Source organism: Corythoichthys intestinalis, chromosome 20 (assembly GCF_030265065.1).
Source record: "Corythoichthys intestinalis isolate RoL2023-P3 chromosome 20, ASM3026506v1, whole genome shotgun sequence".
Classification (NCBI taxonomy): Eukaryota; Metazoa; Chordata; class Actinopteri; order Syngnathiformes; family Syngnathidae; genus Corythoichthys; species Corythoichthys intestinalis.
Window position 1 is genome coordinate 9,330,164 of NC_080414.1, and position 63,628 is coordinate 9,393,791.

Here is a 63,628-nt window from a genome sequence, read left to right on the forward strand (position 1 = left end):
ACTTTAGAAGAACCATATGCAATAGAATTCTTTTTTAAACTGCCACAGAAACATATGGTATGCTTCAGACTGCTTATGGACCATCTTGCGTGAATCGAGGATCGGTTTCTGAGTGGCACAAGAGGTTCAAGGAAGGCAGGGAGTCAGTGAGCGATGATGAGTGCTGTGGAAGGAGTAGGGAAGTCAACACCAGAGTTGATTGGCCAAATAAATCATTTGTGTCTATAGAGACTAAGTGCACAGAACTGTACGCACAATTATTCGCGAGGAACTGAAGATGCGGAAGAAGATCAGAGACTCCGGCGGCGTGAAGTCGAAATTATGTAAGTGGAGTACGTCGTAACCTGGGGCATTGACTTCACTATCAGTTGACGGGGCTCGGGGCCGATCCGTAGGGGGCCTATTTTCAGAATCTTAAAATTCAAATATTTTCAAAACCAAAGCCGCTAGCAACCTAAAACCAAAACAGGCAACTCCCTTAGGCATATACACTGCTGTCCAAAAGTATTGGCACCCCTGCAATTCTGTCAGACAATGCTCAATTTCTCCCAGAAAATTATTGCAACTTCAAATGCTTTGGTAGTAATATCTTCATTGATTTTGCTTGCCAAAATTCTCGTAAATAAATGCGTATATCCCGGATTTTCTATAGATTTGAACATAGAGCAGTCTAGATTCTTGGTTGAAAGCAAAAAACCGGGATGTTGTCATTCATTTTACGTATATATTTCAAGCTAAAATTACGCTATTGTGTAATCCAATATGGCGGCCATTACAAAACAAAGAGCTTTTTAAGTTGAAAATTTCTTGTACATAAATGCGTATATCCTGGAATTTCTATAGACCCTACCCACCGACGTCACAAAACCACGTGCTCGCTGTATGGTTCCGCCCATTTGTCCGTCATTTTGTCTCTGTATTAGCATTGGTTTCAATTGATCGAGGAATTTAAAATGCATTTCATGGAAGACCCGGTGCTTTCTGATGCCGTAAACTCACTGGATGTGTTGCATAAAAGGCGTTATGTGAAAAAGCTTCGTTCTATACAGTCGCCAGATCCATATTTGATGCCCAAATCGATGTTTTTCGACCCACTGTCTACGCCCTGTCTGCCTGACATCTGCTACGCTGATATTATCTTGTCCACACAAAATCAGCCTATTCTCACGAAAATTTGAAAAACTTCAAGAGCTTGGAGGCTTATAAATACTTCGTTGCTGGTTGGGTGAAACAGGTCCTCGTCCACGAAAATTCGGCAGGAATCTATCTTGTGCTTGGAAAGGTGAGTTACGAAATTTTCAATTCAAAATCTTTTGTTATTGCTAACATCCACTGTCAAGTCTAATGTATTTGATGTCGTTTGTCAATGGAGTTAAGGCTTTTAATGTTTATATGGTTTAGCGATAGCACTCTCACTACATACATACGTGTATGTTGTCGGCGATTAGCCTAGCAATGATCTTAATTGTGGTTATTTGTCAGCCCAAAACCCTCTAAGTATATCTTAAATGCATCTTACCGGATATAAAATGACTACTACATAGTCTGTGGTGATTTTTTGGTGGCCAGTTTTCACGTCGAATTGCAGCCGTCCATATCGCTCTCCTCTTTGGATCCCTCGGAATACGGTAAAACTTCAAGTCTCTCCTTCCATCTTCTCTGTTAGTGCAACCAACAGCCACACACGCCTTCACCATTTTGATTATTAATGTTAAGGAGCAGAAAAACACGCCGTAAATAGGAGGAATGTACGTAGCCGTAACAGGTTAACACTATGTTTTGACGGACAATTGGGCGGTACCATTCAGGAGAGCAGAGTTGTGACGTCACGTGGGTAGGGTCTATAGGTATGGACATAGAACAGTCTAGATCAGGGGTAGCCAACTCTGGTCCTCGAGGGCCCCTATCCAGCTTATTTTCCAGGTCTCCCTCCTCCAACACATCTGACTCTAATAATCAGAGTTGGCTACCCCTGGTCTAGATTCTTGGTTAAAGTTGAAAATTATTGTAAATCAATGCGTATTCCCCGGAATTCTTAGATATGAACATAGAACAGTCTAGATTCTTGGTAAAAAGCAAAAAAACGGGCAGTTATCATTCATTTTACGAAAATATTTCAAGCTAAAATTACTCTAAACTAAAATTAGTATTTATTAGTATTATTAAACTAAAATTGTGTAATCCAACGTGGCGGCCATCACAAAACAAAGAGCTTTTTAATTTGAAAATTCTTGTAAATAAATGCGTATACCCCGGAATTCCTACAGATATGAACATTGAACAGTCTAGATTCTTGGTTAACAGAGAAAAAAAAACGGGCAGTTATCATTCATTTTACGTAAATATATAGAGCTAAAATTACACTATTGTGTCATCCAATGTGGCGGCCATCACAAAACAAAGAGCGTTTTAAGTTGAAAATTCTTCTAAATAAATGCATACATTCCGGAATTTCTATAGATTTGAACATAGAACAGCCTAGATTCTTGGTCAAAAGCAAAAAAACGGGTGGGTAATCATTCATTTTACGTAAATATTTCGAGCTAAAATTACGCTATTGTGTAGTCCAACGTGGTGGGCATCAAAAAACCAAAGACCTTTTTAAGTTGAAAATTCATGTAAATAAATGCGTACATCCCGGAATTTCTATAGATATGGACATAAAACAGTCTAAATTCTCGGTTGAAAGCAAAACATAAAACAAAACGGGCAGTTATCGTTCATTTTACGTAAATATTTCAAGCTAAAGTTACGCTAATTTTTCATTTCTTTTTTTTTTTTTTTTTGCATGTGTGGGGCTATTTTGTATAATAATTACCTTAAATCCTCAACCAAATCACTCCTGAGATACTCCTGCCTTTAAGTAAAATTTTATCCTTTTTCCACCTAAATCCAGCGTTTGAACGCAGCGTGTTTGAGTTTATCACAGTGAAAACCAAACGCTCTGCCTGAGTCGGCCCGTTGGGGGCGCAATGCTTGTGGGAGCAGTCTTGTCAACTGATGGTGAAGTCTATGCCCAGGGACTACCTGTAATTGATTATTTCCCCCCAAATGAATCCGAATAATTCCATTTATTTAAAATCACGAATATGTTACTCTTTAAATGTTTTTTTTATATGATTTTTAATTTTTTTCTATTATGCATCTACAAAATAAAACAACACTAATACGACAATTGCATGTCAAATGGGGCCCGCAAAATAGTCCCGCGGGCCACAATTTGCCCTTTGGCCGCACGTTCGAGACCCCTGTCCTTTTTTAATGTAAAAAAAAAAAAAAAATCAAAAACAATAAAAATAAACAAAAAAAATCATAATTCGTGCATGAAAGGCTTAACCAACCGATCAAATATTCAAACTGAAAGTCCAAGTTGTCCAGTTGTGTGTTGCTCCAGTCACTCCCTGTAATGAGCCACCAAAGTCAGTTTGGGTTTGGGACAGTTTGTCAAAGCGGACGGCCGTTCGTCCGCTTCCACGGATTGGGGAGTGGCCTGGACGGAGGTAGGGACGGCGGCCGACACCCGGCGGTCCTGAAGATCCGGACGCCCGCTGCGGAAAGTCTTGGTGACCCGCGAGAAGGTCCTGAGGGTGGAGCCTCCTTCCACGGCGGAGCAGTTGAAGAAGGCTCGGAAACAGCGGTAGAACTAGGCACACAGACAAACATGGGACTGTGGATTCACTTGCTGATTAGAATTGAATGAGTTACATGGAGATAGAATAGTGCCAAAAGAAGTGAGGTTGTAAAATGAAAATTATCCTTGTAAAATGACCAACACTTGTATTTCCAAATTTTGCGTTGTAAAATAAACATGAAAAAAAAAACTCGAAGGAATAAATTGTTGTACAAGTTGTTTTTTTCTGTTTGCAAGTTTGTTTTTTTGTTCTACAGGTGTTTTTTCTTCACTACGGGTTAAAAATGACCAATTACAAGTGCACAAGTTTTGTCACATTCTTCTCGAGTTTTATGAGCCAAAAAAGATACTCGTAAGCTATTTTTAAAATTAAAAAAATACCTGTAAAATGACTAATTTTAACTTGTAAAACAAAAAAAACAACTTGTATTTCCAAATTTTGCGTTGTGAAATAAACATGAAAAAAAAAACACAATGTAAAAAAAAATTTCTACAAGAGTTTTTTTTCTGTTTACAAATGATTTTTTTTGTTCAATAGGTGTTTTTTCTTCACTACGGGTTAAAAATGACCAATTACAAGTGCACAAGTTTTGTCACATTCTTGTCAAGTTTTTTGAGCCAAAAAAGATACTCGTAACCTAGTTTTAAATTTTAAAAAATACCCGTAAAATGACTACTTTTAACTTGTAAAACAAAAAAAACAACTTGTTTTTCCAAATTTTGCGTTGTGAAATAAACATGAAAAAAACAACGCATTTTTTTCCGTTTACAAGTGATTTTTTTGTTCTACAGGTTTTCTTCACTACGGGTCAAAAATGACCAATTACAAGTGCACAAGTTTTGTCACATTCTTGTCAAGTTTTTTGAGCCAAAAAAGATACTCGTAACCTAGTTTTAACATTAAAAAAATACCCGTAAAATGACTAATTTTAACTTGTAAAAAAAAAAAAAAAAACAACAACAACTTGTATTTCCAAATTTTGCATTGTGAAATAAACATGAAAAAAAAAACACAATGTAAAAAAAAAATTCTACAAGTGTTTTTTTTTTTTCATTTATAAGTGATTTTTTTTTTGTTCGACGGGTGTTTTTTCTTTGCTACAGGTTAAAAACCACCAACTACAACTTCACGAGTTTTGTCTCCCCCTTGTCGCGTTTTCAGAGACAAAAGTCACTTGTAACCACAGACGAAAAAAACTATTTGTACATCGAAATAATCTGTTGTAAAACACAAACACAAAAATATAATTCCAAGTCGTGGTCAAAAAAGACGTACTGCTTGTTTTCTGCCGGTAATCTTTCAACAACAAAAAAAGAACGAGCCGATTAAACACTGCTGCAATGGAACTTGTAGAAACGACTCCAGTCATTACGACCGTCCACATATGAAGGATGTTTTCTTCATACGTTTCCTGAAGCCAAAAAAATGTGAACAATGGATTAACGATAAATTAACTAGAAATGTTCGGGTAGTTTTAGTTAAAGCAGACACTGTTTTTCATCTGTGTGATTTTGACAAAGATCACATCACATTGAGTAATTCCAAAAGGTTCCGACACCTTTTTCATACCACTGTAGCAGGCTAAAGTGGTTAGTACATTGGCTTCTACATAGCCTCAATGTAGCAATGCTAACGTCTTACAATGTTTGATTTACCGTATTGGCCTGAATATAAGACGACCCCCTCTTTTTCAAGACTCAAGTTTGAAAAAGAGGAGGAGAAACACTTTTTGAACACCAAATTAATTTTTATACAGAAAATAATTACAGTACATCTGAAACAAATGATTATAACAATATATTTGAGAGAAAAAGCATGTTATTTTGCCTCATTCAAATCTTAATATCTCAACATTTAAATATTTAAACTAAAGTGCAATCACATTTGTAAATGAATGGCTTCTGGTTTTTGAAATGTAATTAAACCAATCTTGTGATAAAACAACAACATTGCAATAACTGCATTAACCATCAAAGTGAAGTCTAAGTGTAACTAGTCTTGAAACAAATCTGAATAAGGAAAAACATTGCAACAAAATAATGCAAACTGGTTAAACTAAACTTGAGAGTAGCTGAGCTCTGTCATGATAGAACATCACTTCAATGATATCTGGCGCCATCTAGCGTCGTGAATGGGTATAATGTCTAGACCGCGAATATAAGACGACCACCTATTTTTCAGTCTTACTTCAATCCAAAAAACACCGGGCCAATACGGTAGATGTGTTTCCTGATTTTGTATGTCTGAACTTTAATTATATGGCGTGTCGATGACCAATAAACATCTGTGAAAGGAACTTGAGTCTCATATGCAATCAACACGCACGTGTGCTGAGTGCACGTAGCACACGCAAATACAAATTAATGCGCGCACGCGTCCATGAATCGCAGCCGGGGAAATTACCGACCTAATTTTTATTTACCGTGCGATAAATTGACTTATTGCATAGTGCGACAGGCTTAGTGACGCCCCTGCTTAGAAGTACATTTTTCTCAAAAAGTTACTAAAGTAAAAGTAACTGTAACGTGTTATTTTCTGCAACACACCAGATTGAAAAACACAGGCCTATTGTCATCAATGGAAGCGAAATGGAAAATAGTATTGAGTTTGTGTCGAAACAAGTGACGGCGAGCAGAAATCATCCTCATTGCTCTGAATGAAATCCAGTGAGAAGGTTGGTGTCCATGGATAAACGTAGTGTACTTAGTATACTCTCCCATTCCACACGTATACTTTAAGTCTACTACATTTCCCCAGGAGACGCCACGTATGGGAATGGAAGGCCGCGTAATCCGAGCGGGGAAACTGGAAACCGGGGATCCGGTCCCGCGCGGCCGTTGAAGTCTTCAACTCGCCTCAACGCACGGCGGCCATATTGACAAGCTGGGAGGAACTGAAGACTGAAAGCGCCGCGCGGCTCAAATGTCGTCCCCAAGTCGGGGAAAGGAAGCGGTCGGATCCGGGGGAAGCCACAAAGAGATGAAATCGCAGGTCGGCCAAAGGTCAGCCGCTCTGTCATCTCGGCCGTCTTTTGAAAGAAGGAGAAAAGTTTGCCCTGGCCTTTGGTGCGGTTAAATTTGCTCTTTTGCCATCTGCCCTTTTCTTTCGCTTTGATTCGATCCAATTTCATTTGGTCATCAAAAAAGAAAGACTTTCTTCTCTTTGAACTCGTCTTTGTACGTTAAATTGAAAAGCAAAGGAATCGAAGAAGTCAAGTAACTCATTTGGCTGCTGTTGATGGCAAATAGGCGCATGATCTGTTTTTGACTGGGATTGGACGTCTAGCGCTGTCCGTGGCAGTCCGTGAGTTAAATGAATAATAACCCTAATTTTCGCACTATAAGGCACACCTGACTAAGCCGATGCCCACCAAATTTGGCACAAAAACGGCATTTGTTCATAGATAAGCCACATTGGACTATAAGCCGCAGCTGTCCTCACTGTATCATGGGATATTTACACCAAAAGATATTAACCGGTACAACCTTATTTGACAGCGACATCATACGACCGACTGTCATAAGACCAAAGGAACCATCATTAAACTTTGAACCAGTTACTGCAAAGCTATATTGCTTCAAGAAGCTTCATTTGGCCATCACTGCTCCCTTGGGGAAGACAGTCAACCTCTTCTGCCACCTGCTATTGACTGTTGTCATCCAACATGCCTCTTAGCATGCATTGCAGTGCTACTAATGTAAATAACAATCGAAAATCATGTTCCGTGCTAAATATTTCTTCAGTTACTGTTCCAATTGTTTCATCAATTGCTAGTTATGGTATTTACTGACACTTTATTTGACAGTGGTGCCATAAGACTATCATTACACAATCATAATTATGACATGTCTCTGTCCTGAGCATTCATGAATGCTTATAACAGATGTCATTAAGTGTTATCCGGCAAATGATCTCACTTTTAAATGGATGCAAAAGATCCAAGATGGACAAAAATTGAGTTAGTGACATCATTTGCCAAATGACACTAAATGACATGAGCATTCAGTAATGTCCATGATAGTGTCATTTCATAATTTTGATGATCTTATGACAGTCTTATGACACCGCTGTCAAATAAAGTGTTACCTAAAAAAATCAACAAATAAGCCGCGCTGGACTATAAGCCACAGGTATCGAAATGAAGGAAAAAAGTAGTGGCTTATAGTCCGAAAATTACGGTACAATAATTTTCACACTACAAGCCACTCCTTTTTTCCTACATTTTGAATCCTGGATTTATAGTCCAGTGCGGCTTATTTGTTGATTTATTTGGGTTAACAGTGAAGGGAATAAGTACCGTTCTCGCACACACCATATAATTGTTTGCATTAGTCTAACACATGGGTCCCCAAACTTTTTCCTGTGAGGGCCACATAACATTTTCCTTCTCTGATGAGGGGCCGGGTCAGTTTGTAACAGAAAAAGTGTGACGATTGCAGGAGTGCCTAAATGTAAAAATGTATTGTTTTTCAGAAAGCCACAATCAAATAACCCTGTCTGAATTCTTCACGGAACAAAAGAAAATAATATAATATAATATAATATAATATAATATAATATAATATAATATAATATAATATAATATATAATTAGGGGTGTCAAACGATTAAAATTTTTAATCGAGTTAATTACAGCTTAAAAATTAATTAATTGTAATTAATAGCGATTCAAGCCATCTATAAAATATGCCATATTTTTCTGTAAATTATTGTTGGAATGGAAAGATAAGACACAAGATGGATATATACATTGAACATACGGTACATAAGTACTGTATTTCTTTATTATAACAATAAATCAACAAGATGGCATTACCATTATTAACATTCTGTTAAAGCGATCCATGGATAGAAAGACTTGCAGTTCTTAAAAGATAAATTTAAGTACAAGTTATAGAAATTTTATATTAAAACCCCTCTTCATGTTTTCGTTTTAATAAAATTTGTAAAATTTTCAATCAAAAAATAAACTAGTTGCCCGTTATTGTTGATGTCAATAATTACTTACACAATGCTCATGGATGCTGAAGCCTATCAAATCAGTCACACCCAAGCGCCAGCAGAGGGCGGCAACACTCAGTAAAAACACAACAAGTAAACCTTTCACTGTGCTGTCATTTTAATCTGTTTGAGGGGGGCATTTGTGCGTTAATTGCGTCAAATATTTTAACGTGATTAATTTAAAAAATTCATTACCGCCCGTTAACCCGATAACCACATGTCGTGGTCCTTCTTTTTCCTTTAATTTGCCCCTAATTTGGAATGAGCGACGACAAGCTAAAAGTGTTGAAATCCATCTCTATCTTTAAAACGATGCTAAAAAGCATTCTGATCAGTAAATACTAGGGCTGTCAAAATTATCGCTTTAGCGGGCGTTAATTAATTTTTAAAAATTAATCACGTTAAAATATTTGACGCATTTAACGCACATGTCCTGCTCAAACAGATTAAAATGACAGCAAAGTGTAATTTCCACTTGTTACTTGTGTTTTTGGGTGTTTTGCCGCCCTCTGCTGGCACTTGGGTGCGACTGATTTTATAGGCTTCAGCACCTATTTGCATTGTGTAAGTAATTATTGACATCAACAATGGCGGGCTACTCGTTTATTTTTTGATTGAAAATTTTACAAATTTTATTAAAACGAAAACATGAAGAGGGGTTAATATAAAATTTCTATAACTTGTACTAGTTATTATCTTTTATTTATTTTCTATAAATTTTTATAAATATTTATATATTTTATTTATTTATATATTTATATATTTTATTTATTATTTTTATTTATCTGTTAAGAACTACAAGTCTTTCTATCCATGGATCGCTTTACCAGAATGTTAATAATGGTAATGCCATCTTGTTGATTTATTGTTATAATAAACAAATACAGTACTTATGTAATGTATGTTCAATGTATATATCCATCTTGTGTCTCATTTTTCCATTCCAACAATAATTTACAGAAAAATATGGCATATTTTATAGATGGTTTGAATTGCGATTAATTGCGATTAATTACGATTAATTAATTTTTAAGCTGTAATTAACTCGATTAAAAACTTTAATCGTTTGACACCCCTAGTTAAAATATTTGACGCATTTAACGCACATGCCCCGCTCAAACAGATTAAAATGACAGCACAGCGTCATGTCCATTGGTTACTTGTGTTTTTTGGTGTTTTGTCACCCTCTGCTGGCGCTTGGGTGCGACTGATTTTATGGGTTTCAGCACCATGAGCATTGTGTAATTATTGACATCAACAATGGCGAGCTCCTAGTTCATTTTTTGTTTGAAAATTTTACAAATTTTATTAAAACGAAAACATTAAGAGGGGTTTAATATAAAATTTCTATAACTTGTACTAACATTTGTCTTTTAAGACCTACAAGTCTTTCTATCCATGGATCGCTTTAACAGAACTGGCAGGGTGGCTGCCATCCCTCCCACTTCAAACGGATTGGACGTCTAAGTGATAAACTCATTCCAATTCACAACAGAAGCTTGTTTGTCTGTTTATTAGTTGTTTGTAAAATATCCTAGATTGATTTCCATACCAATGTATCGATAAGCGTTGTATCGCCATCACTGTTGGGCACGTTACTTTAAAAAAGTAATTAGTTATAGTTACTCACTACTTCTTCCAAAAAGTAACTGAGTTAGTAATTTAATTACTCTACAGTAAAAGTAATTAGTTACCAGGGAAAGTAACTATTTCCGTTACGTTAAAAAGAAGTTGTTGTATGTCAAAGAATTTGAAATTTTCAGAGCAGTATTCGAATCAGTTGAATAGAGAAGAACAGACAGGTAGTTGTGTTATAGAACCTTGTAATATTTATTGCACCTCACCAGCAACAGATTTATCCTACCTTTGAATTGCAACAAAAATAAACAGATTTGAATTGCTTACCACACATGTCGACAAAAGCTTTGCCCCGGGACATAAATTACACTTTACATGCACGTTCTTTCCTTTAATTTCGACCAACTTGAAATAGTGTTTATATCTTCACCTCGTAAAGACTCTGCCATCATATCCCTCTGCATCTGTTTTTCCGTGTGTGTGTTTGCCGCACGCGCTGTTCCGGTTTGTGTGTGAAAACACCGGGTCTGGAGTACATGCGCGATTAGGCTCGAGCGTTTATGTCACAGAATGGGGGAATCACGTGAGATTTGACAACAACGCAGCCATATTGGAAGCAGGTGTGGCTTGCTGGTTACATCACGGCGTTATTTATAATGGCGGTATTCCCAACATTGATCGCCATATCGTCAGATCATCGGAAATCGTATCGTATCGTGAGGTACCAAGAGGTTCCCACTTCTACTGCCAACCCTCCAACTTCAAATAGATTGGACGTCTATCACTCCCAATAGCTAGATAACTCTGTCATTATAACTGACAATGATAGACATCCAATCTTGAATGAGTCTATAACCAGTATTGGACGTCTATTGACGTCAATAGCAGACCATTCAATTCCATTCAATTTTATTTGCATAGCCCTATATCACAACAAGGTTGTCTCAGAGGGCTTCAAGGAGTCAATTTGATACACAGTCAGATACAGTAGATGTGTTAAAGATCATATCACGCTGAAAGCGCGATGCTATTTTCATCGAAGAAGGCCGCACTTCATCTCCGCGGTTGTCAAATAATGTAAAACCCGCGGAAAGCGCAGTCCGCATACATTTACACTCTGGTATTGTGTGGGTGCGCCTTTTTTTGCGAGTTCATCCGACCTCCGTGTCACTCCCGCGTAGGAATCGTTAAAGGCAAACCGACCAAAGCGCTAATGAGACCCAAAGCGTAACTCCAGATGCGCTTGTCAAGAATACACGGAGACCATTTATCACGAAAAAATCATACGCGCAACGTACAGGCTGTACTAAGAGATAAGATAGTGTACTGTATAAAAATGTCACGTCTGAATGTCACACCACCGAAAGTAATGGCGTATCCGTAGCGGCGTGCTCGCGCGTGCTTGAGGTTTCTCGTGGGGATAAAATAAAAAACAAGGGGGGGTTTTTGCGATGTGTGGAAAATGTGGAAAGATTGACGTCACGCCGATTCGAACGAGACGTCTCAGTGATGTATATCAGCAATGTGTTTCTTCAACTCAATGAGACGAGAGGTGAATGAGGATTGTGGTTTGCGGAATTTGAATTGTTTTTCCTGTCCGCTTTTATGGTGCGCCGCACATCCCAAACATTTTGGTAAATTCACACCATTTTTACTTTATTCCTGTGGATTTTGGGGGCGTTTCCAGGTCCCTTTATGATGATCTTGGGGTGTTTCTAGGTCACTTCCTTTGCATTCAGGGGCAAATTGAGGACATTTGGGGGTGTTTTTGTCAAAAATAATGAACACCATTTTGAAATATGATAATGTTGAAATGGGTTTCATAAATGAATTTTGTTTTATCAAGTTTTGACATAAAAAAAAAAAATCACTGATAAAAAAAAAAAATGGATTTAAAATGGACTCTTTTGTTGTATTTCTAGTCAAAAATGATTTTTGGTTTCAAATTTTAGGGGGTCAGAAATGTTTATTTCTTTTTTTTTTTTTTTTTTTTTTTTGTGTTAAAAATGATACTTTTTGGGGACAAAAATGTACGGTATTTCCTCTGTCCAAAATGTAAAAAAAAAAAAAAATTGGTTAAAAAAAATTTATTTATTCATTTTTATTTTTTTTTTAAATTAAAAATGACAGTTTTTGAGGACAAAAATGTACGATATTTCCTCTGTCACAAATTTCCCAAAAAATTGTAAAAAAAAAAAAAAAAATGGGGGGGGGGGGGGGGTTAAAGTTTTTTGGGGCCGTCAAAAATATTTCATTTCTCCAAAACGTCTTTTTAGTAAAAATGTTGACGTTTTCGTCAAAAATATGTTTTCGGGGTTTTTTTTGGGGGGGGGGGGCAAAGTTTATTTGTCCAAAATGTTTGCTTTTTGTTGTTTTTTTGGTCAAAAATATACGTGTTTTCAGTTAAAAATGTTTTTAGGGTCAATAATATTTGTTTTCTTTGTGAGAAATGTTGGCTTGGGAGGAAAAATTGTTGGTGTTTTCAGCAAGAAATATTTTTGGGGACAAAAATGTATTTCCTTTGTCCAAAATGTTGGGTTTTAGGTCAAAATTGTTGGTTTTTTGCTTAAAAAAACAAGAATAATATTGTATATTAAAAAATGAGGGGGGGGGTTACTGAGAGACTTACCAAAATATATTTTCTTTGTCCAAAATGGTGTCGTTTTGGTAAAAAAAAATGTTGGTGTTTTAGTTTAAAAAAAAAAAACATTTCGGGGAAGGTCAAAAAAGTTTATTTTCTTGGTCCAAAATGTTTGCTTTTAGTTTTGGAGGGGGGGGTTCTCTTTTGGTATAAAGTATATATTTTTTCTCTGTTAAAAATGTTTTGGGGGGTCAAAAATGTCTTTGTACAAAATGGTTGGCTTTGAGGTCAAAACTGTTGGCTTTTTGGTAAAGAAAAATAATTTTGGTGTCGAAAAAAAATTGGGGTAGCAGTGCTTACTGAAATACGAACTAAAATATATTTGTCCAAAATGTTGTCTTTTTGGTCAAAAATGAGTAGGTGTTTAAAATATATATATGTTTGGGGGGGGGGGGTTCAAAAATGTTTATTTTCTTTGTTCAAAATGTTTGCTTTGATTTTTTTTGGGGGGGGGGTCAAGTGTATTGTTTTTTTTGGTCAAAAATGTTTTGGGAGGTCAAAAATGTTTGTTTTCTTTATACCAAATGTTGGCTTTTAGGTAAAGATTTTTGGCATTTTGGTCAGAAGTGTTGCTGTTTTCAGTTAAAAATGTTTTGAGAGACAAAATGTTATCATTTGTCACAAATTTTGGGTTTTAGGTCAAAATTGTTGGCATTTTAGAAAAAAATATATATATATTCGGTGCTTTGGGATGTGTATTTTCTTTATCCAGAATGTTGTATTTTTAGTATAAAATGTTGGTCTTTTTGTTAAAAATATTTTTTGGGTGGGCATCAAAAATGTTTATTTTCTTTGTCCAAAATGTTGTCTTTTTGGTCAAAAATGTTAGCGTTTGGGGGGGTCGAAAATGTTTATTTTCTCTGTCCAAAATGTTTGCTTCGAGTTTTGTTTTGTTTTTTTGGGGGGGGTCAAAAGTATTGGTGTTTTCAGTTAGAAATGTTTTGGTGGACAAAATGTATATCCTTTGTAGCAAAATCTGGGTTTTAGGTCAAAATTGTTGGATTTTTAGTTTTTAAAAAATGGTGTTTTAGGTTTGGGTGGGGGTGTTAAAATGTATTTTCTTTGTCCAAAATGTAGGGCTTTAGGTCAAAATTGTAGTTGTTGGTTTTTTGGGTCAAAAATATTGGTGTTTTTGGTAACAAATATTTGGGTTTGGGAGGGCAAAAATGTTTACTTTTTTTTTATACAATTTTGGACAAGCGAAAGCAATCCAAGCCCACCTGCTTGTTCATAAAGATGTAAATGAAGGGGTTGACCACAGTGGAGGACTTGGCCATGAGCGACGGAACCACGCTGGCCTCCGGGCTGAGCGCCTCGCCGGGCCCGAAGGTGGACATCAGCGCCACCACGCCATAGGGCAGCCAGCACAGCAGATAGCAAGCCACCATGGTCACCACCATAGCCAGCACCCGCTGCTCTCTCCGACGCGTCACCACAGAGCTGGCGCTGCGCACCTGCCATGCACAAAAAAAAAACATCTCAGTCCATCTTTTAAGCTTTTTTTTTTCTCCCCTCAGCAAATGAGTCCGCCGGGACCTTCTACTCGCGCTTCATTTCTTCGCTAGCGTTCCGTAGAAATTGCTCACTTAGATTGGAGCCGATATGTCGCCCTTAAGAAGTGGCAGAAATCAATGGTGGTCAGATTGATTGATGGACATCCCATGTTGCTTGCGCTGCAGTAGATTTTTAACTCATTGGCTGCCAAAGCGTGTTCTTACATTGAGCGCACTGTAACTTGCACATCAATAACCTTCCGATCACCCTTCATTTTAATTCATGCAAGGGTGTAGGTTTGCATAGGGACGGTAGGGACATAACACCACCAATTTTTAGGGATGCTCAAATTGTCCCGACCAACTTTTAACCCGTTAATACCTGCAACATGAAGCAATTGTCAGAGAATCCCAAAACGTAAAAAATAAGGTGCTAATGGTACTTTTTTCAAATTTGTAGAAAAAGAAAAATCAAAATGAATATGTGTAATAAGCGCTCTAATATCTATAACCCTAGCTAAATTTAGATTTTTTTTCCTCATGGAACCTGCAGATGCATGTGTTGACTTGCATTCATCTTTTTTTTTTTTTTTAATTTCAAAATTCTAAATTAGTCTCATAATTATGAAATTCTGAGTGTATCAAATATGATACACTATGCTAGAAGGGGTAAGCAAGCTTATTAGCGTTACATAATGAGTTCAGTTATATAGGGAATTTAGATTGTCTTCCCATAAATTGTAAGGATAGAATTGACATTATATTATGTTCAGATTTACCTTTACCCCCTTTCACTTTCTGAATGTGCTGGTCCATTTTTCCCCCCATCAAAAGCACGTTTGATTGGTTGATGACTAGAACCCCCACATTCACACAATCCCAACAGAAATACATGTCGACATCCCGCCTCCTTCGCCCCCTTTGAAGAGGAGGGATGTTAGAAGGTTTTTTCGGCCAGCAGTAGCCACTTTAAGTAATGTAAAAAGACGTCAATGTTGTGAAGGTGGGGAACACACCACTAATTTTGCAACTGAAAGTCCGACCTGCATCAGAGTTAGCATAACATTAAACCGTGTGAACTTGCTAACCTGTAAAACTCGAGTAGAAAGCTGTTTAGTGACGTGTCTTTGTGTAGTTTTTCTACTGTTAACGTTAATCCAACTGTGCATGTATTCCCTAATTAAAATGTATGTATTTTCTATCTCTTATCATCAGTGTTGGGAGTAACGCCGTTATAAATAACGCCGTTACTGACGGTCAAAAGCGGTGCGTCACTTACTCTGAATAAATTGAAGAAACTACCAGCCGTGTCGAGTCGACTCTCTGCTTTGTTGATTTGTCATCCAAGACTTGGGGTGCGTTCAGGTTCGAGAATAGCGCACATACTTCTGACTCCAAGCTGTTTGTCCCTGCTCATTCAATTAGACAATGCTTTCCAAAGTTTGGTAACATTTCTGTGTTTGCTACACCTGATGCTAGCCTCGTTCCCATCTCCCACTGTCAGCCAGCAATAATTTTGCTTCCATCGTGAGGACGGCAGGCGCTTTGAAGGTGACGTGAATTGTCGGGAAATGAGCCTACCTAAATGCAGCCCCTTGAGAGATGCGATGGAAGTGATTGTGATTGGCTGAGGGTTAGAGTCGTGTCGTGGTAAGCCAATCAGAGCCGGTGATTTCACAAGCAAAACGGAACAGCGCGTGCGGCAAACACACAAACGCAAAACAGATGCACAGGGTCGGGATGGCAGAGCATTCAGAAGAAAAATTGTCCTTTAAGAGTTGGAGATATAGACACTATTTCAAGTTTGTCGAAATTAAAAGAAAGAACCTGCATGTAATGTGTAATTTATGTCACGGGGCAAAGCTTTTGTCGACATCTGTGGTAAGCAATTCAAATCTGCTGAAGCACCTAACAAGTTAACTACCTGTCTGTTCTTCTCTATTCCACTAACTTGAATACTGCTCACAAAATTTCAAATTCTTTGACATACAACAAGTTCTTTTTAAAGTAACGGAAATAGTTACTTTCCCTGGTAACTAGTTACTTTTACTATAGAGTAATTCAGTTACTAACTCAGTTACTTTTTGGAAGAAGTAGTGAGTAATGTAACTAATTACTTTTTTAAAGTAACGTGCCCAACACTGCTTATCATTAAAAAAATATTGTTATTTGCAGCCGATGCACATTTTTTTAAAAAACCCCACCCCCTCCAAAAAAAAAAACAAAAACACAGCCACTGTAAATTTCCCTTATATGAAGCAAGCATTTTGAAAAATGACTTTCTCCCATGAAAATAGTTTTATAGTAACGTTTTTTTCATTTCTACGTAGGAACCAGCTACAGTGCCCTCCATAATTATTGGCACCCCTGAAAAAGATGTGTTTTTTAGCTTCTAATATTTTTTTTAATTCAAATAATATGGGACCTTAATGGAAAAAAAGAGAAAAATCCAACCTTCAATACAAGTGCATTCATTCAGTGGGGAAAAAATCCCACATAAAGAAAAAATGATTTGACATCAAATAATGTGTGTCACAATTATTAGCACCCCTGGTGTTAATACTTTGTACAACCCCCTTTTGCCAACAAAACAAGGTCTGGGGACTGAGATGGCCATGGGAGGTGCTTGATTTTGTGTCTGGTGAACCATTTCTGTGTAGATTTGGCCATATGTTTAGGGTCATTGTCTTGCTGAAAGACCCAGTGATGACCCATCTTCAGCTTTTGGGCAGGGGGCGACAGATTTTGATTTAAAATGTCCTGGTATTTCAAAGCGTTCATGATGCCATGCACCCTAACAAGGTTCCCAGGCTTCAACTGGGACCGTGTGCTTTGGTCAGATGAGACCAAGATTGAGCTTTTTGGAACCAAACACTCTAAGTGGGTCTGGCGTGCCACGAAAGATGCGCATGCTGAAAAGCACCTCATACCCACTGTTAAGTATGGGGGTGGGTCAGTGATGCTGTGGAGCTGTTTCGATTCCAAAGGCCCTGGGAACCTTGTTAGGGTGCATGGCATCATGAATGCTTTGAAATACCAGGACATTTTAAATCAACATCTGTTGCCCTCTGCCCAAAAGCTGAAAATGGGTCGTCACTGGGTCTTTCAGCAAGACAATGACCCTAAACATATGGCCAAATCTACACAGAAATGGTTCACCAGACACAAAATCAAGCTCCTCCCATGGCCATCTCAGTCCCCAGACTTTGTTTTGTTGGCAAAAGGGGGTTGTACAAAGTATTAACACCAGTGGTGCTAATAATTGTGACACACATTATTTGATGTCAAATCATTTTTTTCTCTATGTGGGATTTTTTCCCCACTGAATGAATGCACTTGTATTGAAGGTTGGATTTTCTCTTTTTTTTCCCACTAAGGTCCCATATTATTTGAATTTAAAAAAATAAAAATAGAAGCTAAAAAGCACACCTTTTTCAGGGGTGCCAATAATTGCTGTATATGTGAAAAATGTACCCAATCTATTTGGTCTTACTAATGTCCCGTCCCCAGCAAAAAGTGTACATGCAGGTTATGCTGTTATAGCATCCCTACCAATTTTGAGACCAAACATTGGCTGCCATTGACGGCGATAGACGTCCGATCCATATAAAACTGACATTTACAATCAATCCCATTTGACTGGGAGGAGTTAGCCGTTATTACAATGAACAAAAATAGGAGACTTTTTAACTCATACACTGACATTGACAGCTATATACGTCCAAATTCCAATATGACTGCGCAGCTGGCAGCGATCGAATGACCAAACGTGACAACCAATCGCTTTGCGTGCGGTGTGGACTGGTCACCATGGTAACAGACGGTGATAAGGAAATCAACTGCCTTATGCAAGTTATCACCTGCCAATCATGACAAACAATTACAGCGGGGGGCGCACTTTACTTTTCGTTTGTTTGCACTGTAATAGAAGTGAGGTACTTGTCAGGTTTTCAAGCTGCACAGCAGGTCCGCGAACAATGAAGATGACAAAATAAATGTTAAATAGGCAGGTGGGTTTTTGTCTGAGCTGCCAATCAAAGATGGACAATAAATACAACGATTTACTTTCAAATTAGAATGACAAATTGAGCTCATGCACATCAATCAAAGAATATTGAAAAAGAAAACTAGTGTTAATATACTCTATATACATGGAATCATTAAAATGTTTACAAAGCTAACAAATGAATGACATTTACTAAAAATGACCATATGAAAAAGCTAATAATAAAAGTAAAGCAAAACGTAACAAAACTTAACTAAAATATGTAGGCAAACTTGAAAAGAAAAATATTAAAATCTAGGTAAAAATATAAACTATTATTAAAAGGTTTCCCTTTTACTGCAACTTTCTATATGTAGATGTCACTGCCATTGACAGCAATAGACGTCCAATCCATTTCGTGCCATCAATGTGGTATCAGTTGAAAACGATGTATTGTTGATGACTAGTAATGACTAAACGATGCTGACTTTTTTTTTTTTAATTAAATAATATCGAACATTTTTTTTTTTTTTACAAAAACCCAACATATTTGACAACAAATAAGCAGTGTTCATTTGCCCTTCTGAGAGGAGGATTGGACGTCTATTTCCGTCACTGGCAGCCAATGAGTTACTACACATGTACAGGATATACAGTGGTATGAAAAAGTATCTGAACTTTTTGGAATTTCTCACATTTCTGCATGAAATCAACATCAAATGTGATCTGCTCTTTGTCAAAATCAAACAGATGAAAAATCAGTGTCCACTTTAATTAAAACCACCCAAACATTAATAGGCTTTCATATTTTAACGACAATAGTATGCAAACAATGACTTAAGGGGGAAAATAAGTAAGTGAACCATCACATTTAATATTTTGTGGCCCCCCCCTTTGGCAGCAATAACTTCAACCAGATGCTTCCTGTAGCTGCAGATCAGTCTGGCACATCGATTAGGACTAATCTTGATCCATTCTTCTCTATAAAACTGCTGTAGTTCAGTCAGATTCCTGGGATATCTGACATGAATCGCTGTCTTTAGGTCATGCCACAGCATCTCAATGGGGTTCAAGTCTGGACTTTGACTTGGCCACTCCAGAACGTGTATTTTGTTCTTCTGAAACCATTCTGAAGTTGATTTACTTCTCGTTTCGGATCATTGTCTTGTTTCAGCATCCATCCTCTTTTTTGCTTCAACTGCCTGACAGACGACCTCAGGTTAAACAGATAAACTTTTGAATTCATTCTTCCAATAATGACTGTAAGTTGTCCAGGCCCTGAGGCAGCATAACAGCCCCAAATCATGATGCCCCCTCCACCATGCTTCATGGTGGGGATGAGGTGTTGATGTTGGTGAGCGGTTCCATTTTTCCTCCATACATGACGCTGTGTGTTACTCCCAAACAATTAAACTTTGGTTTCATCAGTCCACACAATGTTCTGTGGAGTTTCTAAGTACCTTTTTGCGAACATTAAATAGCAACAATTTAGACAGCAGTGGCTTCCTCAGTGAAGTCCTCAGTTGAACACCCTTATTGGCCATAGTTTTACATACAGATATGTTGGACTGTGCCAGTGATTTCTGTCTTTTGCAGACATTCTAAGGTTCCTTTTTACCTGTCTGAGTATTCTGCGCTGAACTCCTGGCATCATCTTTGGTGGACAGCCACTCTTTGGGAGAGAAGCAAAAGTGCCAAACTCTCTCTGCATTTTTAGACAACTTCTCTAACTGTCGATTGATGGACATCCAGACAGTTAGAGATGGTTTTGTATCCTTTCCCAGCTTTATACAAATCAACCATCCTTTCTTCAGACAGCTCTTTTGACAGAGCCATGATGCATATCAGACAATGCTTCCCATCAAGACAATTCTTACCCGGTGTGTGTTTTATAGTGGGATGGGCAGCTTTAAACCACTCACTAGTGATTGGGTAGACACCTGACTTAAAATGTTTGGTAAAAATTGGTTTCAATTGCTCGTTAAGTCTCCTTAGGCAGAGGGTTCACTTACTTATTTTTCCCCATTTTTGTCATTGTTTGCATGCTATCCTCATTAAAATATGAAAACCTATAACTGTTTGGGGGGTTTTAGTTAAAGAAGACACTGTATTTTCATCTGTGTGATTTTGAAAAAGATCAGATCACATTTGACAGTGATTTTATGCAGAAATGTGAGAAATTCCAAAAGGTTTAAATAATTTTTCATCCCACTGTATATACATATACACATTAGGGCTGCCAAACGATTAAAATTTTTAATCGAGTTAATTACAGCTTAAAAATTAATTAAGCGTAATTAATCGCAATTCAAACCATCCATAAAATATGCCATATTTTTCTATAAATTAATGTTTGGAATGGAAAGATAATACAAGATGGATATATATATTCAACATGCGGTACATAAGGACTGTATTTGTTTATTATAACAATAAATCAACAAGACGGCATTAACATTGTTAACATTCTGTTATCCATGGATCCATGGACAGAAAGACTTGTAGTTCTTAAAAGATAAATGTTAGTACAAGTTATAGAAATTTTATATTAAAACCCCTCTTAATGTTTTCTTTTTAATAAAATTCGTAAAATTTTCAATCAAAAAATAAACTAGTAGCCCACCATTGTTGATGTCAATAATTACTTACACAATGCTCATGGGTGCTGAAGCCTATAAAATCAGTCGCACCCAAGCGCCAGCAGAGGGCAGCAAACTCCACAAAACACAATTAACAAGTGGGCATTTGACGGTACTGTCATTTAAATGTGTCTGAGCGGGGCATGTGCGTTAATTGCGTCAAATATTTTAACGTGATTAATTTTAAAAAATTAATTACCGCCCGTTAACGCGATAATTTTGACAGCCCTAATACACATATAAATAAACATCTATATATACATACATACATACAATAGAGATCTACCAATATGGATTTTTCAGGACCGATAATCGATTGAAATCTTAAAGCATGTTTATTGAATGCCTTTGTGGCGTGGTTCAGTGGTAGAGTAATTGTTCTCCAACCCAGATACTTCCGGTTTGATTCTCCATCCTGATGACCTCGTCAACAAGGGTTGGACAATAGTTAGAAAATGTTGGAAATAATGTAAACATCTAACATTTTGACATCATAATCATTGAACCTAATTGTGAAAGAATAACATGAGGAACATTCTAATGAAGTTGAGCATCTCGTATGGCCGGCACAATCCCCAGACCTCAACATCACTGAGCATTTAAGGACAGTTTTAGAGATTCATTTAAGATGCCGACTTGGTCTCTAAAAGAGTTAGAGGGTATTCTAACTGAAGAATGGCTTAAAATTACTTTGGAACCAATTCACTAGTTCTTTGAATCAATACCTCGGAGAATTGAGGCTGTAATTGCCTCAAAAGGCAGACCCGTACCATATTTAATTAGTTTTTGTTGATTTTTTTAAGGTGTTTCCATTATTTTGTCCAACCCCTGTTAGTATCCTTGAGCAAGATACTAAACCCCACGTTGCTCCTGGTGCTGCGGTCACCAGTAGGGAGATGATGATATTGTGTGAAATGCTTTGAGGGCCTCAAAAAGGTGGAAAAGCGCAATACAAGTGTAACTCAATTTACTATTACCATTTAACCTATTAGAGGATGGGGTGAATACTAGAGCAGGAGAGAGCAGTGTGGCTGCATCGGAGCTGAATAACCCAGTTTTACATTGATATTTTCATATTGGTCAGTCAGATTTTGTTTTTTAAAAAAGTCAGATAACGATATATGACAAATTTCCAAATATCGGCGTCGATAATCGGTCTATCTCTAGTACATACATATGGCGGAAAACACTCAGGTGACTTGAAGTTCCGCTCTGAGACCCCCAATTTAGCCAACTTTCAGAATTGTCCGATATGCATGTGTGATAAATCATTGGAAAGCTTAAAATCTCAATTTTCTGGGGGAAGAAAAATTTTGAACAGGAGGGCTTTTTTAAAATGTTTTTTTAAACAGCAAAACCCTATCTGGAGGTGATAGCACGCGGGAACAGAATTACAGACGCCATGACTTTAACGAGATATTATCGCGTACTTACCTCTTTTCGATCCAAAAACTCCATGTAGCATGGATCACTGAGTGTCAAGACACAGCTGTGAATGGCCACAGCTGGATTTTTGGGGGATTTCATGGGTGAAACATGGTAATATAACAAGGGTTGCTTTGCAGAAATCGCAGACATCAAGGAGTGGTCGAGATGTTCATATTTCATATATTTAACCTTTTAAACGTTTTTTTCAACTTTTTTTTTGTTTGGATCGATTATTTATCATCTAACATATCGGAGAAAATGCGACAATAACAAAAAAAATACAATTAAGCGACATTTATGAGGTACACATCCGTGACTTTTTTACAGACGCCATTTTTTTTTCATTGTGACATAATTTGTTTAAAAAGTTTAAAACATGTGAGTGAATAATTTTTTTAAGTCTTTTTTTTTAAATGAAATATGAGACATCATTTAATGATTTGAGGCTAAAAACGACAGACATTTTGAATAACAAATATCATGAATTACCTTCGTTTTATGGCTGGGTTGAAACAAAAGCGGTTGCGCAACGTCTGTAAACGGGGGTTTTCAGGGTAAAACGGACAAATTAAAAATAGTTCGGGGGCTTAATGCACCATGAATCTGCTATGGCAGCATATAGACATATTGTTCTATCAAACACAACAGTTGTTTTCGCTTAAAATACAGCCGTTTCTTTTAAAGAGGAGTCCAAGAGCAGAAACTGCTTTTTCAGTCTTGTCTGTGTTTTCTGCCATATATATATATATATATATATATATATATATATATATATATATATATATAGCGTAATTTCCAGAAGATAAGACGCACCTGACTATAATCCGGCAACCACCAAATTTGACACAAAAACGGACTGGACTATAAGGTGCGGCTGTCCTCACTGTATTATGGGATTTAATATATATGGTTATAGACGTATATATGGTAATATTCATAATCAAAAGATATGAACCGGTACCACTTTATTTGACAGAGGCATCATAAGACTGTCATAAAACCAAATGAACCACCATGAAGCTTTGACCTAATTAGCTGCAAAGCTTCATTGCGTCAAGAAGCTTCATTTGGCCATCACTGCTCCCTTGGGGGAGACAGTCAACCTCTGCTGCCAACTGCTGTCAACACTGTTGTCGTCCAAAATGCCTCCTAGCATGCATTGCAGCGCTACAGATGACAATCAAAATTCATGTTCTGTGCTAACTATTTCTTCAGTTACTGTACGGTTTCATTAATTTCTAGTTATGGTATTTGTAGGGGTGTAACGGTACACAAAAATCTCGATTCGGTACGTACCTCGGTTTTGAGGTCATGGTTCGGTTCATTTTCGGTACAGTAAGAAAACAAAATGCAAAATATGAATGTGCTAGTTGCTTTTTTACACACCTTTGTGCTTTCAACAATAGGAACATTAGCCTATACAAAGCTAGAATTCTGCTCAAAAAGTAGCGAGTATATTAAAGATAATCCAACAGCAATTTGCCTTTCAGACCCCGCGTATTGGTCACCTTTCTTTTTGAAAGAAAGAAGAAAAAAGAAGTCCTAAGCTAAAGAGAAAAGCAATCCCAATGACAAAGATTTTAACATGTATTTTACAAATGAAATGCCCCAATTAGTCTTTTTTTTTTCTTATGAACGGTTTTCAAAAGTTTTATTGGTGGATTTTCTCAAGTTAAAGCGCCACACAGAAATTAATAAATTTAATTGTGTAAGCAGATCTGTGTATTATTCTTATTATTTAATTACATGTGTTTTAGCTCATTTCAATTTATTTTATTTAAATGGGCTATTATATATTTCATTATGTGTTTATATTTTACAAATGTGATGTAGTATTCATTTCAATTGTATATTTTATGTTGTATAACTTAAGTTCCTATGTGAATATTAGTTCCTACTTGTTTTGTTGTGGTAGTTTTGTATTGAACACGGGGCCGTGTTGGTTATTATTATAGCAGAGAAGACAGCAGTTAATCAACAAAGACAAGTCAATTGTGCCCCGATCTACCACTGAAGAGATCTGATGGACTCAAAAAGTGGGTTACGATTGCATATAAGTTTGAAAATCGACCGGATCTACCATATTTTTACACGAGTGATTTCCGGTCTGCCCGATCCTAGCTACTGGTAATAGTATTGACGCAGGAGGGTCACGTCTCGCGTCAAATAATAAACTCTGCCGTTCTTTTCGCGTGCGTCGTGTTGAGCCGCTTCTGGGACACGTCTAACACGCGGCCGCACTGCGACCGGTGTGCATTGGCTGATTGACTTTAACGCCCGTGTTTCACTGCGCTCTCATGGCAGTCACGTTGTCGCGCATTTGACGTTTCTGGGTTATACTGTCCTACCATGTTATGGTAGAGAAGACAGAGTAAATATAATCTACACAAAGAAACTGTAACCCGATCGACTCACAGCCTCGAAAAGTAAGGGTTACATTACGTCAGAAACTCGTTCGGTACGGCACCGCTCCGAACCGAGCACCACGTACCGATACGGTTCAATACAAATACATGTACCGTTACACCCTTAGGTATTTGTTAACACTATTTGACAGTGGCGCCATAAGACTGTTAATAAGACAATCTTAATTATGACATGACACTGTCATGAGCATAAATAAATAAATGCTTATAACAGATGTCATTTACTGTCATCGGTCTTATATGTCTTATGGCACTCTTATGACGCCAATGTCAAATAAATCGTTACCTATTAACCCAAATAAATCAACGAATAAGCCGCTCTGGACTATATGCCGCAGGATTCAAAATCAGGGAAAAAAGTAGCAGCTGATAGATCCAAAATTACGGTACATACATATACAGTACATACGTACATAAACAGAAGAGGTGGGTAGAGTAGCCAAAATTTTTACTTAAGGAAGAGTAGTGTTACTTCAAAATAATATTACTCAAGTAAAAGTAAAAGTAGTCATCCAAAAATGTACTCAAGTACAAGTAAAGAAAAGTATTTTGTCAGAATACTCAAGTAATGAGTAACATTGTGAGTAACTGATTACGCTGTTTGATTTTTTTTTTTTTTTTTTTTAAACAATTGTATTATTTTTTTTCTCAGCATAACGTTATCTATATGATGGGAGCGCTGCCACCCCTCCCCCCACACCTGAACGCCCTCCCTCCCCTGGCTGGCTGGGTGGGGGCCGTGGCCCTTGGTTTGCACCCGCGCGGCATTTTCCGCTCGTCTGCTTGGCTGTCGTGTGCTTGGTTGGGCTCGGTGCAGCTGGTTGTGATTGGCCGTGCTCGGGTGGGGGGGTCCTGGTGCCGAGATTGGCGGTGGGGCGGCGTAGGGTCGGTTGCCAAGGGGCTTACACTCACAAGGGATTCACACGATTACTGGGTTCTAGATCACAGTGCTGATTTGTGTACACTCTACCCCTCCAAATCACTTAACTTATAGTCTCCCCCACCACACCCCTTCTTTCCCTGGTCAACAGGCCCCCCCACATGGTGTCAACCGGAAATACATCTAGCTGACGATAGCACAAACGTATTAATAGTTAGTGTAGGCGTTCAATGTATTTCTTGTTGTTGCTTTTCTTTCTTTTCTTGTGTTTCTTTTTCTCTGTTCCCCCATTAACCATTCCTGTTCGCTGCTTTATCATAATAAATGAGGTAAGTTGAATGATCACAATGGGAGTATGTCATACTCTCAGTGTGAAACATTACAACTGTTCAGACCAACCAGACACTAAGATTTCCATTCTCCGTGTCAAACAGCTGAACAGGACAGGTTTTTTAAAAAATAATTAAATAAATAAATGAAAAATTAAAAACAAAATACAATAAAATAAAACCAGCATTAAGTACAGAAGCTGTAACACCACAAACATGCGAAATAGTACAGAAATCTTTGAAAAGAAAGTATATTGGTTATCGTCTTATTTCTGAAGACACTTTGTTTCCAGAAAATGTGGAATTCATTCCACCAGTGTAAATGTTATTGTATTGTTGAGAGAAATAAGTACTGCCTTTGATACAGCTAATGTTTTTGCACCTTCTTGTGAAAAACAGTATCTCAAGGTCAGCTGTTTGTTGTATTGGCATGTTAAGAAATAAGTACTGCTTTTAAAGTGGTTAATGTTTTTGCGTTTTCTTGTATTAAAAAAAAAAAAAAAAAAGAAAGTTTAAGAGCAGCTTTATGGGCATGTTTCCATCGTTCCTGTTGAATTAATAGGACATTTTAAATAAATAATGGACATAAATTTCTTTGGCTACTATATTAATTAGTAATGTACGATGCATCCATAATCATGATAACCGTGATCATCGTCAATAATCGAATTGTAGCAATCGGAATCGAATCAAATTGTGGGGTGCCTAAGATGGCACACCCCTAGTTACTACCCACCTCTGATACACAGTATATACATACAGTGGGGCAAATAAGTATTTAGTCAACCACCAATTGTGCAAGTTCTCCCACTTGAAAATATTAGAGAGGCCTGTAATCGTCAACATGGGTAAACCTCAACCATGAGAGACAGAATCTGGAGAAGAAAAAAAAAAAAAAAACAGAAAATCACATTGTTTGATTTTTAAAGAATTTATTTGCAAATCATGGTGGAAAATAACTATTTGGTCAATACCAAAAGTTCATCTCAATACTTTGTTACGTACCCTTTGTTGGCAATAACGGAGGCCTAACGTTTTCTGTAACTCTTCACAAGCTTTTCACACACTGTTGCTAGTATTTTGGCCAACTCCTCCATTCAGATCTCCTCTAGAGCAGTGATGTTTTAGGGCTGTCGTTGTGCAACTCCCTCCACAGATTTTCTATGGGGTTGAGATCTGGAGACTGGCTAGGCCACTCCAGGACCTTGAAATCCTTTTACGAAGCCACTCCTTTGTTGCCCTGACTGTGTGTTTGAGATCATTGTCATGCTGAAAGACCCAGCCACATCTCATCTTCAATGCCCTTGCTGATGGAAGGAGATTTTCACTCAAATCTCTCGATACATGGCCCCATTCATTTTTCCTTTCCACAGATCAGTCGTCCTGGTCCCTTTGCAGAAAAGCAGCCTCAAAACGTGATGTTTCCACCCCCATGCTTCACAGTGGGTATGGTGTTCTTCGGATGCAATTCAGTATTCTTTCTCCTCCAAACACGAGAACCTGCGTTTCTACCAAAAAGTTCTATTTTGGTTTCATCTGACCATAACACATTCTCCCAGTCCTCTTCTGGATCATCCAAATGCTCTCTCACGAACCGCAGACCAGAGGTTGCGCTAGACTTTTTCGTTGTCTGTCATTTTGACTGACAGGGTCATAAAAATCCGGTCATAATCTATTTTTACCCGTCACTTAAATTTTTTAAATGATGACAATGACATTGTGGTGACCCTTTGTTTGGCATAATTCACCTTCCGTACTTGTGTGTCCATTTGGCCGAGCGCGTTACCGGTGTAGGTTCAAGCGCCTACACCGGCTACGACAGTCACGTGACAGAGACACTTAAGAACCGCGCGCGGTCCCCTCACTATCCACTCGCTCTCGCTATATGATTGGCCGAAGAGTCGAAATGTTCTCCCGTGAAATGCCTGTTTAAAAATGTTCCCGTTGTTACTTCTTGCGTTCGCTTATAAGTGCCCATTTAAAAAGGAAAAGCAATGGATGATACTACACACAGAGCGTATTATTAACAAATATAGCGAGAATAAGAAACGTCACTGAGGCCCCAGTAAGTAGGTAGCCTACCATATGTAGCATATGGAACAATGAAATTAACAGTTCACCTGCTGTGGCCTGAACGTAGTCTCACACTTTCCTCCTGGTGCGCATGGACTTGAATTGCGTGCCCGCTTGTGCAGTCCCTGTTTTTTCACCTCTTTTATCAACACCATCGTCGTTTTGGGGCTTTTTGAAGAAACTTCGGACACTCAGTTGCCTTGACATTTTTTCAGAGTAAGGCTAACGACGTCATGCATCAAGAGAGACAATAGCTAATTAATATGCTCACTCGCCACCCTGTGGTCTGGGGTGTGAATTGCAACCGGTCAAAATGACGGATGGACTTCAGTTTTTTCCGTCACCGTTTTAAAAAATCGGTCAACGACGGAAAATATTCGGTTAACGCGACCCCTGCCGCAGACGGGCCTGGACTAAGCCTGTCGCCTCGCGTGCACGTGCGTGCGAGCGTGCGGCAGACGTGCTGTTAAAAGTTCAGATTCCTCGTTACCAACTGCGCAAAATGCATTTTCATTTCAGGTCCGGCAAAAACTAGCGTCGGAGCCAATCGTTCCCATTATATCCTGTTGTTCAACGTATACCGGCCGCGTCAGTGCTCCGGAGTGACTGTGGACAATCTATGGCGCGCCGCTGTTGTTGACGTGTGGGCGCTCCCGTCAGGAGTGAAATTTCACGCGGGGTGGCTATTTTTTGGCACAACGCCGGATATTTACAACGAAGTCCGCCAAAACATTGTTACCGACTTGGCTGCTACGAACAACCTCGCTTTGACAACGAACAGGAATGAAATTAAGAGCGCTGTGCTTCAAACTCGTCCTGTTTATGAAAGTCGATTGTCATATGCTGGTGTTGTATAGTAATGAGCAGACACGACTTCAGCGGCGCTTGCTAACTTTTTTAATGCGCGCTCACACTAGATATCATGAAATGGCAAACTAGATGTGTTGCGTCCCATGCCATTGGCTACGTGAACCCAGAGTGATTATGGAACACGTAGTCCATATACTACATCGATGAATTCTAAACTGTCATGACTGAATGGAAGTTATGAAGGCCAAATCAATCCATACCAGTGACTATAGATAATGTTTCAAATATTGTTAATTCAGTACATGACACAGGTGAATTCGGACCACAAATAGGATGTCTTGCTCATGTAGTAAACCTAGCTGCTAAGAGAGCTGTAGCAATCAACAGTGTGCCCTGCCTCACTTTACAAACAGTAAAGATTGTTCTCAGCACTTTTATACAAATTTTTTTCAGATCAGTAAGAAGTAAGCACATAAATATTATGCACTAAAATGCATGTTTATATGATGGCAATTTAATTTTTGCTCGTTAGCAAAAAATAATTAAAAAAAAAACAACAACAACAAAAACCGAAATATTTTTTTTTTTTTTTTTTTTTTACAGAGCACTAAATGTATTGAATCGGATCGAAAATCGTGTCCCCCGTATTAAAAATCGTACCGAACCATGACTTAACTGTATCGTTGCATCCCTGTGGAACACCATTGCAGTAGCTATGTTTTCATATGTGTATGTTTAAAAGTTTTCATTTGCCTAAATGCTTAAGTTATTAAGTGCAATTTTTTTTTTAAACACATTTTATTTATTCTGTGTTTATGTGCGGTATCAATATTGTTGTTTTTTACTTAAGAGGCATGGTCTATTGTTTTTAGTTGTGATTTCTTAAAAAGTATTTTTGAATTTAAGAGTAAATATTTATCGCATTTAAATGGGTGTACTTGATCTATTAATCTATACGTATTCTCACTGTGTTATTGTAAATTGGTTTTTAAAAAATGGGGGTGCGCAATAATATCGCATATCGCAATAATTTATGAGAATAATTATCGCACACTAAAATTTGTTATCGCGACAGGTCTAGCCTGGACGTGTACTGGCTTCAGCAGGGGGACACGTCTGGCAGCGCTGGACATGAGTCCCTGGCGGCGCATTGCGTTACTGATAGTAGCCTTTGTTACTGTGGTCCCAGCTCTCTGTAGGTCATTCACTAGGTCCCCCCCGTGTGGTTCTGGGATTTTTGCTCACCGTTCTTGTTATCATTTTGACGCCACGGGGTGAGATCTTGCATGGAGCACCAGATCGAGGGAGATCATCAGTGGTCTTGTATGTCTTCCATTTTCTAATAATTGCTCCCACAGTTGATTTCTTTACACCAAGCATTTTACCTATTTCAGATTCAGTCTTCCCAGCCTGTTGCAGTTCTACAATTTTGTCTCTGATGTCCTTCGACAGCTCTTTAGTCTTGGCCATAGTGGAGTTTGGAGCGTGACTGACTGAGATTGTGGACAAGTGTCTTTAATACCGAAAATGAGTTAAAACAGGTGCCATTAATACAGGTAACGAGTGGAGCCTCGTTAGAGCTCGTTAGAAGAAGTTAGACCTCTTTGACAGCCAGAAATCTTGCTTGTTTGTAGGTGACCAAATACTTATTTTCCACTCTAATTTGGAAATAAATTCTTTTAAAAATCAAACAATGTGATTTTCTGTTTTTTTTTTCTACATTGTTTCTTATGGTTGAGGTTTACCCATGTTGACAATTACAGGCCTCTCTAATCTTTTCAAGTAGGAGAACTTGCACAATTGGTGGTTGACTAAATACTTATTTTCCCCCACATACATATTATATAGATTCTTTTTTTTTTTTTTTTTTTTACAACTAGCAGAGATCGACCTAGAAAAATGTCTTTATCTTTCAATCTGTAGTGTATTGTGTCCACAGGCGTCTTTCCCTAATCCTGATTGAATCTGCTTCTTGTTTACATAGAGAAAAGCACGTGGTAGAAAAGCAAGAGCCTCCTGTAAGTCCCCCAACTATATTTCTTGCATCTCATCAAGCACTTCATTAGAATATTAGTCAATTTCACTGGCGTAATTGTGCTCCACATTAGGAATGAGGTCAGATATACTGAGAAATGTTGTCAATAGACTTCCTGTTAGTCAAGCGGGAACTCAATCATGCAGACATTTCACAGAAAAATGGTCGGTTCAGATCATCGCGATGTTAAAAAAAAAAAAAAATCCATATTTTGACCATTTGCAGGGGTTGTAGACGGAACAAGATCAAAGTGAGGAGTAATCCGCTTCAAAAGCATTCCTCACGTGGAAATCTTTGTCAAGCCAACAAAAGCTTAGCCGGCAGGGATTAGGATGTCTAATGCACCTGAACGCAACATCTACAGTCGCTGACAAAAGTCTTGTCGCTTATCCATTTTGTAGAAAAAATTGCTAATAACCTAACTGTTAATTATTCAATTGGATTCAGAAATGGCTCATATGAAAGCTAAGACCCTCCCAAATGATAATGAATGTACAGTACAATATTTGTTTCACTGAAAAAAGATTTATCATTTAATGAAGACATAAAGGTCCAATTTTGGCAAGACAAAGTTTTGTTGCCTACAGAAAGTAGTGTGAAAAATGAACCAAAAATGTACTTCAAATACAAAAATATGTTACATAACATAAGCGGATTAAGTAGTGGTGCTGTGAGATCCAAATTTAATATTTTGTATGACTTCCAAGGGCTTCGGCAAGGATTCATACAATTTATTGATGAAGTCATCAGTAACATCAGAGAAGGCAGTCTTGCATGCATCCCAGAGTTCATCAACATTCTCGGGTTTCGTCTTCCATGCTTCCTCTTTCATCCCATGCTCAATGATGTTCATGCCTGGTGACTGGGCTGGCCAGTCCTGGAGGATCTTGATCTTCTTTGCCTTGAGGAACTTTGAGGTAGAAATTGAAGTATGCGATGGAGCAACATACTGCTGCAGAATCTGTCCCTTTTTATGGTTAGATTTGTTGATATTTCAGACAATTTATGTTGCCTTCTCCCTGCAGCTCTCTCAGGGTGCAGACAATTAAAAAAAACACAAACATGTGGCATTTGCCAAGGCCCACAGCCTGTCAAAAGGATGGACGCTGGAAAAGTGGCAAAAGGTGGATTTTTCAGATGAATCTTCCATTGAATTACACCACAGTCGCCGCAAATATTGCAGCAGACCTACTGGAGCCCGCATGGATCCAAGATTCACTCAGAAAACAGTGAAGTTTGGTGGTGGCAAAATCATTCTCTGGGGTTACATCCAGTATGGGGGTGTGCGAGAGATCTGCAATTCCTAACCATAAAAAGGGACAAATTCTGCAGCAAGATGGTGCTCCATCGCATAATTCAATCTCTACCTCAAAGTTCCTCAAGGCAAAGAAGCTCAAGATCCTCCAGGACTGGCCTCCCCAGTCACCAGACATGAACATCATTGAGCATGTCTGGGGTAGGATGAAAGAGGAAGCATGGAAGACGAAACCCAAGAATGTTGATGAACTCTGGGAGGCATGCAAGACTGCTTTCTTCGATGTTCCTGATGACTTCATCAATAAATTGTATGAATTCCTTCAAGCCCATGGAAGTCATACAAAATATTACAGTTGGATCTCACAGCACCACTACTTAATTCGCTTATGGTATGTAACATTTTTTTGTATTTGAAGTACATTTTTTGTTCAATTCTCACACTACTTTCTGTAGGCGACAAAACTTTTGTCTTGCCAAAATTTGACCTTTATGTCTTCATGAAATGATAAATCTAGGGCTGTCAAAATTATCGCGTTAACGGGCAGTAATTAATTTTTTAAAATTAATCACGTTAGAATATTTGATGCACTTAACGCACATGCCCCGCTCAAACAGATTAAAATGACAGCACAGTGTCATGTGCACTTGTTACTTGTGTCTTTTGGTGTTTTGTCGTCCTCTGCTGGCGCTTGGGTGCGACTGATTTTATGGGTTTCAGCACCATGAGCCTTGTGTAATTATTGACATCAACAATGGCAAGCTACTACTTTATTTTTTGATTGAATACTTTACAAATTTTATTAAAACGAAAACTAGGGTTGTTCCGATCATGTTTTTTTTGCTCCCGATCCGATCCCGATCGTTTTAGTTTGAGTATCTGCCGATCCCGATATTTCCTGATCCGATTGCTTTTTTTTTTTTTTTTTTTTGCTCCCGATTCGATTCCAATCATTCCCGATAATTTTTCCCCATCATATACATTTTGGCAATGCATTAAGAAAAAATGAAAAATACTCGGACGAATATATGCATTCAACATACAGTACATAAGTACTGTATTTGTTTATTATGACAATAAATCCTCAAGATGGCATTTACATTATTAACATGCTTTCTGTGAGAGGGATCCATGGATAGAAAGACTTGTAATTCTTAAAGGATAAATGTGACTTTGTATATTGTGACTAAATATTGCCATCTAGTGTATTTGTTGAGCTTTCAGTAAATGATACCGTAGCCGATTAACTGTTCTGCCCAAATGCATGATGGGAAGTGCATCCATGACTGTTTACCGCCGTTAACGCGATAAATTTGATAGCCCTACTTTAAGCCAAAACTAAAGACTGGATGAGTGTAAGAGATTTTGTCTGTAACATTAAATACAATTAGAAAACGATTTAATTAAAAAATATATATATTAAAAAAAGGCATGTCCGATTTTTTTTGCCGATTCCGATACTTTGAAAATGACGAGATCGGACCCATCTTTAACGAAAACATTAAGAGGAGTTTTAATATAAAATTTCTATAACTTGTACTAACATTTATCTTTTAAGAACTACAAGTCTTTCTATCCATGGATCGCTTTAACAGAATGTTAATAATGTTAATGCCATCTTGTTGATTCATTGTTATAATAAACAAATACAGTACTTATGTACGGTATGTTGAATGTATTTATCTGTCTTGTGCCTTATCTTTCCATTCCAACAATAATTTACATAAAAATATGGCATATTTTATAGATGGTTTGAATTGCGATTAATTACGATTAATTAATTTTTAAGCTGTGATTAAGTCGATTAAAAATTGTAATCGTAAATCTTTTTTCAGTGAATACAAATATATTTTTGTACATTCAACATCATTTGGGAGGGTCTGAGCTTTCAAATGAGCCATTTCTGAAACCAATTGAATAGTTAAAAGTCAGGTTATTAGCAATTGTTTCTATAAAATGGATAAGCGACAAGACTTTTGCCAGGGACTGTGGTTAAATTAGAAGAATATGATTAAGAAATGTATTCTGTTTTTTTTTGTCAAAACTTATTTTTGACATAAAAATGAAATAAGGAAACACATTTTCGTTTCATAAGTGTTTAACAAAAAGTCCAAACTTAATTTTGACATAAAAATGAAATAAGGAAGCATCTTTTCGTTTCATAAGTGTTTAAAAAAAATAAAACGCCGTGGTCCCCTGACCTGCGTGATGGCGCACAGCAGCTTCCCGTAGGAGAAGACAATGACGGCGAAGGGCAACACCAGGCAGAAAGCGAACAGACACACCACGTAGGAGACGTTGTTGGCCGTCCGCGAGCGCCAGTCCACCGAGCAGGTGGTCCCCGGCCCCTCGGGCCCGTAGCGGCTCCAGCCCAGCAGGGGGGGCACCGTCCAGGCCATGGAGTAGAACCAGGAGAAGCAGATGCCGCCCAGTGCCGGACGGAAGTCGCGTCCGTCCGCCATGTTGGGAACCATCATGGTGCAGTAGCGCTCGTAGGACAGCACGGCCAGAGAGATCAGCGACACGATGCCTGGAGAACAAAAAAAAAAAAAAAACGATAAAAAAATCATCTTCATACCTATGCGTGTCATAGATCGTAATTTTAACACATTGGCGCCGGTAGACATCTGATCAATTTTGAAGTAGGACTGTCATCAGCTTTCCATTGTTGTTTCGATTGCAGAGAAAATGACGTCAATCAGGTACAATCAGCGGTAATGAGGCAAACACTTCGTGAGCACTTTTGAATAGAGGACAATGCAGCTTTCCGATAGGCTGAGGAGGCACACAAAGCTGTTGTATTAGAAGTGTATGGTGACTCATAAATGGTAAAACTAGATAGCAATCCACTCAAATATCAAGGTGATTTTAATTTTATTTATTTCATTTCTTCCTTCATCTCCTGAACAGCTTATCCTCGGGGGGGGGGGGGGGGGGGGGGGGAGCCTATACTAGCTAACAACGGGCAGGAAGCAGGGTATCCCCTGAAGTGGTTGCCAGGCAGTCACAGGGCACATAGAGACAGACAACCATCCATGCACACATTTGAAGTGTTCAATCAGCCTACCGTGAATGTTTTTTGAATTCCCGGATTGAGCCCACGCTGTGAGGCAGATGTGCTAACCACTCTGCCACAGTGCTGCCTATTTTATTTCAATTATGCTTATATGTATTAGAGATGTGACCGAAAATTTGTTGCCGAAATGTATCATCCGGAAATAGCAAAAAAGTGCATTTTCGGTTAAAAGATGACTGAAAGTTTACCACCGAATAGTGTGAAGAATAGGGCTGCAGCTATCCAGTATTGTAGTAATCGAGTATTGTACTGAAAATTCCATCGATTAATCGAGTAATCGGAAAAAAACAACATTTTTTTAGGTAAAGAGCAATTATAAATATTAGGGCTGTCAAAATGATCGCGTTAACGGGCGTTAATTAATTATTTAAATTAATCACGTTAAAATATTTGACGCAATTAACGCACATGCCCCGCTCAGACAGATTTAAATGGCAGTACAGTGAATGCCCACTTGTTAATTGTGTTTTATGAACTTTTGCTGCCCTCTGCTGGCGCTTTGGTGCGACTGATTTGATCTTTTTTTTACTTGTACTAACATTTATCTTTTAAGAACTACAAGTCTTTCTATCCATGGATCGCTTTAACAGAATGTTAATAATCTTCAGGCCATCTTGTTGATTTTTTGTTATAATAAACAAATACAGTACTTATGTACTGTATGTTGAATGTATATATCCATCTTGTGTCTCATCTTTCCATTCCAACAATAATTTATATGGCATATTTTATAGATGGTTTGAATTGCGATTAATTGCGATTAATTACGATTAATTAATTTTTAAGCTGTAATTAACTCGAATTAAAATTTTAATCATTTGACAGCCCTAATAAATATACATGAGATAACAACATTTCACCGAATATTTAACCATTTTTATACAATGTCTTTGTTTAGATAAACATTGTTGAAAACAGCCAAAAACTGCATCTCAGATTTGACTAGAAAACTACACAACAAATTTACTGCTTTCACTCAAAAAAACTTAAGCTCTTATATATGGCGGAAAACACAGACAAGACTGAAAAAGCAGTTTCTACTCTTGCACTCCTCTTGAAAAGAAACTGCTGTATTTTAAGCCAAAATAACTGTTGTGTTTGATAGAACAATATGTCTATATGCTGCCATAGCAAATTCATGGTGCATTAAGTCCCCGAACTATTTTGAGTTTGTCTGTTTTACCCTTGAAATGTCTGTCATTCTTAGTTTAGGATTATTAATTGATATTGATGTCTAGTATTTAGTTAAAAAAATAAAAAATAAAACGATTTTAAAAAATTATTCACTCGCATATTTTAAACTTTTAAACAAATTACGTCACAATGAAAAAAATGGTGTCTGTAAAAAAGTCACGGATCTCTACCTCATAACTATCGCTTAATTGTATTTTTTTTTTTGTTACTGTAGCATTTTCTGCGATGTTAGATGATAAATAATGGATCCAAACAAAGAAAAATTGAAAAAAAAACGTTTAAAAGGGTAAATATATTAAAAAGAACATCTCGACCACTCCTTGATGTCTGCGATTTCTGCCTCGTGACCCTTGTTATATTACGATATTTCACCCACAAAATCCCCCAAAAATCCGGCTGTGGCCATTCACATCTGTGTCTTGCCACTCAATGATACATGCTACATGGAGTTTTTGGATCAAAACAGGGCAAGTATGCGATAATATCTTGTTAAAATCATGGCGTCTTTAACTCTGCTCTCGCGTGCTCTCGCCTCCAGCTAGGGTTTTGCTGTTTAAAAATTTTTTTTTTTTTTAAATGCCCTCCTGGTCAAATTTTTTCTTCACCCAGAAAATTGAGATTTTAAGCTTTCTAGTGATGTATCACACATGCATATAGGACCATTTGGAAATTTGGCCAAATTAGTGGCCTCAGAGCGGAAGTTCCAGTCACCTGTGTTTTTTCCGACATAGTATATAAATCCTTATTTCTTGCCTAAAAATGTCATTTTGCTTGATAACAAACATCAAAGTTTTTTTCCTCATGTGTTTCAATTGAGTTTCCATTTCTGTCAAGCTAATTTTAAATTCTTGATAAGTTTTAAGTTTGTCTAAATTGCAAGTCCAGATAGGGTTTTGAGCTTTTGCAGTGTTCAAAATATATGTATGATACCTGCTGTGTTTGAGCACATTAGGCACCAGTGCAATTTGGTGTTTTATCCGTCAATGACTACCGAGCTAAGATTGACAGTTTGACGGTTTCTTATGTTATTATTTTACACCCTCATCCCTCTACAGCGCTGTGTTTTTACAGATTAAATCAAGCCTGTATGAAAGACATGTTAGCCACACAGCAACAGTAGTCATAATAGAAACGTAGCCCTACGCAGGGCTAACGTTACGTTAGCAAGGGACAGTAACGTTATTCTTATTCAATAGCTATAGCTATGTAAACTTAATTTTACCTTGTACCTAGTGTTGCTCCTCCGCTCTCGGCATAAACCAGGTGCCTTCGGTGGAGCGGGGGCTAGGCACGGGTACGGAAGCGTCAGTGGGGCCACGAGTAGCCGGGGTCTGGTGCGGGTAGTGCTATGCAAGCGCTGTTTTACAGTAAATACATGAAACAGTGTTCACCTTGGTCTCCAGCATTAAATGCTCCCACACGTTTGACATTTTCTGCTTTTTCTTGGTGCCTTTGTCTTCGCTTTCATCGACTTCGTCGTTGTTACCTCTATATACATGCGTGGTTGAAATCAAATGTATCCGCCGCCTCTTTCTTTTTCCTGTATGCACATGACATCAGCGAGTTGTGCCACACTAGAACTACCAAAGGTGGACCAGTTGATACAATTCCCTTTTGTAGCAATAGAAGGGTATTCTGACCCTAATCAGCATACCTTTTGTGAGCATTGAGGTCTTCATTAGTCATTCTCATTCACATTCGCAAAACAACAGGGTTGGATTGCTCCAATTAGTATTTTGATGTGTTTGCAGGGCAGGGGTGCCTTGACTTTGTCGGACAGTGGACCGCTCAGGCAGGCAATCGGGTGGACAACCTTTTTACATCTTCCAAAAGCTGCAGTTTTCCTACAGTACAAAGGACGGTGTAATAAAAAAACATAACAAAACATTTTTTATCTGGTGATATATGACACTTCGCGGCTAAGTGTTGGAGGTTGTTGCCGAAGCAATTTTTCCTTCTGTGTCTTCTTTGCGCCCACATGAGAGTGAGCCAATTCCTTTGCAAGAACCACCAAGAAGTCCACCTGTCTCTCTTGCCTTCCAGTGCATGCCTGTTACAGCACATATGGATTCAGTGCTGCAATGTCAATCATATTGTAGAACACGGCAACTGGCCATCTCCGTGTTTGACAAAGAAAAGGGAGCCCTGGATTTGCAAATATTATATATCCAGGGTAAAAAAAAAAAACTTCACACTTAGGCAGTGACTCCACAGGACTGTGTAGGGGGGTTGTCTGCTCGATTGCTTGTTTGAGTGGTCTATTGTTTCACAAAGCCAAGTAGTCAGTTTGGTATCTAGGTGATTTGATGCCTTTGTGGTCTTTCTTTATAGCCCAAAAAAAAAACGGACTTCAAGTTTTAAAAGTAGTCAGGGCAACACATGCTTAGAGCTGGCAAAACTAAATGATTCCTCGAGGCGGGGACAATTCTTTAAATCAATTATTAAAATCGAGCTACTCAAATTACTTGAGTAATCGTTTCATCTCTAGCTGTAACTAACAGTTATGTTTCTAATCGATTAATCAGACGATTAATTAAACGATTAATCGGATAAATATTAGGTTGTGTCAAACGATTAAAATTTTTATTCGAGTTGATTACAGCTTAAAAATTAATTAATCGTAATTAATCGCAATTAATCGCAATTCAAACCATCTATAAAATATGCCATATTTTTCTGTAAATTATTGTTGGAATGGAAAGATGAGACACAAGATGGATATATAAATTCAACATACAGTACATAAGTACTGTATTTGTTTATTATAACAAAAAATCAACAAGATGGCCTGAAGATTATTAACATTCTGTTAAAGCGATCCATGGATAGAAAGACTTGTAGTTCTTAAAAGATAAATGTTAGTACAAGTAATAGAAATTTTATATTAAAACGCTCTTAATGTTTTCGTTTTAATAAAATTTTTAAAATTTTCAATCATAAAATAAACTAGTAGCCCGCCATTGTTGATGCCAATAATACTTACACAATGCTCATGGGTGCTGAAGCCTATAAAATCAGTCGCACCCAGGCGCCAGCAGAGGGCGACAAAACTCCGAAAAACACAACAAGTAGACATTTCACTGTGCTGTCATTTTAATGTTTGAGCGGGGCATGTGCGTTAATTGAGTCAAATATTTTAACTAGGGCTGTCAAAGTTATCACGTTAACGCGCGGTAATTAATTTTTTAAATTAATCACGTTAAAATATTTGACGCAATTAACGCACATGTCCTGCTCAGACAGTATTCTGCCTTTTGGTAAGTTTTACAGCAAGGCTTTTTGTGCTGTCTAACAGCGAACTCTTGTGGTCGCTTTGCGACATGATTTATTTTCTTGCCAGTTCAATATGGCTGCACGACGTCTCGAGCTGACGCCTACGTTGTAATGTTGTGCTTCTATGATCCTTGGACAAGATTTGTCCGTAAGTATGGTTGTTGTAAAGAATGTACATATTATGTTAGTAAGCGAAATGTTATATTTTTTGTATGAGACGCTTTTTGCTTATGTTTAGTGAACCTGTATAGCGTGCTAAGCTAACGTTGTTGCTAATGCAATGCTTGTGTACTTTTTTTTTTTTTGTAGTTATACGACGGTCTAAAGAGGGCAATGGTTTGAGGCCATTTTATTAATAAATCAGATGAAAAAGGAAGAAGTCTGATTATTAAGGCGTCGTTCACTAGCTGTCTAGCTTTGGAAAAAGTAGACGCTTCGGAGTGAGGACAGCATAGACAGATTTAAATGACAGTAGAGTGAAATGCCCACTACAGTCCTTATGTACTGTATGTTGAATGTATATATCCATCTGGTGTCTTATCTTTCCATTCCAACAATTTATTTTACAGAAGATATATATAATTTACAGAAAAATATGGCATATTTTATAGATGGTTTGAATTGCGATTAATTGCGATTAATTACGATGAATTAATTTTTAAGCTGTAATTAACTCGACAAAAAATGTTAATCGTTTGACAGCCCTAATTTTAACGTGATTAATTAAAAAAAATAATTACCGCCCGTTAATAATAATTATTAAATTATTATTAAATTAAATTATTATAATTAACGATAATTTTGACAGCCCCAATAAATATATTTTTTTTTTCAGTTACCTTCAAAATTTAACTTGAAGTTGTTTTAGGCATGTTGTAAGTTACAAAAGAAAAAATGGATGACTATTTCCTTCAAAAATAATATTTTATTACAGCTTCCTGATTCAAACAGACTTCCTCAAATAAGAAAAAGTGTTGGGTTTTTTTTCTCGTGGGCAAAGCGCTGATATGAATTGTGTCAATGACTCATTTATTTTCTTTGAACAAACCAAAAAACATAACTGAATAAGGAATAGGCAGACTGTAATAAATCAGTTTTCTTTATCAAACAATTTTTCTTAAATACAATCCAAGTCCAATTTCAAAGCACACTGTCTTGTATGACAATTTACAGTTTGAGCTTGTGTTGAAAGGAGACTCTAAGCTATTATATGAAGTGGTTATTTGTGTGGTTTCTTTATCAAAAGAAATTAGACAACTTTACGATCCAACAGCAACTCAAGAGCTAATATGCTTCTCCAAAACAATACAAACAGACACTCAAGACACTAATTAGCGTTAGCAAGTAGTAACGTCTCATCAACAAAGAATACAAACAATACAATTGGCCTCACATACTCATCTCTGACAGAGGCGCACTGGATCTAACAACACAAAATACATTCTAACTCTCAACACTTAGTAATATTATTGATTTAGCAACCCAACAGCAGAAGTCGTTGCAACTGCAGTTACAGCAGTGAACTCTCTCTCTCTTGCTCTAAGCACTGACGCGCGCACGCGCAGTCTCATATTACACACAAACAAGAACCCAAACGGGGCAAAAAAATCAATTATTAAATTAGTTGGCAAGTAATTTATCAATCCATTTCATCGATGAGTTGCGGCAGCCTTAGTGAACCTTAGTCCCCTTGTGATTACATTAGTGCTGTCAAATTTATCGCAGCAACGGGCGGTAATTAATTTTTTTAATTAATCACGTTAAAATAGTTGACGCATTTAACGCATGCGCGGAATGACCCGCTCATGCATTGCCTCAAACAGATTACAATGACGCAGTTTTTTGCACATTGAGAGCTAAGAGACAGAGGAAGGCGAGTATTTTTTTCTAATTGAATACTCGAGTTAATCGATTAATCGTTGCAGCACTAGTTTATTATAACAATAAATCCACAAGATGGCATTAACATTATTAACATTCTGTTAAAGCGATCCATGGATAGAAAGACTTGTAGTTCTTAAAAGATAAATGTTAGTACAAGTTATAGAAATTTTATATTAAAACCCATCTTAATGTTTTCATTTTAATCAAGTTTGTAAAATTTTCAATCAAAAAATAAACTAGTAGCTCGCCATTGTTGATGTCAATAATAATTATGGTGCTGAAACCCGTAAAATCAGTCGCACCCAAGTGCCAGCAGAGGGCGGCAAAACACCCAAAAATACAAGTAACAAGTGGAAATGACACTTTGCTGTCATTTTAATCTGTTTGAGCGGGGCATGTGCGGTAAATGCGTCAAATATTTTAACGTGATTAATTAATAAAGAAAAAATTAATTAACGCCCGTTAACGCGATAATTTTGACAGCCCTAGTATTTACTGATCAGAATGCTTTTTAGCATCGTTTTAAAGATAGAGATGGATTTCAACACTTTTAGCTTGTCGTCGCTCATTCCAAATTAGGGGCATATAAAAGGAAAAAGAAGGACCACGACATGTGAGTCGTACGATTACTACGAGAAAAAAAAAAAAGTCGAATTATTACATGGGTTGATGTAGCTGTAATCAGCTACGCATTTTACGTACATGTAACGTAGCTGAGAGCTACGACATTAGCCTGGCTGATGAAATATTTCAAATACGTAGGTCTTTGTTATGGTTCTTCTTGGGAAAAAAATGTGAAAAAAAAAAAAGTCATGCTATGCCGCAATTCCACCGTGGCACGACATGGTGAGGCTGTCCGACTCCGATGCAGCCAAACACCACAGCTTCAAAAAATCCTAGGGGAAACCCTGAATCATGTCTGTGAAATCAGTACTAGAAACGTAAAAACAGCAAACGTGATTGTTTAATCGTACATCTTAAGTAGGTTAGAAAAGTGTTTTTGCCAATTTGAGATGAGGCAGAGCTTCGGTGAAACAGCAGTCCTAGTTAAGATGTCTGGGCTCTGTGTACTAATCAGGGCATTTGGTGGAGAATGAATGGAGTAGAAAAGTATTTTAAATGAACACTAAAAATTCTGTATTATACCTTTAAACATGCAACATGATTGCAAAAAATCATTTGTAAATTAGCAGTCATTGTGTTATAGAAATACATATTTCTCTTCACTGTCACTCGATCCGAAACCTCCTATTCAAAACCACTCAAACGAGCTAAATTTCTTTCTGTTCCTGCATTTAAACGAGGCTCCTTCCCAACTTTTCAAAGCGAAAAAGTCTCCAAGTTGAGCCACGGGCCGACGTGTACTAACGACCTCCATTTTTTCCCTCTAATGGTTTGCGTCCCGAGCGCTGGCGCCGCCTCAAACACAGACCATTCTGATCCTCCGCTAGGGATTTTAATGGGCTTTTCACCTTAAGCCCAGTTCCTCTTGTACATTCCCCTTCTCGCTGCAGAGTCAGCGAAAAACCCTAATCGCGGATCAGTGTACTATCTGTGGCCAATTCTTTTCATTTATCATGTTGTGATGGATAAGAAAATATGGGAACGCCTCATAATTTGCTAAAAAAAAAAAAAAAAAAAAAGAAGAAGAAAAAGAAGAAAAATGGCAGGAAACGAATGAAAATTATGAAAAAAATTTACAAGGCGGTAAAAGTAAGGCAATGTTTCACTTTAATACTTTTTGAAATCATTGAGAACAATCTACGTCCAATCCATTTGGACTAGGAAGGGCTCGCAGCAATTGTCCAATTGTGAAGTTTTCGTGCTTTTGACCAAATGCTGTTTTATTTCAATTTTTGACCAAAAATAACATTTTTAATACTATTTTTGACACCCCCCCCCCAAAAAAATCAATGTTTTTAAAAACCAATCCAACATTTTGATGAGAAACCTAGTAATAGAAAAAAACCACAACAAAATTTCTTGGCAAAAAAATATTTTTGACCCAAATTTTTCAGTTGTTTTTTTTTTTTTTTAATGAAAATATTTTTTAACCAAAAATGTAACATTTTTTACTACCAAAAATGTAACATTTTTTACTACCAAAAATCTTTTTATATATTTTTTTCAATTCTAACAATCAATAACATTTTTTACCAAAAACCTAAAGTTTTAAACAAAAACACTATTTTCTTTACCAAAAAAAAAATTTTTTTTAGACCAAAACTCCAATGTCTGATTTAGATTTTTTTTTTTAATCTTTTTTTTTTTTTCAAACAAAAAAAAATTCCAATATTTTACATCAAACATTGATTGACATATCTTTTAACCAACATTTTTTACTACCAGTAATCCAATATTTTTGACGCCAAAAAAATATTTTTGCCCCCCCCCAAAAAAATCAATGTTTTTAAAAACCAATCCAACATTTTGACCAAAAACCTACTTATAAACAAAAAGACAATTTTCATTGCAAAACATATTTTGACCAAAAATCCAATGTTCATTTTTTTTTTAAATAAGAAAAATCCAAAGTTTTAGACTGTTTAATTTATATTTTTATACCAAAAATCCAACACTTTTTACTGCGTAAAATCCAAAATATCTGACAAAACAAGCATTTTTGGTCCCCCAAAAATCAACACTTTTAACAAAAAAATCCAACATTTTTGACCAAAAACTGAAAGCTATTAACACTATTTTCTTACATATTTTTGACCAAAAATCCAACGTCCTATTTATATTTTGCCGGTGACACCCGGTCCAAATGGATTGGACGTCTATCGCAGTCATTGTGGTATTTAGTTGATATGTTTTTGCCTGTTGCAAGTCACTTGATTCTCATTTGAAGAGAACACAAACAAAAGCCCTGTTTTAAGCAATCAGAGAGGAAGCAGTTTGGGTGTCAAATGCGTAACAGGCGGACGTCATTCTGACAATGAAATTTCATTTGCCGGACATTCAAGTTTAACACTCACATAGCTGCTTGTTGTTTCCTAGGAATGCCATTTATTTTCTTGGCCCGTTATTTATTAATTAAAAAGAAAAAAAATCAATTAAACTAGTGGAGCACTCAGGGTAGACTGCGACCTAAGCAGCCGCATTCAAAGCATCACCATATTTTATATTTTAGACCTCTGCGACCTTTGATCGATTCTCTTCCCATCATATCACCCTGCAATCTTTACCAACTGACCATAAAATTCCTCCTCTTACCTCATTACTCCATATTTCGTATTCCAAACATATCCCGCAAATTTGATTATAATCCCTTTATGGGTTTTTGAGTTATCTCGAACACAAAGTTTGACCAAAAACCCACAACTTGACACTGTTGATCCTTTGCTTTTATTTTGTCAGCAAACAGTTTCTAAGTGATAATAATATACTGTATGTAGCAAATAAATGCCAAAAGTCAGCATCATGTGCTTCTGTTCAACTAAACGGGATGACAATACAAGTACAGTGCTCAACATAAATGAGTACATGCAGCACAATAATCATTCAAGGTTTATTCACCAACATAAATGTCAAAACCTGCTCGTGAAAATGTCGTTTTTCCTCATGAATCATCTTAAACAATAAATGATTTTGTTTAAAATAATTACTAAAATCTTTTTTAAAAAAAAAGAAAAAAAAATGCTTCTTTTTCAAACTTAAAAATAGAAACTAATTTAAAAACAAAAAATACAATGTTAAAAATATGTATTTGTTTTATTATATGATTTTTAATTTTTTTTTTTAATCAAACACATTTACTAGCAACACATTTCTTCTTCTGATTAGCTAAACGATTGTCATGGGTGCCTGTAGCACCACCCCCATACGCTTACATTATTACCTCCACTAGGTTCTGGATATCTGTTGGCTTCAGCACCTACGCGACCCTCTTGGGGATCCGCGGTATGGATGTTTAAATGGATGTGTCGATGGATGGATGGATGGATGGATGGATGGATGGATGGATGGATGGATGGATGGATGGATGGATGGATGGATGGATGGATGGATGGATGGATGGATGGATGGATGTGCAGATACTGTAGATATGTCGATAGATGTATAGATAGATAGATAGATGTAGCGACAGATGTAGTGAGAGATGTGTCGATAGATAGATGTGTCGATAGATGTGTCGACAGGTAGATGTATAGCTAAGATGTGTCGATAGATGTGTCGACAGGTAGATGTATAGCTAAAATGTGTCGATAGATAGATGTGTCGATAGATAGATGTGTCGATAGATAGATGTGTCGATAGATAGATGTGTCGATAGATAGATAGATAGATAGATAGATAGATAGATAGATAGATAGATAGATAGATAGATAGATAGATAGATAGATAGATAGATAGATAGATAGATAGATAGATAGATAGATAGATAGATAGATAGATAGATAGATAGATAGATAGATAGATAGATAGATAGATAGATAGATAGATAGATAGATAGATAGATCGATCGATCGATCGATCGATCGATAGATAGATAGATAGATAGATAGATAGATAGATAGATAGATAGATCGATCGATCGATCGATCGATCGATCGATCGATCGATCGATCGATCGATCGATAGATAGATCGATAGATCGATAGATAGATAGATAGATAGATAGATAGATAGATAGATAGACGAGTCGATCAATGTGTAGATAGATAGATCAATAGATAGATGTGTCAATAGATAGATAGATAGATAGACGAGTCGATCGATGTGTAGATAGATAGATCAATAGATAGATGTGTCAATAGATAAATCAATATATATATGAGTTGATAGATCGATTGATAGAAAAATGTGTTGATAGATAAATGTACAGATAGATGTGTGGATAGATGTATAGATAGAGGAGGTGATAGATCGATTGATAGATAGATGTGTTGATAGATAAATCTACGGATAGATGTATAATTAGATACATAGATGTATAGATGTATAGATGTATAGATGTATAGATAGATAGATAGATAGATAGATAGATAGATAGATAGATAGATAGATAGATAGATAGATAGATAGATAGATAGATAGATAGATAGATAGATAGATAGATAGACGAGTCGATCGATGTGTAGATAGATAGATCAATAGATAGATGTGTCAATAGATAAATCAATATATAGATGTGTCGATAGATTGATAGATAGATGAGTTGATAGATCGATTGATAGAAAAATGTGTTGATAGATAAATGTACAGATAGATGTGTGGATAGATGTATAGATAGAGGAGGTGATAGATCGATTGATAGATAGATGTGTTGATAGATAAATGTACGGATAGATGTGTGTATAGATGTATAATTAGATGTGTGGATAGATACATAGATGTATAGATAGATGTATAGATAGATGTGTGGATAGATACATAGATGTATAGATAGATGTGTAGATACATAGATGTATATAGATGTGTCGATGGATAGATGTATAGATAGATGTGTCGATAGATAGATGTGTCGACAGATAGATGTCTAGATAGATGTGTCGATAGATATATGTATAGTTAGATGTGTCGATAGTTAGAATTGTCGATAGATGGTTAGAATTGTCGATAGTTAGATTTGTCGATCGATAGATGTGTCGGTAGATAGATGTGTCGGTAGATAGATGCATAGATTTGTCGTGAGATAGATGGATAGATGGGTTGATAGATGGGTCTATAGATGAATGAATGAAGGCCTGTATGTATGAGCTCAAGATAACTCAAGAACTAGTAAGGGGATTATTGTTCAACTTGCAGAGTATGTTTTTAACATGAAACCAAAAAGATGTTCCAATTTTGAGGTCACCATGCCAAAGATCACAGAGGTCAGAAAGGGAATTTTACAATAACTCAACAGCGAATAAAGGGGTTATTTTCAAACATGTTTTCATTTCAAACAAAATTCAAATGATCTAAATGGCTGCCTTTGATGAGGCAGACAAGTCAAAATGGATTGGACGTTCACAACCAACCCTCCTAGTTCAAATGAATTCGACGTCTATTGTTGTCAATGGCAGGCAATTATTGTTACGGATATGCAATGTCCTTCATGAATGCGTTTTATTATCGGAAGTGGTATTATTTCAATAAGTACTGCATAGAGTATACATAAAATATAAAAGCGTATCTCCACGCTGGGAGTTGGCCGATTAAGCTTGGCGTCATGTGTTTTTTCTGCTTATATGGCTCAAAAAAGTCGACCTTTCAACTACTGTCTGTGCTCGGCAAATGAAACACGCACCGCGACACATTTGCTGACAAATTGATCCATTGATGTATTTTCTTATCAACAGGTTTTTAATTAAGAGTAAATTAGATTCAGTGACAATGCATATATTTTTTCTAACATTAGTTGTGACTTTTATTGTCTCCCAAAATTTCCTTTCACAGTATGTACAGGGTAATGTAAATATTGTGTTTTTGTTGCCTTTATTATCTAAAAGTGATAAACAGTAAGGTCGGGAGGTCAAAATATTGTATTCCAGTGTCTATTTTTGCATTATGAAAAAGTGTTCAAAAAATCAAAATGTGTTATTTATAAATATGGGAAAGAAAGCATTTCGGGATGTGCTGTAATTCGGATATTCATAAATTACAGTTGACATTAATAGACTGCATTAGGACATGATTAAATGATTTGTTCATTCCCTGCCACTTCTATTGCTGTCTGTGTGAGTTTATTGTCAACAGGGGCGCTCAATAGTATTCACATTAGTTGTGGTGGTAAGTAAAAGAGGAAGAACAAAACTATTAAACATTTTTGTTCATTCGCTGCAACGAATTGGACGTCTATCGCCGTCAATGGGGCAGAAACAGTCCAAATGGATTGGACGTCCATCTCCGTCAATGTCAGCCAATGAGTTAATGGTCACTGACAAGTTGACAACCCTCCCTGTTGAAACGGGTTGGACGTCTATAGCCGTCAGTGGCGCTAAAACACCATCATTCACGACCAGTTGAAATGGACGTCTATCGCCGTCACTGGTACTCACCTAAGCAGGCGTTGACGAATCCGTACCACACGCACCCCGCGCGTCCAATGAGCCAGCGTCCGTGGATGCTGGCGGCGAAGCTGAAGGGAGTTCCGAAGACGCTGACCAGAAGGTCGCTCACGGCGATGCTGACCAGCAGCAGGTTCATGGGCGTGCGCAGAGCCCGGTAGCGGAAAAACATGGCCAGAACCACCAAGTTGCACACGAAGCCCAAAGTCCCGATTAAGCCCAGGCACACGGCCACCACCAGGTGACCCGTCGGGCTCAGCGTCGGAGGCTGCGGAGAACCGGACGCCTCGTCGTATTTGGCCGTAGCGGCGGTTCCACCCGCCGGGCTGTGCGCGCAGCTCAGGCTGACGTTGGGGTCGATCATGCCGCCGAAGCATCCGGGTTTCGGCGTCTCTTAGTCACTCGAGCCATCTGAAAGAGGAGGCGAGGGCAGCTCCGTCCTGTGCGTCTTTTACGCACGGACAAACATGGTAAAGGAGGAGGGGGTGCCGCTTGAAAGTCGCGTGGCCGGAGAGGGGAGCTGCTGAGCTGGGAGAATTTTAGCAGGTGTGGCGGCGGCTCCGCCCCCTCGGTGCGCGACGTTCTGGCATGTCGGGAGCTCTTTTATAGGAGAAGTCAACGACGCTCACACCCCCCTAAGCCCCGCCCCCGACCAACAGGAGTGCAACCAATCAGAGCAAGCGGGCCGTTTATGACACACCGATGTCTTGCTAAAACATACACTCTTGCCAATTAAAGCTTTGACAGTGATAGACGTCCAATCCATTTGGACTGGGAAGACAGAGAGCCAAAACGTTTCTATTTCTTTTTGTTAATAAATAAATAAATGAATAAATAAAACATTTTAATTCTGTTATTTTGACCAATAAATAAAGCCAAGAAAAATCACGCTTTTTGACAATTTTATGATTTTTTTATTTTATATTTTTTGTCAAGTGGTGAATTGTATGTGGAAAAATCTATTTGGCGGAAAACACAGACAAGACTGAAAGAGCAGTTTCTGCTTAAGACTGTTTCTGTATAAGACTATACTATACAGTATATAGTACACTATATTTATACTATATTATATAGTAATATAGTACCATGGTACTATGCTATGCTAGGCTAGCCTAGACTAATACTATACTACATATGATTTATATAGTCTATATATAGTCTATATATAGTCTATATATATATATATACATATTAGGGCTGTCAAAATTATCGCGTTAACGCGTGGTAATTAATTTTTTATATTAATCACGTTAAAATATTTGACGCAATTAACGCACATGTCCCGCTCAGACAGTATTCTGCCTTTTGGCAAGTTTTACAGCAAGGCTTTTTGTGCTGTCTAACAGCGAACTCTTATGGTCGCTTTGCGACATGGTTTATTGTTTTCTTGCCAGTTCAATATGGCTGCACGACGTCTCGGGCTGACGCCTACATTGTATATGATCGTTGGACAAGATTTGTTCGTAAGTATGGTTGTTGTAAAGGATGTACATATCATGTTAGTAAGCGAAATGTTATATTTTTTATATGAGACGCTTTTTGTTTATGTTTAGTGAACCTGTATAGCATGCTAAGCTAACGTTGTTGCTAATGCAATGCTTGTGGACTTTTTTTTTGGTAGTTTTACGACGGTCTAAAGAGGACAATGGTTTGAGGCCATTTTATTAATAAATCAGATGAAAAAGGAAGAAGTCTGATTATTAAGGCGTCGTTCACTAGCTGTCTAGCTTTGGAAAAAGTACACGCTTCGGAGTGAGGACAGCATAGACAGATTTAAATGACAGTACAGTGAAATGCCCACTACAGTCCTTATCGACAAATCATCACAAATGTTATGGAAATACTTTATAAAGGTTGAAAAAATACCTAGTGTTGCTTTAATTAATTAATATATATTTAGGGTCCTAGCACTAACTGGCGCGAGAGCCCTGTTGGAATGCATAGGATTTTTTTTTTCCCCATGGCAAATGAAAATGGCCTGAACATGCTCAAAAACACACCAAAATTTGCATATACATCCGGCTTCGCGTAAATTTAGATAATTTTGTAACGTTGCGAAAAAATGTAACAAAATGGCTCAGTGGCGCCCCCTTGTATTTTTCAAAAAGGCCTCTCCTATCAGGTTTTTTCAACGTAGAGCGATGAAAGTTGGGGAGTCCATACCTTGTGCAAAACTGCTATTTTGGATCAAATGTGAAATTTTCATCGATTTACAGGGTGTACATTTGAGACCTTGTCGCCTAGGGAGTTAGTTGGATCGTCCTCAAAATTGGTGAGACTGTTCATGAGACATATGAGATCTTAAGTTAACAAAATAGTGGCTTTGTATTCACAGGCCTGACATGGGCGGGGTGCCAAAGACGGCCATTTTTTTGGCAAAGCGCCAAATTCAGTAAATGGATAATAACTCCCTGATACAAGGTGCAGTCTTTTTCCATATCTGTCATGTAGGAGAGGTATCCCAGCCTGACCACGACTGTATGGAAATATTACCCATTCGGCCTGGCGCCGCCTAGTGGGAACAGGAAACGCCCTTTTTTTTTTTTTTTTTTTTACAAGACAAGCTCCTCCTCCAAGGGAAAAAAAATCAATCTCAAACCTGCATCAGGGGAGCCTTAAGACATGTGCTCAGGTGCCTGATGATAAATATTGAGGTTTCATTGAAGCAGAGGAATCCAACGGGAAAATGAAAATGACCGTCGCCATTTTGACTCGCCACAAATTTTGAACAGTCATAACTTGACAGATGTACAACATATCTGCGCCAAACTGACCGTGCTTGGTGAGAGTCGTACCTTAAAGGTTCCTGTAGGGGTCATTTGCGTAAACCCTACAGCGCCAACATGTGTGTGTATAGGACAAAACATTTGGACTATTGCAGTCTGCTACTTTTCCAGTACCTGTTTTTATTTCGTGTGTTTCACATTGTCAGATTGTACAGTTGTCTATTTTTATATATATTTATTTCTTTTATTTCATTTTTACTGCCACTGAGGTTAGAGAGTCACGCAATTTCAATTCTCTGTCTGTCCTTGCACATGTGGTAGAATTGACAATAAAGCAAACTTTGACTTTGACTTTGACTTTAGTGGCGACAAAAAAGGATTTTTTTTTTTTAAAGGCCTCTCCTATTAGGTTTTTTCATTGTAGAGCGATGAAAGTTGGGGAGTCCATACCTTGTGAAAAACTGCTCCAAAAAGTCTCTTGCACCCATATTCCAAACCCAAAAGGGAATCAGGTATTTTGGATCAAATGTGAAATTTTTATCGATTTCCAGGGTGCACATTTGAGACCTTGTCGCCTAGGGAGTTAGTTGGATCGTCCTCAAAATTGGTGAGACTGTTCTTGAGACATATGAGATCTTAAGTTATGAAAATAGTGGCTTTGTATTCACAGGCGTGACCTGGGCGGGGTGCCAAAGTCGGCCATTTTTGGGGGGCAAAGCGCCAAATTCAGTAAATGGATAATAACTCCCTGATACAAGGTGCAGTCTTTTTCATATCTGTCATGTATGAGAGGTATCCCAGCCTGACCACGACTATATGGAAATATTACCCCTTCGGCCTGGCGCCGCCGAGTGGATGCAGGAAACGACCTTTTATTTTACAAGACAGGCTCCTCCTCCAATGGAAAAATAATCAATTTACCTCAAACCTGCATCAGAGGAGTCTTAAGACATGTGCTCAGATGCCTGATGATAAATAGTGAGGTTTCATTGAAGCAGGGGGATCCAACAGGAAAGTGAAAATGACCATCGCCATTTTGATTCGCCACAAATTTTGAACACTCATAACTTGACAGATGTACAATATATCCGCACCAAACTTACCGTGCTTGGTGAGAGTCGTACCTTAAAGGTTCCTCTACGGGTCATTTGCGTAAACCCTACAGCGCCAACTAGTGGTGACAAAAAAGGATTTAAAAAAAAAAAAAAAAAGGCCTCTCCTATTAGGTTTTTTCACTGTAGAGCGATGAAATTTGGGGAGTCGATAATATGGTATATGATACCTCCTTTTGGTTTTGAATGACAGCATGCCTGAATGGCTCATTAAGGCCTCCTTTTTTGTAGTACTCTCTTCAATAGGGTTTTTTTCTCCTAGGTGTGTGAATTTATTTCTAATCCTGAAAAAAGAGGTGAGTTTCGAGCATGTTAGGTTCTCTTGAGATTAGAGAGGAACGATCTGCCACCACCCTGACCTGCGTACCGTCCGAGTTGCGCCAAACTGCGAGTGCCCGTTCAGTCCTGCTTGCAGGCCTGGTAATCTTTTTGTTTTTCTTTCGAAAAAAAAATTAAATAAGCAGCCGAGTGGTGAATGGTAGGTGAAAAAACTCATGCTTATTCACCGCCATCTCTCCCGCTTCAAATGGATTGGGTGTCTAGTGCCGTTAACCTCTGAGTAAATAGCAGATGGTTTGACATTGATAATATTTTAAGGAAATAAGCTAGTGATGACTTCGATTGAATGTCAATGAATTGACTTTTATGGGAACGTCGCCCCTCTCAACATGGCCGCCCTGAGGCCTCTTCGTAAGGCCATTTTCGTGCCTCTGCCGTAATTGGATCGAGTTTATCATATTTCTATTTTTCATCTATCCAAGTCAATGACTGCCAATGAATGATTTCAAGCAAATTCCGACTAATCACGATTCAGCGAAGGCTTCCCTCGACTTCCCCTTCACCGCAAGCGAAAACGGCCTTTGCCATTGCGGCAAAATTCCCTCGTGTTTAACTTTCACACCTTCAATTAGTGTGCATGAGATGCGGCAGGGGGTCAATTTACATTTCTTTTGTTCCGCCTTTGATATCCGACGCAACACCATCGCCGAGCACGATTTCATCAATTAAACAAAAACGCGGGGAAATAATTTAAATCTCGTTTAAAAAATGGATTGGACTGAAACATGAACCGGTCCATTGGACGTCCATCCTTGTCAAAGGACTACAAAGAGCCTCTCGCAGGGACGTGTACTGTACTGCAATCCATCCCGCTTAAATCCTCATCAAGGTAAGCATTCAACCACTGACAGAGAAAACAAAGACGAACAGGTGGAAGGATAAAAGATCTCTAGGGTTGCCGATTTGACGCACAATTCTGGGAGCTGTGGAAGCCATTTTGTTTGTCACGCTCCATCTGGCTCATTAACCACTCGGGGGTCGACCTGGCAAAGACACAGGTGTCGTTTGGAGGACTTCTTGAAGAAAAAAGGACAAAACAAGCACTAAGGACGGAAAAAAACTGTAAAAGTCAAAGCAGAAAAACAACGCAAGTAACTTTAGACAATAGCGATGTTTGCCATTATTTACGAGCAAGCGCCGAGGTCGCCGCCGCCAGATGATTGACGCAAGCCGACAAGTGAGAAACGGTCGTGAAAAAAATGAATTTGCAGTAAAAGTGTCTGTAAACGAACTGCAGCAAACGTCTTTTGTGCGTTTTGACCGAAGGACTCCTCAGGGGAGCGGAACAACTCTCACTTTGACGCCATCGATCGTTCACCAGTTCAAGGATGTGTCGCCTGGTCTGCTCCCACGCATTCATGGCAATGGACGATGCTAGATTTTGGGTAAAAATATATAACTTATTACCTGCAATTGACAAGGATAGACATCCAATTTATTTAAACTGGGAGGCCTAGCTCTGAATGCTCATCTATACCATTGACGGCACTAGATGTCCAATCCATTAAGACTTTTGACTCTCGACATTTGTCAATTTTTGGTCCAAAATGATCATAAATAGTCATAAATGTTGCTCCGCAGCTGAGTCCGCCTCGTAATCTCAGGCTGATACATTGAATGTGATAGACGTTCAATCCATTTAGACTTTTGACTCATTTGTCAATTTTTGGATATTCTTTTGGTCAAAATTTTATTTTATTTTTTGCTGACAAATATTGTTTTTTTGGTCAAAAACGGATATTTTTTTTCAAAATGTTGGATTTTTTTTTTTTAAAGGTGCAAGATATGTTCTGTCTTTCAGTGACATTGACTTCGAGAGAAATCCAATCCATTTAGACTTTGACTCATTTGTCAATTTTTGGACATTTTTTTGGGTCAAAAATTGTGACATTGATAAAAATGTCAGATTTTTTTGGTCAAAAATGATTTTTTTTTTACTGATAAATATACGCTTTTTGGCCATTAGTGTCAATTTTTTTTGGTCAAAAACGATTTTTTTGCTCATAAATATAGGCTTTTTTGTCATAAATGTCAGATTTTTTTTGGTCAAAAATGATTTTTTTTACTCATAAATATAGGCTTTTTGGTCATAAATGTCAGATATTTTTTGGCTTACAAAATGTCTGATTATATTTTGTTAAAAAAATGTGTACCCCCCCAAAAAAAATGTAGAGCTGGTCGCTGAGTCCGTCTCTTCATCTCAGCCTGACACTATGATTGTGATAGACGTCCAATCCATTTAGACTTTTGAATCATTTGTCAATTTTTGGACATTTTTTGGTCAAAAACGGTGGGTTTTTGATAAAAATGTTGGATATTCTTTTGGTCAAAAAATGATTGGTTTTTTGCTCACAAATATATATATATTTTTTTTTGTCAAAAAGGTATATTTTTTCGGTCAAAAATGCTTGTGTCTAAGAATTTTTCAAAATGTTGGATTTTTTTTAAAGGATGTAAGATATGTTCTGTCTTTCAGTTTAGACTTTTGACTGTTTTGTCAATTTTTGACATTTTTTTTGGAAAAAAATGGTGGCTTTTTGATGAAAACGTCGGGTATTCTGTTGCTCAAAAATTATTTTTTTTTTGCTCACAAATATTTTTTTTTTTTTTGGTCAAAAACAGATATTTTTTCGTTCAAAAATGTTTATTCGTGCCTAAGAATTTTTCAAAATGTTGGATTTTTTTTTTTTTTTTTTAAAGGCTGTAAGATATGTTCTGTCTTTCATTGACATTGACTGTGAGAGACGTCCAATCCATTTAGACTTTTGAGTCATTTGTCAATTATTGGACATCTTTTGGTCAAAAACAGTGGCTTTTTGATAAAAATGTCAGATTTTTGGGGTCAAAAATGATTTTTTTTTTTGCTCATAAATATAGGCTTTTTGGCCATAAATGTCAGATATTTTTTGGTTAACAAAATGTCAGATTATATTTTGTTTAAAAAAAAATGTATTTTTGCCCCTCCAAAAATGTCGAGCTGGTTGCTGGTCAGATTTTTGGGGTCAAAAATTTTTTTTTTTTTTTGCTCATAAATATAGGCTTTTTGGCCATAAATGTCAGATATTTTTTGGGTAACAAAATGTCAGATTATATTTTGTTTAAAAAAAAAAGTATTTTTGCCCCCCCCCCAAAATGTCAAGCTGGTTGCTGGTCAGATTTTTGGGGTCAAAAATGTTTTGTTTTTTGCCCATAAATATTGGCTTTTTGGTCAAAAATGTCAGTCTTTTTTTTTTTTTTTTTGCGTAAAACAATCATCTTTTAGTCCCATTGACAGCACTAGATTTACAGAGACGTATAAAAATAAATACTTACCTTCGTGTATGTTATCAGTTTGTGGTAGCCACAGTCGAATTTGTGGTATATCATCATCATCACTTCAACGTAAATGTGGAAAAGTTTAAAAACTTCTGATTTCTTCAAATAGCCGGGTGTTCATGTCCTTTTTCCCCCCCTGGAAAAAAAAGATGCTCCTGATTTTCAATGGCATCCTTATACAAGGTGCTTTTGAGAGCAATTTTCCTGAATGCTTCCCTTGATTGCATTCACATGAGCACTTTTTTTTTTTATTTGATTTTTTTTTAAACAACCTGGAATGACCGCTCACCACTGAAAAACCTCCAATTCCCAATAATCATGAACGCAGCACTAGACAATCAGGTGGAACGAGAAAATCTGGATTCATTATTAATGCCTCCTGATGAAATCATAATGGAACTTTTTTTTTTTGTCCACCACCTATGTGCACCCCCACGACTATTTTCTACATTTTAGCGCTATTTTTTTCCCCCCGACACGTTTGTTGAAGTTTATCCTACTCGATAAATGAATGAATGTCGTTATCGGCGGAAAAGCAATTAGTATGGATTTATACAGACAGGCCTGTGTTGTTATTGACACAAAATGTGTTTTTTTTCCCCCCGACCGTGACTCCCGGAGGCAGAGAGCAAACAGACGAGAGGACGCGACTGTGCCACTTCACGTCCAGAGATGGTGAATGGATTAGAAATGGGGTCGGAGTGTTAATTAACTCCGCGTCCAGCGCGTGAATGATGTCAACGGTGCCGTTCTTCCGAGACGCTTTCACTCACAATAGCAGCATTGAGAAAGTGAAAAACTGATGTATAAGCGCGCATAAAGAATGCTTTATGGGAACATTTATATATATAAACAAAGCGAATATGCCCTTTCCCTTCGGGCCTCCTGGACTTGAACATATCAGAAAACTTGAGAAATTTATTTTAAAAATTCAGCCCCTAAAGCACATTCCACTGAATTTGGTAGAGATTGCTAACATTAGTAGTGCAATAAAAAGTCTCTGGAACTGTTGTTTCATTTAAAAATTCATCCCCCTGATGCCAATTCCACTGAGGACAACATAATTTGTGGGGACCTACAAAAAAGGTTCAGGAACCCTTGTTCAAAAAAACAGAGGGAGTCTTGTCATTTTGGTTAAAAGCAGGACTTATCAGATAAATTTTTGTCATTACATAGGAGTTACCGTTTCTTTTAAAAATCCAGCCCCGGAGGCCAGTTATACTTAACCCAATAAAATTTAGTCGACAGATATATCATGAGAAGATCCACCAAAAAGTCTTATGAACCCAAAATTTGAAAGGCCACAGAAATTCTGCTATTTTGGTTTGAGGGAGACCTGAAAAGACCTTTTTGGTCCTTTCAGTCCTTTTAATATCATTAAAAAATTCAGCCCCCGAAGCCAGTTCCACTTAACAAAATAAAAGTTAGTAGGTATGTCTATCATGAGTAGAGCCACCAAAAAGTCTCAGGAACCTATATCCAAAAAGACAAAGGGAGTCTGCCATTTTGGTTTGAAGTGGCCAGATACAGGTACATTTTGGTCAGTGCGGGGCCCTTAAAATATCACAAAAAAATTCAGCCCCTGAAGCCAGTTCCACAAAACACAACACAATTTGATGGACATGTTCATCACGAGGAGGCCCGCAAAAAAGTCTCAGGAACCCATTACCTAAGGAACAGGGGGGGGGTCTGCCATTTTGGCTTGAATCGCCCTTATCAGAATGATATTAGTCATTACGGAGTACTTCAAATTTCTTTTAAAACTTCAGCCTCCAAGGCCAGTTCCACTTAACACAATAAAATTTAGTAGGCTTGTCCATCATGAGTAAACACACCAAAATGTCTCAGGAACCCATATCCGAAAAGTCAAAGGGAGTCTGCCATTTTTTGGTTTGAAGCGACCTTATCAGAATCATATTAATCATTACTTAGTACTTCAATTTTCTTTTAAAAATTCAGCCCCAGAGAACAGTTCCACTTAACAAAATAAAATTTTGTAGGTATGTCTATCATGAGTAGACCTACCAAAAAGTTTCAGGAACTCATATCCGAAAAGCCACAGGGAGTCTGCCATTTTGGTTTGAAGTGGCCAGGTACAGGTACATTTTGGGCAGTGCGGAGCCCTTAAAATATCACTAAAAAATTCAGCCCCTGAAGCCAGTTCCACTAAACACAACACAATTTCATGGACATGTTCATCATTAAGAGGCCCGCAAAAAAAGTCTCAGGAACCCATTACCTAAGGAACAGGGGGAGTCTGCAATTTTGGTTTGAAGTGGCAATATCAGATTAATATTCGTCATCCTAGAGTACTTCATATTTCTTTTAAAAATTCAGCCCCGGATGACAGTTCCACTTAACAAAAAAAAATTTAGTAGGTATGTCTATCATCAGTAGACCCACCAAAAAGTCTCAGGAACCTATATCCGAAAAGACAAAGGGAGTCTGCCATTTTGGTTTGAAGTGGCCAGGTACAGGTACATTTTGGTCAGTGCGAAGCCCTTCAAATATCACTAAAAAATTCAGCCCCTGACGCCAGTTCCACTAAACACAACACAATTTGGTGGACATGTTCATCATGAAAAGGCCTACAAAAAAGTCTCAGGAACCTATTACCTAAGAAACAGGGGGAGTCTGCAATTTTGGTTTGAAGTGGCAATATCAGATTAATATTCGTCATCCTAGAGTACTTCATATTTCTTTTAAAAATTCAGTCCCCAAGGCCAGTTCCACTTAACACAATAAAATTTAGTAGGCATGTTTATCATGAGTAGACCCACCAAAAAGTCTCAGGAACCTATATCCGAAAAGAAAAAGGGAGTCTGCCATTTTTTGGTTTGAAGCGACCTTATCAGAATTATATTAGTCATTACGGAGTACTTCACATTTCTTTTAAAAATTCAGCCCCCAAGGCCAGTTCCACTTAACATAATGAAATTTAGTAGGCTTGTCAATCATGAGTAGACACACTAAAAAGTCTAAGGAACCCATATCCAAAAAGTCAAAGGGAGTCTGCTATTTTGGTTTGAAGTGCCCGGGTACAGGTACATTTTGGTTAGTAGGGAGTCCTTCAAATAGCATTAAAAAAATTTAGCCCCCGAAGCCAGTTCCACTTAACACGACACAAATTGATGGACATGTTCATCAGGTCCACAAAAAACTCAGGAACCCATGACCCAAGAAACAGGGGGAGTCTGCCATTTTGGTTTGAAGCGGCCTTATCAGAATCATATTAGTCATTACGGAGTACTTCACATTTCTTTTAAAAATTCAGCCACCGAGGCCAGTTCCACTTAACAAAATAAAATCTAATGGGCATGTCTGTCAAGAGTAGACACACCAAAAAGTCTCAGTGACCTATATTCAAAAAGTCAAAGGGAGTCTGCCATTTTGGTTTGAATTGGCCAGGTACAGGTACATTTTGGTCAGTATGGAGTCCTTCAAATAGCATTAAAAAATTCAGCCCACAAAAGCTAGTTCCACTGAACACAACACAATTTGGTGGACATGTTCTTCACGAGGAGGCCCACAAAAAAAATGTCTCAGGAACCCATTATCTAAGAAACGGGGAGTCTGCGATTTTGGTTTGAAGTGGCCATATCAGATGAATATTAGTCATTACATAGTACTTCATATTTCTTTTAAAAATTCAGCCCCCGAGGCCAGTTCCACTGCACCCAATAAAATCTAGTAGGCATGTCTATCATTAGTAGACCCACCAAAAAGTCTCAGGAACCCACATCCGAAAAATCAAAGGAAGTCTGCCATTTTGGTTTAAAGCGGCCAAATCAGATTCATATTAGTCATTACAGAGTACTTGACCTTTCATTTAAAAAAATCAGCCCCTGAGGCTAGTTTCACTTACCACAACATAATTTAGTGGACATGTCTATTATGAGGACACCCACAAAAACGTTTCTATAACCATGACCAAAAAAAAAAAACAGGAGTATGCCATTTTGTTTTGAAGGGACCAAGTACATGTAGATTTTGGTCCTTTTCAATGTCCTTTTAATATCATTAAAAAAAAACATCCCCCGATGCCAGTTCCACTTAACAAAATAAAATTTGGTAGGCATGTCTATCATGAGTAAACCCATCAAAAAGTCTCAAGAACTCATATCCAAAAAATCAAAGGGAGTCTGCCATTTTGGTTTAAAGTGCCCAGGTACAGGTACATTTTGGTCAGTGGGGAGTCCTTCAAATAGCATTTAAAAAATTCAGCCCACAAAAGCCAGTTCCACTGAACACAACACAATTTGGTGGACATGTTCTTCACGAGGAGGCCCACAAAAAAAAAGTCTCAGGAACCCATTACCTAAGAAACGGGGAGTCTGCGATTTTGGTTTGAAGCGGCCATATCAGAATCATATTACTCATTACGGAGTACTTCACATTTCTTTTAAAAATTAAGCCCCCGAGGCCAGTTCCACTGAACACAATAAAATTTAGTAGTCATGTCAATCATGAATAGACCCACCAGAAATCTCAAGAATCTACGTATATCGGAAAAGTCAAAAGGAGTCTGCCATTTTTGTATGACGTGGCCTGGTACAGGTACATTTTGATCAGTATGGAGTCCTTCAAATATCATTAAAAAATTTGTCCTTAAAGCCAGTTCCAGTTAACGCAACACAATTTGGTGCACATGTTCATCATGAGGAGGACTACAAAAATGTCTCAGGAACCCATTACCTAGGAAACGGGGAGTCTGTCATTTTGGTTTGAAGCGGCCTTATCAGAATCATATTAGTCATTACGGAGTACTTCACATTTCTTTTAAAAATTCAGCCCCCGAGGCCACTGGCACTTAACACAATAAGATTTAGTAGTCATGTCTATCATAAGTAGACACACCAAAAAGTCTCATGAACCCATACCCGAAAAGTCAAAGCGAGTCTGCCATTTGTTTTGAAGTGCCCTTATCAGAATCATAATAATCATTAAGGAGTACTTCACATGTCTTTTAAAAATTCAGCCCCCAAGGCCAGTTCCACTTACCAAAATAAAATCTAGTAGGCATGTCTTTCTTGAGTAGATGCAACAAAAAGTCTCAGAAACCCATATCCAAAAAGTCAAAGTAAGTCTGCCATTTCGGTTTGAAGTGGCCAGGTTCAGGAACATTTTGGTCAGTGCGAAGTCCTTTTAATATCATTAAAAAAATTCAGCCCCCGATGACAGTTCCACTTAACAAAATAAAATTTAGTAGGCATGTCTATCATGAGTAGACCCACGAAAAAGTCTCAGGAACTTAGAACCGAAAAGTCACAGGGAGCCTGCCATTTTGGTTTGAAGTGGCCAGGTAAAGATACATTTTGGTCAGTGGAAAGTCCTTTTAATATCATGAAAAAATTCAGCCCCCGATGCCAGTTTCACTTAACATAATAAAATTTAGTAGGCATGTCTATCATGAGTAGACCCACCAAAAAGTCTCAGGAACTCATATCCGAAAAGCCACAGGCAGTCAGCCATTTTGACTTGAAGTGGCCGGGTACAGGTACATTTTGGTCAGTGCGAAGTCCTTTTAATGTCATTAAAAAATTCAGCCCCCGATGCCAGTTTCACTTAACATAATAAAATTTAGTAGGCATGTCTATCATGAGTAGACCCACCAAAAAGTCTCAGGAACTCATATCCGAAAAGCCACAGGGAGTCAGCCATTTTGATTTGAAGTGGCCAGGTACAGGTACATTTTGGTCAGTGCGAAGTCCTTTTAATATCATTTAAAAACTCAGCCCCCGATGCCAGTTCCACTTAACATAATAAAATTTAGTAGGCATGTCTATCATAAGTAGACCCACCAAAAAGTCTCCGGAACTCATATCCGAAAAGCCACAGGGAGCCTGCCATTTTGGTTTGAAGTGGCCAGGTACATATACATTTTGGTCAGTGCGAAGACCTTTTAATATCATTAAAAAATTCAGCCCTCGATGCCAGTTCCATTTAACAAAATAAAATTTAGTAGGCATGTCTATCATAAGTAGACCCACCAAAAAGTCTCTGGAACTCATATCCGAAAAGCTACAGGGAGCCTGCCATTTTGGTTTGAAGTGGCCAGGTACAGATACATTTTGGTCAGTGCGAAGTCCATGTAATATGATTAAAAAATTCAGCCCCCGATGCCAGTTCCACTTAACAAAATAAAATTTAGGAGGCATGTCTATCATAAGTAGACCCACCAAAAAGTCTCAGGAACTCATATCTGAAAAGCCACAGGGAGCCTGCCATTTTGGTTTGAAGTGGCCAGGTACAGATTCATTTTGGTCAGTGCGAAGTCCTTTTAATATCATTAAAAATTCAGCCCCCGGTGCCAGTTCCACTTAACAAAATAAAATTTAGTAGGCATGTTTATCATAAGTAGACCCACCAAAAAGTCTCTGAAACTCATATCCGAAAAGCCACAGGGAGCCTGCCATTTTGGTTTGAAGTGGCCAGTTTCATATACATTTTGGTCAGTGCGAAGTCCTTTTAATATCATTAAAAAATTCAGCCCCCGATGCCAGTTCCACTTAACAAAATGAAATTTAGTAGGCATGTCTATCATAAGTAGACCCACCAAAAAGTCTCAGGAACTCATATCTGAAAAGCCACAGGGAGCCTGCCATTTTGGTTTGAAGTGGCCAGGTACAGATACATTTTGGTCAGTGCGAAGTCCTTTTAATATCATTAAAAATTCAGCCCCCGGTGCCAGTTCCATTTAACAAAATAAAATTTAGTAGGCATGTCTATCATAAGTAAACCCACCAAAAAGTCTCTGGAACTTATATCCGAAAAGCCACAGGGAGCCTGCCATTTTGATTTGAAGCGGCCATATCAGATTAATATTCGTCATTACAGAGTACTTCATATGTCTTTTAAAAATTCAGCCCCCGAGGCCAGTTCTACTGAACACAATAAAATCTAGTAAGCATATCTATCATGAGTAAACGCACCAAAAAGTCTCAGGAACTTCTATCCGAAAAGCCACAGGGAGTCTGCCATTTTGGTTTGAAGCGGCCTGGTACAAGTACATTTTTGTCATTATGGAGTCTTTCAAATATCATTAAAAATCCAGCTCCCGAAGCATGTTCTACTTAGCACAACAATATTTGGTTGTCATGCCATCATGAATAGACCCACAAAAAAAGTCTCCGGAACTCATATCTGTAGAGAAAAATTGATTGAGCGTTATTCAACATCGTCTCCTTGGCGAGAGATACGGACGCTTCCGATAACAGGGCTTCAATTTAATAGATGTCACTCCATCTCGTTTCAAATTTCTGCACGTATGAGCAAGTCGAACCCCGTAACCTCCAACTTGGCTTGGTAAAGTGCAGCGAGGAGGCGAAAGACACTTGATTACATGCAATTAATTTGCCGCAGCGCCAATTGGAAATCAATTACAAAGTTTCTCTTCAGCCTACTAGTACAATTGACGAGTGGCCATGAAGCTGCTGAAAATTATCCCCCCACCCCGTACAAACCACGTTTGATTGCCCCTGGCTTTTTTTTCCGGAAAGGCGACGACAGC

The 63,628-nt window shown here is 37.8% G+C and overlaps 1 protein-coding gene across 1 annotated transcript; it reads right to left on the reverse strand.

Moving 5' to 3' along the window:
• Window positions 1–2,257: 2,257 nt before the first annotated feature.
• On the reverse strand, window positions 2,258–49,182 carry tmtopsb (teleost multiple tissue opsin b). Its single transcript, XM_057824456.1, has 4 exons — window positions 48,618–49,182; window positions 34,406–34,734; window positions 14,072–14,305; window positions 2,258–3,643 (listed from the first exon to the last, which is right to left on the reverse strand). The coding sequence occupies exons 1-4, from the start codon at window positions 48,988–48,990 to the stop codon at window positions 3,395–3,397; spliced, it is 1,185 nt and encodes a 394-aa protein (XP_057680439.1). The 5' UTR covers window positions 48,991–49,182; the 3' UTR covers window positions 2,258–3,394.
• Window positions 49,183–63,628: the final 14,446 nt, after the last annotated feature.

Bases quoted from the DNA above. Each gene is read 5' to 3' on its own strand.
- tmtopsb (XM_057824456.1), bottom strand. From the start codon at position 48,990: ATGATCGACCCCAACGTCAGCCTGAGCTGCGCGCACAGCCCGGCGGGT. The intron at 34,735-48,617 runs GTGAGTACCAGT...TTTGTTCTCCAG, and splicing joins ATTCGTCAACGCCTGCTTAG to GCATCGTGTCGCTGATCTCT. The intron at 14,306-34,405 runs GTCAGGGGACCA...TGTGCATGGCAG, and splicing joins TGCTGTGCGCCATCACGCAG to GTGCGCAGCGCCAGCTCTGT.